General features: G+C 38.2%; 1 protein-coding gene across 1 annotated transcript; it reads left to right on the top strand.

Annotated features, from left to right (window-relative positions):
• The first annotated feature begins 14,399 nt into the window (after window positions 1-14,399).
• Window positions 14,400-59,850, top strand: LOC145537060 (plastin-3-like). Its single transcript, XM_081567549.1, has 17 exons — window positions 14,400-14,484; window positions 17,288-17,368; window positions 27,518-27,681; window positions 33,535-33,664; window positions 34,396-34,528; window positions 38,453-38,534; window positions 39,309-39,474; window positions 41,382-41,524; window positions 48,835-48,861; window positions 49,134-49,229; window positions 52,834-53,029; window positions 54,603-54,681; window positions 55,409-55,523; window positions 55,711-55,844; window positions 56,687-56,810; window positions 57,033-57,157; window positions 58,619-59,850. The coding sequence occupies exons 2-17, from the start codon at window positions 17,296-17,298 to the stop codon at window positions 58,749-58,751; spliced, it is 1,920 nt and encodes a 639-aa protein (XP_081423675.1). The 5' UTR covers window positions 14,400-14,484; window positions 17,288-17,295; the 3' UTR covers window positions 58,752-59,850.
• Window positions 59,851-72,089: the final 12,239 nt, after the last annotated feature.

Genomic DNA, 72,089 nt, shown 5'->3' with positions numbered 1-72,089 from the left:
AAAAAACAAAACAAAACTCAACAAAAAAATCTGCCAAAGGTCTAAATGCATGTTTCTCTAACGAAGTCATAGAGACGGTCATAAAGCACATGAAAAGATGCTCAGCATCACCAGTTCTCTGAGAAAGGCAAATCAAATGTACACTGAGGCATCACCTCACATTGGTCAGAATGGACACATCAAAAACCTACAACAATATATTCTGCAGAGGGTGTGGAGAGAAAGAAACCCTCCTACACTGTTGGTGGGAATGTAAACGGGTACACCAATTAGGGAGAACATTATGGCGGCTCTTTTAAAAACTAAACATAGAAGTACCCGGTGACCCAGAAATCCAACACCTAGAAGGAGATCCAGAAAAAGAAAGCAACATTTTAAAAGACACCTGCACTCCACAGATCACGGCAGCGCCGGGTCAACAGCCAAGACGGGGGAGCGACTTCAGTGAGCAAGGACAGACAGACAGACACAGAGAATGAGGTACATACACAGCCAAGACAGGGGGCAACTTAAGTGAGCAATGACAGACAGACGGACACAGAAAATGACGTACATATACACTGGGTACAACAGACAGACAGAGGAGCGACTTCAGTGAGCAAGGACAGACAGATGGATCCAGAAAATGAGGTACATACACAGCCAAGACAGGGGGGCAACTTAAGTGAACAAGGACAGACAGACGGATCCAGAAAATGAGGCACATATACACAATGCGATATTGCTCAGACATAAAGAAGGATGAAATGATGCCATTTCCAGTTACAGGGAAGAAATTAGAGGTGATCAAACTAAGTGAAATAACTGAGAAAGGGAAAGTCAGATAATAGAGAGTATCGCTTCTGTGGAATCTAAAAATGGATACAAATGAATGTCATTACAAAAGGCAAACAGATTCACAGACTCAGAAACTTACAGAAAGGTGGCAAAACGGAAAGGTGGCAGGGGGCGGGGGGAGTAATTAGCTGGTACAGATCGAGATTTACATGTCAAAACTGGTGCAGTTGTTGTTGTTTAGTTGCTCAGTCGTGTCCGACTCTTGGCAACCCCATGGACTGTAGCCGGCCAGGCTCCTTTGTCATGGGAGTCTCTAGGCAAGAATACTGGAGTGGTTTGCCATTTCTTTCTCCAGGGGGTCTTCCCAACCCAGAAATTGAGCCCAGGTCTCCTGAAAGTCTCCTGCATTGCAGGTGGATTCTTTTACCACTGAGCGAGCAGGGAAGCCATAAAACAGGTGCTGAAGGGCTCTAAATAGTCACAAGTGTGACGGGGCTTTAAATGACATCTGCCCTCAAGAAACGTCGCGGGGCATTTCATCAGAAAAGAATTCCAAACAGCGCCGAGATTCAAGAAGCCATTTTCAAGAGGTAAATTGTACTCACAAAGGATGAAAATAATAAAAGCACATGGAAAGATACTCCACACCAATAGTTATTAAATCAATGCCAATCATAACTACCATAAGGTATCACCTCACGCTGGTCACAATGGCCATCATCAAAATGATCTACAAAGAATAAAGATAAAATAGATAAATAAAATAAAAGATCTGCAAAGAATATACAGAAAATGAAATCTTCCTACAATCTTGTTTGAGAATGTAAATGGTGAAGCCCCTATGGACAACAGCATGGAGCTTCCAAGAAACACAAGACATAGAGGTATCATATGACCCCGCAATCCCACTCATGGGCTTGGGTCCAGAGAAAGTGAAGTGTAATTAGCTCAGTCGTGTCTGACCCTTTGCAACCCCATGGACTATACAGTCCATGGAATTCACTAGGCCAGAACACTGGAGTGGGTAGCCTTTCCCTTCTCCAGGGGATCTTCCCAACCCAGGGATCAAACCCAAGTCTCCCTCATTGCAGGCGGATTCTTTACCAGCTGAGCCACAAGGGAAGCGCAGGTCCACAGAAAATCACCATTCAAAATGACACATGCCCCTTGATTTTCAGGGCAGCACTATTTCAATAGGCAAGACATGGCATCCACCAAAAGGTCCACTGACAGAATAATGAAGACTAGGGGGTACATCTATACACTGGAATACTACTCAACCATAAAATAGAATGAAATAAGGATGCTGTCAGCAGCATGGATGGACTAAGAAATCATCCCAGGAAGTGAGGGAACTCAGACAGAAAGATAAATATCGTGAGATATCACTTACAGGTGCAGTCTATAAATTCATACCAATGACTTAATGTACAAAACAGACTTCACAGCCTGAGAAAATCAAACTATGATTATCAAAAGAAAGTTAGAAAGAAGGGATAATTAAGAGTTTAGGATTAACGATACAGACTAATATCTAACAAATTAATAATCAAATAGGACCTAGTGAATAGAACAGGGAACTCTATTGAACAGACTGTAATAATCTATACGAGGAAAAACATGGAAAAAGAATAGATACGCTTCTATGTAAAATCAAATTAAGTTCCTGTACCGCTAAAACTAACAAAACAATGGAAATCAACTTGACTCCAATAGGAAATAAAAATTAAATTACCTGAAATCCATCTAGGGAACCCCAGACAGTGGCGACCCTATGGATTAGATATGTGATATGCTATGACATTAATATGACACCACCAAATGTTTTCACCCAGTAGAACACAGAGCAGCAACCCATTCAAAGGTGCCTGACCTCATGTGAATGTCCCAAGATGAAGAGAAGAAAAAGGACCACAGGTTAATCAGGGCAACACCCTCAATTCAGATGTTGGGAATCTCCGAGGGGCAAGAGCAGACACAGGGTCTCCGGGTACGGGATCCGGACCCACGTGGATGGGGTGAGACCCACACAATCCCCGGCCCCTGCATCTGGGGTCGCACGACTCTTGGTTAGGACACCAGGTCTCTGCTGGCTGAGCCCCTAAGGCGGAAACGAGTGGGTTCCTGGAGCCTCCTGGGATGGTAGAAAGAAGCGTAGGGTCTCCTCTCCCCACACTTGTCCCAGGGAAGTCCTCCTCTCCCACCCTTCGGTTCTGTCTGATACTGTTTTTACAGCTGTCACGATAATGTTGAACACACTACCTTGGTTCCAGCGGGCTCGGTCCTTTGTTTTCCCACTGAGGTGTTGAGAAAACACACCAGGCACGGGGCTAGGAGACGAGGGGCAGGTCTGGTCTCTGCTGAGCAGGGATGGGCGACCGGAAGGCGATCACAGGGGCAACCTCACCTGCTGCCCGTTGGTTTTTTGCCTCATCCCAGTACCCTGGAATCAATTTACCAGGTGAACCTGCCTTCCTACTCAAATTGAAGGTGCTGGAAAATGGGACTAATTACCAGGTAGCCCACCTGAGGTGTCTCTATGAGCCCCAGGGCAGGTGAACCTGGCAGGAGGAAAGACTAAGAGCCCTACTGCAGCCCTGACCCCTGGGAGGACCATGGAACCCCACTCAGAGGAGGGCACGTTACCCAGAGAAGCCCACCTCAGCTCCAGACCCCAGGCCTCTGAGCACTGACATTCAGACACAGGCACGGAGTTTTCCAGGAGAGAGGACAGGCCCAGTCTGCACCCAGGTCTCCACATCCTAGTGCACACAGAACATGGTCGCTGCCAATATTCCCACACTATCTCAATAGGCAAGAAGTGGAATCACTGTAGAAAGCACGCAGTCTTGTCTAAACATAATCAGTGCAGACGGCATTGAAAAGTCAAAGTGTTCATCATTCAGACATGTCTGACTGTTTGTGATCACATGCACTGTACCCCTCCAGCCTCCTCTGTCCATGGGATTCTCCAGGCTAGGATACTGGAGTCGCTTGCCATTCCCTTCTCCAGGGGATCTTCCCGATCCAGAGATCAAACCCAGGTCTCCTGCACTGCATGCAGATTCTTTACCATCTCAGCCACCAGGGAAGCCCCTAGACAAGACTTAGGGAGGTCTAAATCCACCATGTAGACAGAACGTGGTCAGGTTTAAACTAGCATAAGGTTGCTCTCCCTGGAGGCACAGGTCACACACATGCGGGGTCTCTCATCATTGGACAGGGGCCTCACCCTCATGTGGGAACTAGTGAGAGAGAGCAACAGGCAGGAAGGCCAGGGGTCTCCAAACGGAGGAAATAGGCTGCAAGGGTCAGACATTTTATCTCTCTTAAGCGGCAGGAAAAAACAAACTAGCGATATTTTTTACCTTCTCTATACAAATTTAAGAGAGGTTTCTCTTAAAATACTGTGTTGCCATGACACCTGGTTTCAGCTGAAGTTAACTATTCTCAAACTCGGAGTTAACCAATGCATTTTTCTTATGGAAATGTTTGTCTTAAGCTATGTTAATGTACTGTGCATTTACCCCAAAGGCTGTCTTTCGCCTAAGGCTCAGAACCTACTTGGCAAACCAGTGTGTTATACTCAGACATTGTTCCCCTAATCTATGTAAATGAAACTATTTGCATGATCTGCCTTTCTGCAAAATTCAAGTCAATCGTTTTATGGCCCGGAATGTCCGGTGCCCAGATTATTCGAAAATACATCTTATGGATGAGGGGTGTGGTGTCACTCTGAGTTGAAGACATTCCTTTCTTACATTAACAAACTGCTAGTGACTATATAACATCCAGCTGAAGACTAGCGGGGAGGTACTCTTTCTGCCCCCTTCTGATGCCTATGTCAGCTTTCTCTATCTCCTTTATACTTTAATAAAACTTGATCACACCAAAGCTCTGAGCGATCCAGCCTCGTCTCTGGCCCAGGATTGAATTCTTCTCCTCCAGAGGCCAAGAATTCCGGCCGTTTTTCTGTGGCTCAGCAACAACCTTTCATCTTGGGGGCTCGTCCGGGATTCTTCACAAGGTAAGGATGCTTGGAGCTCTAGTTCTTTGTTCTCCTAGCGAACACGTTTTCTGCTGTACTTTACTAACTCTACGGCGTGCTTGTGTGAATCTGCGTGAAAGAAGTGAGGAGCCCTGCTCTGCGGTTCCGCGGTGACCTCATACGGCTTATGGCAGAAACCTGTCGGGGGTTTATACCGACCTGCCAATGCCAAGAGGCACCCAGTGTCTCCTTTGGGGACCGAGCAGAAATGGGCAAAGCGTGTGGACCGAACTCTCCTTTCTCGGTCAAACTTTTCGGTCTCTTTGACCATTTCATAGCTCCTTGGGAATTAGAAGTACTAACCTATCTGTCGGGTCATAGACTTTCAAGGGACTTGTGATCTATGCTGTTACTGTGTACTGTTCCTTGGGCCCCAAACTTGAGGTTGGTAGTCAGCAAGCGCCTAGCCTCGCTAGGAATCGAAAGTTTGGAAGCTAGATGGAGCTCTAGCTGCGAGAACATCTCTGAGGTTAAAAGTTACTCAGATTGGAACTGCAATGGATTTTTTTCCCTTTGGTAACACTGGCTCTTAGCGGCCCAGACGAGGCTCTTATACTGGTGTGGTGATGCTTGGAAGGAACATCTCAGTTTTATGTGCGCATTGGTCTTATTGTGGTCAGGAATATATTCAGGGTCGTGCACAGGCACTCAGGTGACAAATGTCTCCTCCAGCGGTCTTGGTCTGGGAGGCATTCTGGAAGGTTACTCTGATTGCACCCCGGGTGGCATCAGAGGCAAGCAAGGTTTTAACGATGAGGAGCTGGACGTCAGTCAGGGATGCCATCAGGTCTACCCCTGGTGCATCCCCACCCCGTCTCGGTGGTAGAACCGGGAGGGAAGAGTACGGCGCCTGCGTCGGTAAGGGACAGACTAAGTCCGACCAGAAAAAGAAAAGCTTTGGTGTCAAGTCTGTCTACACCCCCATCTAGAGCAGGGAGGGACGCCTCCGGGAGAAAGAGGGTGCTGGTCGCACATGCTCACAGCTGAGCATGTGTGTGTGTGAGCGCACACACACACACACACACACACACACTTATATATGCTGTTAGGCTGTACAGGAGTTGTAACTAGAGAATAAAGCAGCTAGCTAGCTGATTTGGATACATTTAGCAATGATGTTTCTACAGTTCCTTTAGTGTAGATGTGATATTAGGTTCTAATAATACAAACCCCGAAAACATCATGATGTTTCCCGAAAGCCTCACTCCTTTGAACTGTATCCTGAAAAACTAGGATAGATTTTGGTGTCATCATTTTGGTGACATAGCATACCATTTCAGGGACATGTATTTCCTGCATGTATTTTGTCATGTAAATAGTAGGTAATGGTCTTTTGATAGATTTGATCCCCAGGGCTTAAAGAAGATTTTTTTAAGGTCACTTTAGAAATGTGGGTTGTCATTTCCTTCTCCAAGGGAACTCCCTGACCCAGGGATTGAACCTATATCTCCTGCAGTGGCAGGCAGATTCTTTACCACTGTGTTACCAGGAAAGTCCATATGTAACAGTGCTTCATGGGAAAAGACTATCCGTTTTATTGGGAGTTATCTAGCGATGTCCTCTTGTGTAGTTTTACCAGTTTGTGGCAGAAATGTCAAGTAGAATTACCAGAGGATCTAGACCAAAAAAGCAACCTAGCTAAGCAAAGTATGCTGTACTTGTTGAACTTTTCTTTCATCATAGAAACTTGTTCTCTACTTAACTGTAATGAGCAATTTTTAATAATGTTGAGATGCTGAAATAATAAACAGTAACATCTTTCACCACTTATTCTGTCTGCTTTCACCTTTCCTAAACTTTCAGGGCTAGGAACCTGCGACTCAAAACAGGGAACCTGTGACAACAGGTGAGACCATTTAAAGAGTAACTCACTTGTGACTTTCAGAGCAACAGATGATTGAGAAAGATGATATAACCTCTTAAACTGCTACAGTTACTCCTTTACCAAGATTCCACTAAAGTTTTCTAAAAGGAAGCAAACAAAACTCCAAGCTGCAGTCACCTGGAGAAAATAAGCTGTAAGGTTAAAAACTAATCACTAAAAAAAAAAAAATAACTATGGGTACCATAGCGATGGCTCTTGTGTGTTAAAAAAAAATCTTATACTCAAAATAAATCACACTGATACTGGAGTGTGTGCTTATATTTATACTAAATTATTAGCACTGATGCAATGAGAATAGTTGTTTATAGTAGTTAGCATATAAGAGGCTGAAATTAAGTGATATTAAATACAGGGAAGCAGAAACATGTCATATATAGGAATGAATGTGCCACAAGAGAAGGTCAGCATTCTTGTCCTTATTTTTAAAAAGTCTGGCCTGTTTTTTGGTCAGTACCCACTTAACACCAATGTTTTGAAGAAAGAACGTTTAGAACACTTTCATATATAGCCCCTACTGAACCTGTTGCCAATAATCTGTGTGTTTTACACAGTTATAGTTTTGGTGATTTCAGTTCAAGGATTAATTGAATCCCTTCTTTAAATAATGAAAATGAATTAGCATTAGCTAGAAGGGTCCCTGTCTGCATTTTCTGGCAACTTTTTATATTTCTCAGTATCATGGTCACATTTGTTAAAAGTTTTGGTTTTTTTGGCTGCATCTGGCGGCATGTGTGATCTTAATTCCCTAACCATGAATCAAACCCATGCCCCCTGCAGTGGAAGCACAGGGTCCTAACCACTAGACAACCAGGGAATTCCTGGTTAGGAGTTTTTAAATTATCTTCCATAGGGTATAAAAGGCATGTGCCTTCTTTCCATAAAGCACTGTGTAGCCTCTTTGTTTTCATTTTTATGGTAAGAGTAGTTAATTACCTTCTCTCTCACATAATCTTTTTTTTTTTAATTTTACATTTACTCCACAGCTCTGTTTTGGGCAAAGTCACTTAACTACCCTAAGTTTTTGTTTCTTCCCTAATTTCAGTAATCATTGGATATTGGGAATACTGGGAATTAACACCACCCTCAAAACATTGCAGTCGGTTGGAATATGTTTTGAGGCATACTTCTGTACCCAGTGTCCAGCAAAAGATTATCATTGTGGGAATATCCGAGAGGAAGATGAAGTTTAGATTCTGTTCTTGAGAAACAAACAATCTTGAAATAAGACATCAGAGCAAGTAATTAGACAAGTATTGTGTGTGCTGATGGTGAAAGAATGGTTGTCTTTGATGGAGGAAGATTATTCTCTTTGACCAAGTTTGAGGATCTGTGTGGAAGAGGCAGATGAACTGAATCTAGTAGGATAATGGATGTCCCAGCCAGATTGTCCTCATCCACTTATATAACTATAGGAGGATGTCTGTGATTCAATTGCTGAATTTTGTGGCAACATTCTAAATCCTATGGGAGTTGAAGAGAAAAATCAGCAGGGATGTGTAGTCATTGGGAAACGTGGTTTGGGAGAGGATGAGGCTTCTGCTGAAACTTGAAGGATGAGTAGAATTTGGATAAGGAATAAAGTGGAGGGCATTTTAAGGCTGAAAGGTAGATACAGAGAGAGGGGATTCTTACTACGAGGGAGAGATAGAGGTAGTGGGGTCAGGATAAAACAGAAGGTACTGATGTAGGGGTTAGGAGGACATGTTCAGGAGGATGGTGCGTGCCTGTGCATGCGGAGTCGCTTCAGTTGTGTCCGACTCTCTGCGACCTGTGGACCATAGCCCGCCAGGCTCCTCTGTCCATGGGATTCTCCAGGCAAGAATATCTGGAGTGGGTTGCCATTTCCTTCTCCACAGGAGGATGGTAGTGATCAAAAAGCTAATTTTGAGTGTTGTTGAAAGATTAAACTGGTTAAATGTGGCTAGTAGGAACGCCAGAAGACCCGGAATACCCGGCAAAGTTTAGACAAGCCATTTCAGCATAATAATTATAGCTTCCTGAAATGAGACTGACATGATCAAAATGGGTGTGAACCCTAGATGTGGACCTTTTTTGAGTCAAGGTATTTACTGAGAGGGTCCTACTGTATATAGCAGAGGGAACTCTGCTCAGTGTTTCGTGGCAGCCTGGATGGGAGATGAGTTTGAGGGAGAATGGGTACATGTAAATGTATGGCTGGGTCCCTTTGCTGTCCACCTAAAACTATCATACTAGTTAAATCGGCTATACCCCAATACAAAATAAAAAGTTTAAAAAGAAAATAAAAGATTTACTGAGAATACACTTGTGTCCCTGTGTTGTGCTAAGTGCTGTGGTGAATACATAGATGAGTAAGCTGTGTTACTACTTAAATAAGTTTATAGTCTTGTTGGGGAAATAAATTCATTCACTAAACTGTGATTGAGAAACCTATAATACAGCATAACAATTGAGAATGCTGACTTTGGTGTCAGGTGGAGTTGGATTGAGACCTAGGTCTCCCTCTCTTGAGCCATGTGACTGGGCAAGTTATTCAACTTCTGTAAGCCTGTTTGCTTTACTGTAAAATGGAAATAATAGTATTACGTGGTTCACAGAGTTTTTCTGAGAAGTAACTTTACATAATGTATAGCACAGTTCATTTAAATAATAAGTCCTCCATAAATGTTAGCTGTTATAATATAAACTTACAATGATATGTTATTATATTATCTTAATTATGATTATTACCTACTCTGTAGCCACTGTGAGAGGGGCTGGGAATATGAGGATGAAGGCTAAGCAGTCCCTTCCATCAGAAAGCTTTTGTATAATAGTATTAAATGTTATCCTTGTGTGACTGTATTTTCCCATTCAAAAATTGGTACATATGATCTGACAGTAAGATATTTAAAATTAGAGCTATCTGAAAGGATTCATGCTGGCTGTAATAGAAGAAAACAGACAGTTCTGTGAGAGTCCTGGGAAAAAGAATTTTTCCCTCAGGTGGGGATCATCCAAAGAGGCTTTCTCAAAGATTCTTTTGAAAAGTAGCTGGGAGAGGAGATGCCCTGATTGGGGCAGAGGTTATCTTTACAGAGTGTGATTCCAGAGTGTGCAGTGCATGTAATGGGAAGAAACATTGGAAAGATAGACAGGTATCAATACAGAAAAGTGTGTAGGCTTCTTGGATGTTGTGCTGAGAAGTTGGGACTTGCTTTCATAGGTAATATACCTTAGATCTGCTCTTCAGGATGTTAGCAGCATAAAGATTACGTAGGAGGGAGATAGGACTGTAGATGGATAGACTAAAAGGTCTTTAGAAAAGCTAGACTTGAAGTGATAAAGGGCTATGATAATCCAAAAGGCTTAGTGATTTACCTCAATCTCCCTTTGTTTCTTGTGACCAAACTTCTTGAATTTGTAAACCTGGAGATTGAGGAAAGTTGAAAAGGAGACTGAATTTGACAGCAGAGGTGTTCGAAAAGGGGAGAAATAACATGACAGTAAGTTCAAATGTAGACACTTAGACTTTCCTGACTGGGATTTTCCTCTCTGACCTTCCTTCTCCCTTGGCCGGAAGGTCAAGTCCAGATTTTGAGTCTCAGCCTTCTAAATTAGACCCTGACCTTCTGCTCCAACTGTGTTTGTCACAAACCCTAGGCACAGTGCTCCAACCACACTATCTTTCTCTAGCACCAGGATATCCTCTTCTCTGTGCCTAGAGTGCCTTTACCAGTGATAATCTGTCTGAGGATGTCCTCCTTACATTTTAAGATTAAGTTCAAAAGTCACCTTCTCTGGAAAACTGAAGCCCATCACTGTCACCCCACCACTGAGTGACTAGCGTGATGACATTAATACTATGTCTTTATTTTCCATCTTTGTCCCCACTGAACAGTAAAGTCTTCGAGAGGAGACTCTGGATCCTTAGTCTCTATATATGCAGCACCCAGCACGGTGCCTACACACTAAACATTCACTTAAAGCTTGAATATAAATGAATAAGTTGGGTGAGTATGATAGACATTCAAGTTGAAATCTTCTCAAGTCGTTTGGAAACATGTCACTAGAGCTTGAGTAATCAGAGTGAGAGTGGGTGAGCTTTGACTCAGAGGGTTGCATGCCCATTTGACCTGGAGACTAGTGCTGTTGATTTACCGGCTAGGGAGGAGGCAGGGTGGCAGTTTCTGTTGGTACAGTTAGGTATGTGAAGTGTGGGTGTTCTGAAGCATTGCCTGTTTTGGATAGAGGAAGGTGACAAATACACAAATACAAATAATGTATTCTTGCATGTTTTATCCACCTTCTCTTCTTCATGATTTGAACTTATCAGCTTAACTGTGTGTGTGTGACCAAATCTCTGATTTTAAGTCATCAATCAGCCTCACTTTCCCAATTCTGTTTACCTGCTAGTGGCTGATGAATAGCCCCTGCTTTTATCTTTTAGTTCCTTTCAATTTCAAGAAAAAAATACAAAATTCATAATCAACTCTTGATTATCCATGGTTGATTTTCCCACTGTGTGTGCCCTGCTGCCTGAGCCGCGGTTGCTTGTGATTGACACAGATTAGTAAATTTAGTAAGCTGCATTCCTAAAGTGAATTGCTTTAGGGTATGAAAACAGGCATTCTCTCCCCACTCCCCACCCCTGCTGCCTCCACCCCCCATCAAATGCCTTTGAGAATTTGAGTCATTGTTTCAGGTAGTTAGTTGTAGGTACACCTTTCTCAACAAAGATTTGTATTCCGGGTTTAAGTATAGTTAAATGAGCCAGTGGAGTGGTTTCGTAATTGCTGTATTGTTAGTCAAACGCTGTAATTAGGGATGACTTCATAGGCATAAGATTCCTCTATGGGTGACGCCCTGAATTCAGACCCAGTTGTATACGATATCCTTTTATGACAAAACAAACAAACAAGGTTTTGTTTGCTTTTGTTTCATTCCCTTATTTTAAAATCTGTTTTCCTGTTTAAGGAGAGAGAAGGTTTGCTTTTTTCCTGCTGTTTGCCCTTTATAGAGAAGGCCAGCACTGGAGCTAGGGAGGAAAACAGAATTTGGGACAAAGTGCTCTGCAGATGACAGAATTCAGAAAAATGGAGAGACACTGGAAGCTTTTATTTTTGATTGGTATTTCATTTGGCTAAATTTAAATGGAGGGAAAATATATAAATATATTTCTTTCTTTCTTTTTTTTAATATCAGTGCCTGCTCTCTCTCTATATAAATAAAGTTCATTTTTTGTGGGAAGACAGACTGGGGAAAAGGACACATTTTAACATATTTCAACAGTCAGACTTTCTTTTTGCCTACCAATCACATACTGTGAAATTTTATTCAGCAATAATATTTACTTTTTACCTCTTCACCTTTCATTTTTCATTGCTCACAGAAAAAAAAATGCAAAGTAGGAAGAATGTGACAGTATTGACAAGCTGTTAACTATTTTTTAAGTGGTCCTGATATAAAGTAAAAATTGGATTAAAAAAAAAACCTCCTGGCCATTCTTCAAGTTGTGTTTAGAAACTGGCCTTATGCAGGAGCCAAATCGACTCATGGGTAAAAAGTGGCTGACAAATTTTCATTAGTCCCATCCTTCTTAAATTACTTTGACTTAAAGTCTTATAGTTTTTATATATGAAGGAGATCTATCATACTCTGCAGTTGATAATTATAGGGCAAAAGACATAACTTTTCATATATTTTATTTAAAAGGTTCTTAGTAGAACTCATGCCTTATATTTATACATAGCCTCTTAATTACTTAGGCATTGATTTTTTTCTCTTTTTCTTTCATTAAGGATTTGAAGTTGCTGTATAATGCTTTATGGTTTATAGTGTGCCCTCACATGCCGTCTTTAATCTTCATCAGAACCCTAGGGAAGTAGTTATTACGGCTGTTTTCAAAGGAGGAAACTGAAGCTTAGAAAGATTAAACTCACTCACTCATAGACACACTGCTAGCAGGTCGCAGAGCCGGGACACTGATTGATCTCTTCTGATTCCACATCTCTCAGTCTTCCTGTGTTAACATACTACATCCTTGGGTGGGGAACAAGTTTGCTGCAAGTATTCAGGATTCAATCAAGGTGTTTATGGGGCAATAATCTGTTTTGCTCCCTAAACCCCAATCTGAGATGTTTTACTTATTTTGAGAGAAAGAGTACAATGAATGCCCTATAAAGAGGGTAGAGCTTTCAGTAATTTTAATTTGTACAGTTTCTAAAAATCTGATGTTCCTGGCAGTCTTCCCTAAATTGTTTAAATGTGGTATTTTCCTCCAGGATAGTAAGTACTTAATTGCTTGATTCCATCAAGTACCCGTAAGTAATCTTAAGGACAAACCTTTTTTTATTCATAGTGGGAAAAAAATCTGCATTAAATAGCTAATTTAAATATTATGATTTTTGTCAACTGAGATGTATATTGTGAGGCTTTTAAACTTTACATTGGATTTCTTGTTTTAGTTCAGGTGCTTCAGGGTAGCATTTATTTATTTACTTTCAAATAATTATAAATAAACAAATGGAGTTTATTTAAGTGGGAGACTCCTAAATTAAACTATGTTGTTATCCTGAGCTAAACAAATATTCTTTGGGTAATACATGCGTGTTACAGTTCTTTTAATTCTTAGTTGTGCCTCTTCTTGTCTCCTGTAGCTGAAAAATCTGAGCTATCAGTATAAAAGGGGTCACTTTAGGCTTTCATGATGGTATTTAGACAGGAATAAGAAATTAGGAAACTTGAAAGTGTATTTTGGCGTTTTTTTTTAATGATGCATTTTATTAATTTTTTTAAGTAAACGTGTGCCTTGAAATCATTTCTATGAGATGTATGTATTTCCTAATTTTTCAGGATGAACAAAAGTGCTCCTTTCCTGGCCTGCTTGAGATGAAATTAATAATCCTTAAAGTCTTCAGAGTCTTTGCCCCATCTCTACCTTTTACTACAACCGCTAGTTCACTTTGTGTCAAATTATAATTATCTACATCTTTGTCTTCCCCAGATTGTAAATTCTTTGAGGGTAGGAACTAGACATGTAACAGAGGCCTGGGTAAAATTGTGTGAGGATAGAAGTGCATATGTGTTGAGGGTATAAAGAAGAGGGAAGAGATTTCTACCCCGTTAGCCCTGCTGCCTGCAAAGGGGAGAACTGGGAGAGAAGGTTTGATTCAGAACCCACTGGTTAGTGGTTAGCCGAAATGAAAGGTGCTGCAGGTTGGGATTTGGGGTGGGTATGGGCTGGGTGGGAGGTAAATGTCCAGAACCACTTTTTCCTAATTTTCTCTTTTATAGAAGTGATATAACAGTATAAGAATAATATATTCTTTAAAAAAAAACAACTATATTTTAGATTATTATTGACTCGCAAATTGCCCAAACTAGATGGAAACTTTAGAAATAAAGGAGAGGCCACGTGTTTTCAATTTTCTGAGACAGTCTCACTTTAAACTTTCTGTGCCACTGTTCTGTGTGATGTCATTACTAGAGAGGGGCAATTATTTCACATTGAAAATATGATTACTTACAATATGTGTAAAGAAAATTAGAGTGAAACCTGTAGAGTATTTTGGTAATCAGAAGTGTTGACCATCATATTAGTAAAGTATAGAATATTTTAAAAAGTACCATCAGCAGGTTGCAGGCTAACTTAGGCAAAATCATTTCTTACTCTCCGTCTTGAAAATGACTGCCTTCGTATCCAATTGAAGATATTTCTTTACCCTATAGATCCTGAGACTGCTCTGAAAGGTGTTTTTCATACAGCTTATCTACTGAGAAGTTGTCCATCTTTAGTGACATTTTAACACTAGAGGTAAGAAAAGTTTTATGAACATACAAGTTTTTGAAAAGTCTGCTTTTATTTAATTTTTTAAAAATATGAGTCATTATAAATGTGTGTTGTATTAGGGTGGAAATATAGCGAATAGTATCATATGGTCATTTTAAATCTTTGCAGGGATTTGAGAAACCTGAGTTTGAATTCTAGGTCCTTGGTCTCCCTGAGCCTAGGTTATCTAATAAGAAAAAATGGAGTAAGAATATTTACCTTAAAAGGCTGTTATGAGGGTTCATAGAATTAGTAGGAATATGAATTTATGAAAGTACTGTTTTGTTGAGTCCCTTACTACATGACTGGGACTGTGGTTAGTTCTAGAAGTGACAATGATGGGTGTGCAAAAGACAGATGTGGTCCCCTCTCTTTTGAGCTCTTCTGTATTAAATATTAGGCATCACGGCAAACAGAAGAGTTGTCAAGTAATTTTTTAACTTTTAATAAAAATGTTTAAAAGATAAATATGAGATCTCAAATTTGCTTTTCATATAGTTTTTGAACTTTAACAGGTAACACATTTAGGACAGTGAAACTATCCTATATGATACTATAATGGTGTCCGTTTTGTATATACAAAATGCATAGTATGTACAACACCAAGAGTGAGCCTAATGTAAACTGTTGACTTAGGTGACAATGATGTGTCAAAGAAGGTTCATCAATTGTAACGAATGTATCCCTGATGAAGGATGTTCATAATGAGGGAGGCTGTGAGAGTGTTAGGGCAGGGGTATATGGAAACTAAATTCTCTGCTTTTTGCTCAGTTCTGTTAAAAAGGAAATTTCTTTAAAAAGATGGTGTATGTGAAAGTCGCTCAGTCATGTCCACCTCTTTGCGACCCCATGGACTGTAGCTTACCAGGCTCATGTGTCCGTGGAATTCTCTGGGCGAGAATACTGGAGTGGGTTGTCATTTCCTCCTCCAGGAGTTAAAAAGATTAAATGAGAAAAAAAAAAAAGAAAAAGACAACAAATAATCATGTGCGTTTCCTTCTGTCTAAAAGTTAATAGGTTTGTATGTGGGGATTTTCCATTGTAGTACAGACCTCCTTTCTCTATTGCAGGAATCAGTCAAGATTTTCTGTAAAGGTACCCTCATATATACTGTATGCCAAGAGGCAAAATAAGAATATTATATTATTAATGTCAAGGATTTAAATGTTGTTTCCACAAATTTTTACTGACAAAATTCAAAAAATAATAAGTATTTGAGTACTTTTTTTGGTACTACAACTGTACTGATGAGAAAAATGGAATTCTTTTGTTATTTTTCTGGGATAACATTTCATTTTATTGAAGTTCAAACATTTGACAGCAGATGTTTATCTGAAAAAAACCTTACTTAGCTTGGGGCCATACAGAAATAAGCAGTGGTCCAGATTGGGCCCATAGGCCATAGTTTGCCAAGACCTGTTTGTTGATTAAATAGGTAAAATAGGGGCAAATCAGAAAGAGTATAAGCTCAAATAATATTAAAAAGTTGTGTACACAAAGATGTGTTGATAAGCATGCTCTTGTGTGTGTTTCTGTATCACAACCAAAAATAATTTGTTTTAGTTGATTCATTCTTTAATGGGGATGATTGGTAGCTGTCGTATGCTCCTATATGAACATAAGGTTTTCCACAGTGAATGACTTTTAAATGACTTAAGGGGAAAAAATGGTAACTATGTGAGATGATAGATGTGTTAACTTACCTTATTGTGGTTAAGTTACTATATTTTCACAATATATGTATATATCAAGTTGTTATGGTGTAGAGCTTAAACTTAACACAATATTATGTCACGTATCTCAATAAAGATGGAAAAAATAGAACTAGCCAGTAAGATAGATAGATGCCAATTGAAAAAGTTATTTTTTTAAACATTTATTTATTTATTGGCCATGCCATGCAGCATACAGGATCTTAGTTCCCCCTCCAGGGATTGAACCAGTGCCCTTTGCAGTGGAAGCACAGAGACCTAACCACTGGACCACCAGGGAAGTCCTAAAAAAGTTATATTTTACATGAATCTTTAGTCACATAATGTTGACTTAGTTTTGGCTCATATAACTAAGAATCTATCATTGCTTGCTACCTTGCCCCTTCTTTACATTCTTTGAATGCAGTGTAAGACTTTGTCCTTGAAAGGACGATTGAGAAGTATTTTTGTCTGAGGAGCTTTTGACCAATGATAATTTCTCATTTGTTTTCTTCATTATGGCTATAGCTAGAAATATGGGAACCTATTCAGATAGTTCTAGTAGTTTGCATTTCTGTCTAAATTATCCCTAAAATGAGAGTTTACAGGATTGCTTATAATATATTCATCACAAATTTTTTGTCTTAAAATTTTTTTTCTTCCAGTTTGATAGATACAGTTGACATACAGCATTTGTAGAAGTTGAAGAGGAACAGCAAAATAATTTATATACATCATGAAAGGATTATCACAATAAATTTAGTAAACATGCATTATCTCATATAGATACAAAATAAAAGAAAAAAATGTTTTTCCTTTTGATGAGAACTCTTAGGATTAGCTCTCTTAACAAATTTCACATTATAATTATCATGTTGTACATTACATCCTTAGTACTTACTTATAACTGGGAGTTTATACCTTTTGACTGCCTTCATCCAATTCCCTATCCTCTGGTAACCCCCTACATCTTGTAACCACCAATCTCATCTCTTTTTCTGTCAGTTTGTTTTTGAAGTATAATTGACCCACAACACTGTTAGTTCTTGTTATCTATGACTGTTTTCAAGTCTTAAACCTTTTTGGTTTCTCTTTAGATCTTTAAATGGATGAGATGGCTACCACTCAGATTTCCAAAGATGAGCTTGATGAACTCAAAGAGGCCTTTGCAAAAGTTGGTGAGTTGTTTTCTTGTAGGGTAACTATGGTAAAGCAATGTTTATTTGGCACTAATCAAAGTTATTTCTCTGAAAAATTATGTGAATGGTTAATCAGGAAACTAGTTAAAATCAATGGAATAAAGTTCTAGAAGCCACACTTTAAACTGTGTCATTGCTAATTATAGCTAGTATCTAATATGGTGAAAGGTTTTTAGTCCAGGGTCCCAGTCTTTACCTGGGGGCTGCTGTGGCTCCTGAAATTTGTAGACATATTTTGTTTTACCATATTTTTCTGAGGAGAGGATTTGAAGCTTTCACTATATTCTCAAAGAGCCAACTGACCCCCCAAAATGTTAAGAACCGTTAGATGATGTTGCGTGTGTGTGCGCGCGCGCGCGCGCGCACATGCGCACGTGTGCGTGAGCATGCTCAGTCATTCAATCGTGTCTGACTCTTTGCAACCCCATGGACTATAGCCCTCCAGGCTCCTCTGCCCATGTAATTTTCCAGGCAAGAATACTGGTGTGGATTGTCATTTCCTACTCCAAGTGATCTTCCTGACCCACCTGGGAAGCCCAGATGATAGTTTACTTTTAATTAACATGGCTTTACTGCCTTTTTCTTGGATGTATTGTGCCTTTGGATGATGCACACTGTTCTACCTTCTTGAATCAGCATATGTATAAGATGGGAAGGATTAGCATACCATTTGGCTTACCTTTAACATCATATAACATGTCTTCAAATTTAGCAGCTATGGAAGCAATTTATAGTATTTACATTCCATTATTTCAGTGCTCAAGTCAGTGAAGATAATGAGAAAACAGGGTAAGACCTGATTATTGATGTGTGTACTCAACAGGTGCTTTCAGAGGGAGAGTATTACTGTTTGGTATCTTCTTGACTAAAGGGTATGAAGTCAAATCATAATGATTTGTTATTTAAACCAGAATCTACTCTTTGACCTGTGTTGGAAACCCCATTAGTGAAAAGTGAGGAAATACACATCTCTTGTTGTTCAGTCACTCGGTCATGTCCGACTCTTTGTGACCCCATGGACTGCATCACGCCAGGCTTCCTTGTCCTTCACTAACTCCTGGAATGTGCTCAAACTCATGTCCATTGAATCGGTGATGCCATCCAACCATCTCATCCTCTGTCACCCCCTTCTCCTCTTGCCTTCAATCTTTCCCAGCATCACGGCCTTTCCAATGAGTCAGCTCTTTGCATCAGGTGGCCAAAGTATTGAAGCTTCAACTTCAGCATCAGTCCTTCCAATGAATAGTCCTAATTTCCTTTAGGACCGACTGGTTTGATCTCCTTGCTATATTCCCATATATTTGTGAGTATGTTCTATGAAGGCATTTGGTAACAACAACATGCCTTGGGAAAGGTAATGACAGCCCCCACCCTGCCCCAACAGCCAGAGTGACTATTCATAATCCCATCAGAATTCTAACTAGGGAAAAATAGTCCTGAGTCTTTAACATGACTACGTATGTGTATGAAAAAAAAGACAGTTAACTTGCCATAGATACCACTTACTGGACTACTCAATGTACTACTCAGTTTAATATTAGATTGATTATGGAAAACAGAAGGTGGTTTCTTGGCTACAAGACTGTTTAAATCACATTATTCTGTAGAAATTGTTTTTTTTTTTAATCATTGTTTCCTTTGAGCTTATTGGAGAAGGAAATGGCAACCCACTCCAGTATTCTTGCCTGGAGAATCCCAGGAATGGGGGAGCCTGGTGGGCTGCCATCTATGGGGTCGCACAGAGTCGGACACGACTGAAGAGACTTGGCAGCAGCAGCAGCCTTTGAACTTTCTGTTTTATTTTTATTCATCTTCAGTGTTGGGGACAGCCTATTTTTGGGGGGGTTATACATTTTATTTTTTGAATTTATTTTTAATTGGAGGATAATTGCTTTTCAGTGTTGTATTGGTTTCCGCCTAATTTGTTTTCTTACTGTTTGAATTTTAGTGTGGGTACCTTATTATTGCTATTACTTACTCTTCCAAGGCCTCACCTCCTCAAATCAATGTTTATTATTGAATAAAGGCTTTGTCCTCATGTGCAGAGTCTTAGAAATATCTGTGTGAAATATTCTTAAAAAATTAAAGTTAATGCAAATATTATTTACCTGATGGCACTGTAATAGTTTTGTCAGTAAAAGAGCTTAAATGCTCTTTTAAAGCTGAATGATATAAAAAGGGTTGACCAATTATCTCCAAGGAGGAAATGGGGCTAAATTAGGCTAATGAGGGATCAATTAGAACTTGGACTGCAAGAAAGGGTCATTGTGGAACTACTGTCTTACTTTAAATCATATATCTTGAAAGGTTTAGGGTAGGCAAAGACCTTCTCAAAGCTGAGAGATTGGACCATGAGTCTTATTGAAGTCCTACCAGGCATATATTCCTGTGATATGGAGACTCTTATCACTCTGTATGCTATAAGCAGGAATTCTGGAGTCCAAAATTTCTACCAGTTCCACATAGTATTCTTTGTATTCCCCCTCAGTATCTAGCTCACTGTTGTACACGTTTAGTTTTCAATACATAAATAATTGAATTCTAAGGAATTATACATAGTCTTTTCATGTACTAGGACTTTGTCTTTATCACAAAGGGTCTTTGTTATGAAGATTTTCATCATGGCAGAATTTACTGCTGAAGGCTTTGGCCATTACAGTGTAACACATAAAATTTGTATTTTCCAGCATATTAAAAGCTGTGTATAGTCTTTCAGAAAAGTGTTTAAAGACCCAGCTGAATCTAGATTTTCCTTTAAAATCTTTGTAGTTTTTAGTTCTTATTTACAGAGCCCTTAGGCAACTATCAAAGGTATTATGGAAATCCCTTTTTTTTCCCTTCATTCAGGAAAACTTGATTTTAAAAACAAGCTCCATAACTTATTTTCCTGACAAGGACAATTCTTTCTTATGGGGAGGTAAGGGCGGACTACTTTATCTCAGTTCAATTGTGACAAAATATGGAAATCATTGTATGATTTTCCCCATCTATTAACAATAATAGCCTTGATTATCTCTTTAGAAATTCAGCAAAATCATAGTGTATGGAGAAAATCTCTGTAATTACCACTAATCATGGGTTTTGTTCAATCAATTAATAGTGCTTTAAAATTCTCTTTACTAGCAATAAAAATCGAGTACTAAGATTTAAAGTTCTCCTTTCATTCACTTTCTGCACCTGCTTAATGTTAAGTTCCAAGCAGTATATTTTCATTTAATTATTTTCATTTTCTCAATATTTGTTTCCAGTATTTCTCGTTGGGATAGCAGAAGCCTTGGCTCTCATTTTTTCTTACATCATGATGTTTCTGTTTTAATTTAAATGCTGCAAGGCTGCATGAATTCATTCTAAAGAAGAATATATAAAGTTTTTCGGAACACTTAGGAAGTAAATATTTTACCAAGTAGAAAATGTCTTTTACATTCTGAAACTTTAATCTTGTTAGGGAAGCTAGAGGTCATTTGAATGATTACTTGTCATAAAGGTAAATTCATATAATGTAGAACTGCTCAGACCGGCTTTAGTCCTGCAAACACTTAATCTGACTTTTTTCTCTCCTAAGCAGTAGCCACTCTGCTTTAAAAAACAAAACAAAACAGGAATTCTACACTTTTGAAATTAAAGAATAATGGGGTTTCATAAGTGACTAGGAATAGTGTGGGTATATTCCTTTGAGGATGCCCACCAAACTAAGCCAAAATTTTTTGGTTATGGTGATTGTAGCTATACCAGATTTTCTCATCTCAGGAAGTTAAGTGATTTCATGTTACTTGATATTCTCTAGTATATAAAAACCACATCCAGATGATGTGACAAAAAGTACAGTGGTTTCATTTAATTTACTTTTAGCATTCAATAAAATGACACCAGTGCATATTTGTTTAATTATGGCTTAAAAAATAAAAACTACAGCCCAACCAAAAAAAATAAAGAAATAGACCAGTGCTCTTTCACTGTGCTGTCTGGTTAATTATCGATGGAATATTGGAAATTAAGGTCTCAAGATAGTCTGAAAGCTGTGTTTTGACTGTGTGGAAGATAGGTGCACAGATTATAGGTGTGTTGGGTAAGAGCAGGAGCATACATGTATGTGAGAATGTGCGTGTGTGTGTATTTTTTAAGTGGGGAAGTGGCAGCAGGTGGGAAGTCATGGCCAATTTTGAGTTGGAAAACAGTTGATAGACAACATTTTTGATTGCCTGGTCTCCAGCCCTCTAATCTTGTCCAGCCTTCAGCTGTACTTGACTTCCACCTTTGGGGATCCACCATTAGGATGAACTCTTCGGTAGCAACCTCTATTCTACTGTTAGCTGGGACTCATTAAACTGCCTCTTATATGTATTTGCTGGAGTGAGCTACCTCAAAAGATATAAGCTGTGAAAGGCAAAATCCGTGTTTATCTAAGCATCTGGAGATGTTTAGCATCTCCCTTTTCTAAAGTTTTAATGCCTGATGAAAGCTCAACTTTATTGCTTAGATCTGAGGATGGAATATAATCCAAATTCTTCTGTGCAAGTTTCTTGGCTGAGTCTTTTAAATTAATATGTTGTGTGCTTTCACAGGCGGTCAGGATCGTGTGTGTGTGTATAAACCCATTATTGCTAGATACATAGATTCCTTTTGTCATTTTTTAATGCAAAAATTTGTGGTGTTTATCAGTTAAACTAAATGGAACTTTTAAACACAGCATTTTGTAAAGGATGTGCATCTGTACTTGATTGGTTTTCTTCTTTAAGTCCTAATGAGCACTGTCCGCAGTGGGTTAGTAAAGAAGTTGCATATGTATTGCAGATGAGGACACACACATATGACCTGTTTATAAAGAAAGACACGAGATTTAGACAGAATCAAGGCTGGATAAAGCAACACACACACACACACAACCTAAGAGTCAAGGGAAACCCAGGTTTTTCTCACTGTCAGATTTATAAGACAAAGTAGCACCCCAAAAGATGCATTTGAAGTGACAGATTACACCACATTCCACCTGGACATGGGCAGTGTAAAACAGCAGCTAAAATCAAAACCACTTGAATTCTGGCTCAGCTTTCTCCAGACAAGTACTGAAAATAGCTTAAATAACAGGATGCAAGGGGAGGGAAAACATTTCCTTTTAAGGATATGCATTCTTGGTGTGATTCAAACTTCTGCAGGAACATGGCTGTATAATGAGTTTATTTACTTTAAGGTTACTTGGGGGGAGGGTTTGGGGAGAGTACTGGCATCTAAAATAATACTTGTTAAGAGCATAATAAGGTTTTGTGTTTTTTTTAAGTGCAGATGTGAATCTACACGTGTCATCATAGACAGACAGACAGACAGAATCTGTTGTTAAAAACATTTAATTCCTTTCTGATGAATTCAGCAGCCAGTATGAAAGACACAGGCCTCTCTGGTACACCCTTGGGAGCATCTTTGTGTGTTTTTTTAAGTATAGCAATTTCTTTAAAAATAGAACACTTGATCCATTTCTTGAAATTTAGCTCTCGACTCTATGCGGGAACTTTGTTCAGTAGTTAGGTGGAGTTTCTTCTCCCCTCCCCTCCCCAGCCTGTCAGTGTCTACCCATGCTGACCATATTTTCTGAACTGAAAAGTTGAGACCCGTGCTTGTAGAAACATTGAAAATTCTCTAAATAATATAGGCTGTATGATAATGTCTACGTTATCGGGTGGTCAAAAATAGGATGCTGGAACAGAAGAGTTTTCGAAATGCAAAACTTGTTCCACCCCCATGCCAATGGGTAGTTAATGAAGAAGGGGCAAATGAGCCAGAAAGGGCCTCCAGAATATTGACAGCTTTAATGCGAAAATAAAGAACTACCATCATGCCAGGAGGTTGTGATTTCCAGTTGTTAAAACTGTTTTGTGTGTGTGTGTTGGCTGGAGATTGGGAATAAAATTAGCCTAAAACTCTTTTAAAGTAATTGCACCCTGTTTTGTCTTTCAAGTACTTTAGCAGCTGGGAGATTTTCTAAAATTAATTTCAAGCTGCCTTTTAAGGCTCCCTCTGCCTTCTTATTGAAATTAAAATTGTTTTCTTCAAAAGGTATGATTTAGAGACAGAAAGCCTTGCAGTAATTTACTAGTACTAACACTAAAATGCCTTTGATCTCAGGAGGTAGTACAAGCTTGCTCTGCTTTTAAAATATGGAGAAACAGTAGGTAAAATTTTACAAATATGTAGAAGAAGATGACGCATGGTCAACTATTCTTTTCCCATATCAGGAAAGATACAGGAGAGAGATTCCAAGTAACTCCAGATTTTTATAAGGATTTTGAAGCCACAGTTTCAAGTAAAAAGCAGACGTTCTGTCTGATTAATTCTGTATCTTTGGTGTCTAGCCCTGTGCCTGCCACAGAGTAAGGACTCGATTTGCTCTAGAGGTTGATTCATGCTATGCAAGTGCACAGTTTTTCTTAATAAAGTCGAAGCAGGTTTCTACATTTAGAATGAGAGAGAGGTCCTGACCTGACAGCCATCATTGGTAGTCTACTTGGATACTCCTTGGTGGGTGTGTTCACTTAGAAAACCAAATTACAGATCTGAAGGCTGCTGGATGGGGACAGAATTAGAACAAAGGGAATGAGATTGAATGCTATTTAAGGGATATTTCTGTTCTCAGGGTTTCCTGACGGAGTGCCATTCAGTCTATCAGTGCTATTTCTTCATTTTTTGCTCATTGTTGTTTGCTTATTTATGTTTTTAAAATGCTCATTAGATTAGAGCATTATTTTCCTGGTTTAATACTTGAGGATCCTAATAAGAACCTACAGTGTATGCTACTCAATATTCTGTAATCACTTACATGGGAATAGAATCTAAAAAAGAGTAGGTATATGTATATATATATATATATATAAAACTGATTCACTTTGCTGTACAGCAGAAACCAACAACATTGTAAATCAAGTATACTCCAATAAAAATTAATTTAAAAATACTTCAGGATCAATGGTTCTACAAAAATAATTTTTTCCCTCTGCTTATTCTATGCAAGGTACTGTGCTACATACTGGGGTTGGAGAAAGATTTAGGAGAATCTTTATCAAGAGATTTTTACAATCTCGTAAGATTGTCAGGTAATGACAAATTCATATTCCTCCAGACCCCCTTTAAAACATTTCTGTCCATTGCTGAAAGCATCTGTTATTACTTCTCTTACTTCAAAATGGTATTTCCACATGTGGTTATTTTATGCTAGTTATATTTTAGGGTGGCTATTTCCTGGCATCTTTTAATCACATCAGTGAGCTTCTAATTAATGCTCAAGAGAGGTTATTTCAGAGAGGGTGCACACAAGTGATAGTTCCCCCATTGCCTGCACCTCTCTTCTACCTAAAGCAAAGAAACTGCCAGACAGACTAGACTCAGTGCCTTTGTCAGTTTCATGTAGCTTTGAATTCATTATAGTTCTCCAGCATAATAAATACAAAAATAAACATCTCTGCCTTCCACTTCTATTATATCACTGAGAATACAAAAAGAACAGCATGCTAGGTCTAAGATGGAGTAAGTAACACAATTAAATTATGTTCTGGTATGTCACTTCAGAAGTCAGAGGAAAGTCAGAGCATGTTTTAAAATATCTTTCTATCAGAAATTGCTAGCGTGGACAGAGTTTCGATAGTCAAAAGGAATATGCCGTCTCCTTCTCTATAGATATAATAAAATGAAGGAATATGGTGGTTGGATACTGAGGTTTAATAATGGTCAGAATGCTCTTACTCTATATTTGTTTTTCATGTGTATGATGGTTTTTTATCTCCAGTTTTTAGAGCTAAAAGGGGATCTTAGAGATCATTTGATCTCTAAGATCAAATGAAGCCCTCCTTTTACAGATGAGAAAACTATGATCTGGAGAGATGACTTGGGAAAATTAAATGTAGTTAGAGCCTGTGTCACATTACTCCCTCTTGTTGTGTATGCTGTGTATCTTTCACTTTGTCACACTCCCTAGAACTGAGTTGTCTTTTCGCTTTTTTAAAAAAATGGGAGAAACAGATTGGTATGTGCATGGGGAAAGGTGTATTTAAACCCAAGAATTTCATTCATCAGAAGTTGCTAAAATCCTACCACAGTGCTATGTGGATTACTTTGTCCTTTTTAGCAACTGCAGATGTCGTTGCTGGATTAATTTCTGCATATAAACACTTACTAATAAAGTGTTTGATGTATGGCCTTTTATACATTCAAAGCAAAAATAGTGAAGATGTGCCCTAAGGGGAATCAAGTACTTTACCTTGAAGGAACTATTAGTGATTTTCAGAAGTGTTGGGTACTTTAGTGATGATGCTTTAAAAGTATGATTATTTTAATTGATAGATTTAAAATATGGTAATCTATGCTTAAGAATATTTGACTCTAGAATCATATACTTCATTAAAACTAAACATAACAATTTCATCAGCTTTCAGTTTATTAGGGAAATGGTTTCATACAGGGGATTTAATATTTTAATAATTGGCCCACACTGGCTAATATCAATTTTGCTTCGATCATACTTAGAAGAAAATCCAGAGTGTGTACCATGGCCTATAAGAGCTTCCATGATCAGTTCCCTGACCTCCTCTCTCATTTTCTCCTTTGCTCACCCTGCTCAAGTCATACTGGATCTTTGCTGTCCCCGAAACATGTCAGGCACACTTCCACATCACAGACTGCATTTGCTCTTTCCTCTACCTAAAATCCACCCCCCACAGATAGCCACATGATTCACTTTCTTACCTCACGTAAGTCTTCATTCAAATATTACCTCATCAAAGTGGCCATCCTTGATGATTCTATCTAAATAGCACTCCCATCATCACCCATATCCCCCTGTCACTATAACCCAGGGTTCTTCAACGTCAGCATTATTGACAAGTTGAGCTGCACAATTCTGTGTTGCCGGATGGGAATGTGAGTGGGAGTCATATGCACTGGAGGATTTTTAGTAGCATTCCTGGCCTTTATGCACTGAATGTTCCATGGAGGGCAAAATAGCCCCTATTCTAACCCCTTACCCTCTTTATTTTTCTTCATAGCACTTATGCTATATGTTACTTGCTTATTAGTTGTCATGAGAAGGTGAGCTTTTGTCTAGCAAGACTGTGTTTCATTGGTTGCAGTATCTCCAATCTTAGGAATGGTATCTGGTGCAATTTTGTTTTATTTTTTGTTTTGGTACAGTTTTTAAGTAATATATCAAATAGATTAACTTCATAGTATATCTTCTTGAATGGTATTGGCATCATCTTGAGCCATTTCTCTATTCAGATTGTTTCCCTCTATTATAATTAAATTTATATATGAAAATCAGTGGAGGAGCTAAGCAATAAAAAGCATTTCTGAACATTTAAGTATATGAAATAGTTGGTGAAAGTCCAACTGTCTTTACTAAAAAATTACACCTCAGGACATTAGCCCTATTTTCCAATAAATTAACTTTTAGCAATTGATCAGTTTTTTTTCCATTTTTAATTGTTTCAGAATAAGCATTATCAGCACTTAGATACACTCTGTTAAAATTATGAAAGCACAAAAATTTTTTAATTATTTGTAGACTTCATTTAAACATTTGCATTACTTATGACTGCATTTATTTTTATGAACTCTGTATTTGTTTTGTATTAACATTTATTTACATTAACTCTTGAAAACATTGGCACTCAAGAAGATAGCATAATTTCAGGTGTTCTATATAATATAATTAGCATTAATCACAAACTGTTATCTTTGACAGAGAGGAGAATATGGATCATAAAACTCCTAGATAGCTACAGTAGGAATTGTTTTATACCATGGCAGTGTTTTATTGGTGTATAATCTATTCTGAAGTCCTGTCAACTTTATGATTTAATGATAATTTTATTAGACAACTATGCTTTCCTAATATTAGGGATGCTATTTTTAAGCTAAGCTACATATACAGTTCAAAATACAAGAAACATGATGTAAGCCATGCCCTTTCAGTTAAAATTTGCATTTCCCTTTCAAACCTCTTTAGGTAGCAAACAATAAGAAAGGATAATATTGTATTTAGCTGAGCTTATGAACTTTAAGCTTTAAGAACTGAGCCTAAAATGAAGAAAAATACTCTATAGGTTAACTTATTTCCTTTTTTGCTTGTTCTCCCTTATCAAAAAGACCTCAACAGCAATGGATTCATTTGTAACTATGAACTTCATGAGCTTTTCAAGGAAGCTAATATGCCATTACCTGGATATAAAGTGAGAGAAATTATTCAAAAACTCATGCTGGATGGTGACAGGAATAAAGATGGGAAGATAAGTTTTGACGAATTTGTTTATGTAAGTATGTGAAAACCTACCATTATTAGAAGTAATGATTGCTTCTTTGTCTTGTGGGGTCTTTTAGTAATAAGTCCTATTAAGTTCCTAAATATATCATAGTAGTACTGTTATAACTAATAAAATTTCTCTCATCTCACCCACTACATTTAGTTCATTCTTTTAGCCATTAGAATATCTTAACAAGAACTGAGAAAAAAACACTGACAGAATCAAAAATATAACACTCTGCTTACTGTGTAAGGTGAACAGTCTCCTTAGGGGGGCATTATTAAAGGACATTGTTCAGGTGTGAAATCACATCCTTGAAGTGCTCTTTCTATAGGTGAACAGCGTAGTCCCGAATGTTAATGATACACCCTGACTCACAGTCTTGGAAGCTTCCTGAGTTCAACTTTCTGATTAAAAACATGTTTGCTAATCTTGTGGTAGTAGTGTTTAACTGTACCATTTTCCCTAGGATGATGATTTTGATAATTAAAAGTTAGAAGCATATCTTTTTAATCCATTGGAAGAGGCAGTTAAAATTCTTGTTTTCTTCTCTAGTATCATCAAATACTCTTCAAGGTTAGGGGCTGATTTCTTAATTCTACCCCCAAGCACCTAGTGTTCTATACTCGGTGCTTAGCGAGTGTGTGCGTGGTACTCATTATTGAAATTTAATGCTTTTAGCTGCTAGCTAGTGGGGTCAAGATTTTTCTGGACATAGGACATTTCCCATCCATATTCACTGACAAAGTATTTGAGATAGATATTAAAGAATAGCTGTTTCCTCAATTAAGAACACTTTTAAGAGTTCATCATTTTTATTATTCATTTAAGACTGAGTTTGACTAGATCTTATTTGGCATTCCTTATGTGTATTACAGATAGTAATTAGTGCCTAATATTATCACAAACTTCCTAGCACTCCTATCTTTTCTAGGGTTCGTTTTTGCCCCAAGACACCTGAAATGATAACATATACTCCCATCAGTAACCACAGCTCAATACAGCAAGTGAAATTCTGATATATTTTCTCCTATTAGAATTAGCCCCTTTAGAACACCTGGAAAGTTCCAGAAGCAAATTGACTAAGTAATGATGTCTGCTGTTCTGATAGCATTTGTCTGGGGGCAGAGCAGGGAGGAAGGGAGCATTACTGTTTTAAAATGCACAATGGTCAGAATTATAATGCTATTATAGTTCTTGCCATCTTCTTTTGCAATACTGACTTCCTCCCCACCATTTTTTGTCTCCAGTTATTGCCAAAGCCTTTTGTTTTAAATCCTGTGTTCAATAGTAAGTTGCAGTTGACTTGCAATGTGAGCACTTGCATGTCCTCTGATGTATAACTTGGTCCTCTTGTAACTGCATGTTTAATTGTGAATTTAAAGCAGCTTAGAGTGGTGGTGAACTACGATTGCTTACTTTTGATATAGTTTGCTGCTCAGAATTTTTTAATCAACTAGAAAGAACAGACTTAAATAATCAAGATGTGCAGTGTGCCAGTATTTTTAAGGAGACGGTTATGAAACTGTCTTTGAGAAAAATCATCTTAGGGAAATATTTAATTTTGTACATTTTGAAATGTTGCTGATTCCACACAGCTGTTTGTGGCTGTGAATAACCTAGTATTTTCTTAAAAAGTGAATAATAGGCATCATAATTTTGGCATCACCCAGGACTTTTTTAAAAATAAAATACTAATGAGAACCTTGTTGGTTAAAATATATATATTTTAGAATTGGAAGAAATCAATATGTTTATACTCCTTCATTTCTCAAATTAAAAGAAAAAAAGCCTGGGTTTCTCAAAAAGGAAGTGACTTGCCTAACATTACACAGGGAACTAGTGGCTTTGTCAGTTACCCCTCTTTGTTCAAAAAATTGGAAAGGATGACAGTAAAATAACTCACCTGAAGTTTCAGAATGATACCACCATGACTGTACTGAAAGAAAGATGGGTGTGTGATTAACCAAGCGGACATCTGTCCACTCCCATCTGCCTTGTCATCAATGAAACCTCTTACAAATCATTAGACAAAATATGGTAGATCCTAGTTATCTGAGAAAAAGGAAGTGTTGCAGGAAGGGGGACCCCTTCCAGGGCCCAAAACTGGGCTCTTGTCTAACACTCGGAAATGAATTGTCTGAGGAGACACGTGCTGACAAAGCAAGAGATTTTATTGGGAAAGGGAACCCAGGTGAAGAGCAGTAGGGTAAGGGAACCCAGGAGGACAGCTCTGCCACTGGCTCAAAGTCTCAGGTTTTATGGTGATGGGATTAGTTTCCGGGTTGTTTTTAGCCAGTCATTCTGACTCAGAGTCCTTCCTGGTGGTGCATGCCTTGTTCAGCCAAGATGGATGCCAGAGAGGAGGATTCTGGGAAGGTGGTCAGACATGTGGTGTCTCCCTTTTGACCTTTTCTGAACTCTTCTGGTTGCTGGTGGCTTATTAGTTCCCTGTTCCTTACCAGGATCTCCTGTTGTAAAACAACTCATGCAAATGGTTATTATGGTGCCTGGCCAGGATGGGCCGTTTCAGTCAGTGTGCTTCCCCTAACAGAAGCACGTTATTCCTGTCAGGGATTAACATAAGGAAATAGAAATAAACATGTTCTTGCATGTTAGATTTTTGGTTTTTATTTAAATTGCTGCTTAAAAGGTATTAATTGCAAACCAGGCTACCAAGAAAATGTCTGTATGAATTTTGGAGAAGAATATATATATATATATATATGGCAGAAAAGAGTCCCTAAATTATATCTAAACTTCACACATTAAAATTAAATATATATTAACTGATCTTGTTTCTCTTGAGTATTTCAAAACTAAGTTACTAGATTTTTATACTTCTTAGATTGTAGTAAGGTATTTTCCTGCATCTATAAAAAGACCGGTATATCATAGAGATAAGTAACTTCATATAAGCAAAGTGCTTAAAATTGTACCTGGTATATAGCAAAAACTATAGAAGTGTTAGTTGTTGGTAGTTATTTCTATTTATTAAATGGGCAGTGTTCTCTTCCTATTATTACTAAGTTTAGGCCTACAACAGATTCCCAAAAAGTAAAAACTCAAACCTACTATATTGGAAACAAACCTCAAACGCTGGAAGCCAGTCATTTTTTTGCAATTCTTTCTGAAATCTTTGCTTCTTAAACTCCTATGTCTCTGCATTGCTTTGGTTTGGCCACTAGTGTTGATCTAGGAAGGTGATGACACTTTTAAAAGGGATACAGGACATATATGTTCCATAAAAGAGACTGGAAAAATGTATAGAACCAGAGAGAGCAGTGTACACCAGGACTTTGTTCATACATGATAAAGCAAGTCCCTCCTCCTGGAGGGAAAACAGCATGAAACAGTGAGCTCGTTAGTATCACAACAGGCAGCTTTGAAAAGATTCATTGACAACTCTCCAGCACAGTAGTTGGCCTGGTGTTTTCTCTGATTTCAGAGATTCTTGTTAAGCCAAGGCTTATACTCAAACTGCCTTATCATCCACTGGAGAGATTTCTTTACTAGAAAAGAAAGTGTTCATTCTCACGTGGTGAATCCGCTGAACAAATACATAAATCTTCAGTCATCTCCTATCTTTTAACATTTGTTTAAAATCTAAAGAACAGAGGAAAATACTATGAAACTGCAAATTTGCACTCGGCTGGAAGAATTTATTTAAAGATATTTAGAAAAGCAAGGTCATGTAAATTTTGTAAGACAATTGAAAATGTAACTAATTTAATTGCATCTTTGCATTCAACATGTCATTCCCAAGCATCAAGGGTTTAAGTAGAGCTATGTAAGTAATAGAATATTGTAAAGCAGAGATTCTTTTTTTAAATGATTATTATTTATATTACTCCTCTTTTGCATGATGTACACAAATTTGGATTTTTTCAGCTGAAATTGTGATCACGGAAGCAACCTAATTTTAGAAGGTAATGATACTTAAGACAGAAATAATTGTAATAAGCAAAATAAGTTTTCATATGTCATTCTGAGGCGGTAACTCCAAAGCAGTCACATTGGGAGCTTTTTTGTCATTCCAGTGATTTATAGTATCTCAGTCTTGAGGAAAAGACTTAGATTTTGGATTTTAATTTACTAGACACTGTTCTACTAAATGAAGTAGAGTTCAGAATGAGGTGGGATAGTGAAGATTGCTTTTTCACTGAGCTGATGGATAGTTACCAAAGAGGGACCTGTTTGAACAAAATGTATCACAATGAAAACTGCTACATTCCCAAGCCACCATTTGTTGTATAACCTTGGCTTGGATGTTAAAGTGAAATAAATGAAATTCCAGTTGGTTGGAATCAGAGTGTGAGTAAAAATGATTTTAATAATTTGAAAATTACCCAGAGTGCATGAGTCAGATCCACACTATTGATACTTAATAGGAGTCAGTATAATGGCCAGAGAGGAGGAAGAGTGATTTCATTGGTAGTCAGTATGTGTGTGTCTATATATTATACATAAATAGATGGAGGTGCGCGCGCGGGCACACACACACACACACACACACACACACACCCATTCTAAAAGTTCACCTCTGAAATTACAGACATAGCACAAAATCGCAGCTATGCAAAGTGAATAAGCTTGATTTTGTAAAACTTCATGCTTACCATTTTCCTAAATAAAATTGGGTTTATAAGTCCAAGGAAGGCCAGGATTTAAGGATGGTAACAGGAAAAGATAACTTTGTGACAGAGTTGCAGCAACTTTCCTACTGGTTACAAAAGTCACTCTCTCTCCATCAATTAATTACAAAAAGGTGTTCTCCTGGAAAGACTAAATGTGAAAAGACACTCGTGTTTCTGCCTGCCACAGTCTTGCACAAGACCCCACGCCTGCTTAGGGGAGCGTGGGCTGCATTTCAGCTTCTGCTCATGCCTGCTCTCACAGACACAGCCTGAACTGCTAGATATCACCACTCTGTTCTGTGACCTTCACATATAGGCTACCCCTCCTGAGGTGTGTGTACAAGTATGTACATGTCAATAATGCTAAAGGCCTTTGGGTTATCTTCTATTTGCTCAGTGACTTTTCCATTAGGGCTCTAAGTTTCCTTCAATAAGCCTGTTGTGTTCCAAACACCTTTTAAATGAGTTTTTATGAAAATACTACATCTTGCTCTTGTTTTTCTGGTGGTGGCTAATTTAGCCATGCACATTGATAGCTCAGGAACACATTGGAGGTTAGGTAAGTTCCAGTATTTCAGACTTAACATAGGCAGAACTTTGGAATGTCCAGTCATTCAGTCAATTGGTTCGAGTAGGGTGTGAAATTTGCTTTGTCCCATCCTGCTTTTGTGCCTTATTGTGAAAAGAAAATCACCAAAAAGCCTCTTTTCTGGGTGTATTCATCTTCTGCTGCCAACTAAGCATATTTCCCCCCTTATTATTCTGTTCTAGCTGTTACCAAGCTACCCCAGGATAAGAAATAGTTTTTTTGGTTGAGCTATAAAATTTCCATATTTCTTTGCACTGTGTATTGTGCTTAAAGAAGGGGGAAATCCTTCAGTCTTTTCTTTGCAGGAAAAGAACAGAGTCTTCCTTGTTCTAGAAAATTAACAGTTTTACCTATGCCTTTGAACTACACTAGTGTTTGGCTTAAAGCAGATTTCAATGCATGTGGCATTTGATGTTTTTGACAAGTGTGTACAGTTGATTTCTGGTGCTTCATTTTTGGTAGCAGTATTGAAGTACTTGTTTAGCATTTTAAAAACTCAAAGCTTAGTTTGCCTTATCTTTTAACACTCATCACCTGTGGGGAGAATGTAGGTTACCAGCATATAAAAGAAGATCAATATTCTTATAGTTGTGCCAGATTGAAAATTGTGAATCTGCAACATGTTTTCATTAATAGATTTTCCAAGAGGTAAAAAGCAGTGATATAGCCAAAACCTTCCACAAAGCCATCAACAGGAAAGAAGGGATTTGTGCTCTTGGAGGAACTTCAGAGCTGTCCAGTGAAGGAACGCAGCATTCTTACTCAGGTAATGGTTAACACAGTGAACAACATATGGTGCCTGCTGTAATATCAAGGAGAAGCTCTAGAAAAACCCTGCCTCCTAGGTAAGAATACAGTTGAAGTTGTTGTGATCTGTAGTTGGACTGGGGCTAATACTTGCCATAAGAGCATTACAGGTATTTATTATATAACTTTGTTAGCTTGTAAGAGCCATGATACAATATGTGCACAATATTGATATGATGCAACACATGATACAATAATAGGCTTTATTATAGCAGTGTGTGCTAAGTCGCTTCAGTTGTGTCTGACTCTTTTGCGACCCTATAGACTGTAGCTCCCCTGTCCATGGGATTCTCTAGGCAACAATACTGGAGTGGGTTGCCATGCCCTCCTCCAGGGGATCTTCCTGACCCAGGGATGGAACCCACATCTCTTTTGTCTCCTGCATCAGTAGGTAGGTTCTTTACCCCTAGCACCATCTGTGGTAATATAAATAGAATTTTTAAAGAATTTTGTAACTAACTTCTAAGAATTTTGTAATTTCTGTAAATATCAGTTGACCTTGCTCTATTTCTTTGTTAATTTTATAGCTCCTAAGAACTATTGTGTTGCATTCAATTGTTTGGGTTTCCAAAGAGGATAACACAGGCTTATGACACACTGACTGCAGTGCTCATGAACAGCTATTTCAGGCTTTAAAGTCAAATATTTAACCTAGAGAATAAACTAATGTCTTATTCCACATAATTTTAGAGGAAGAAAAATATGCTTTTGTTAACTGGATAAACAAAGCTTTGGAAAATGATCCAGATTGCCGACACGTCATACCAATGAACCCAAATACTGATGACCTGTTCAAAGCTGTTGGTGATGGAATTGTGCTTTGGTAAGATTTCCAAGAATAGTCTTCCATGTAATTGATACAGTCGTTTCTGGATGCCTGACAGATTCTTCTTGGGGAAAAACTAGAATTGAAAATTGTCTAGGTTCTGTCCATTTCATCTTTATGTCTGTCTGTGAAAGTGCCACCAAAGGTGAATCTAAACCTCAGTCATTTATACTGGACACCTCTTCCTAGAGGAGCTTTCAGCTTCCAGTTTCTTCTCATCACTGAGCAAGCTAAGCATTTCAACTTCGTTAATCCTTTTATGTCAGCATCTCTTTATTCTCAAGTACCATAAATTCCAAAAGAGAAAAACAGGCCACTTGTCACTTTTCAATCTCCAATTACTTATTTCTGAAACATATGTTTGTCACTGCTGCTGCCCTAGACCCAACAGTGTCTCAGCCAGAAAGGTGAAAGATTATCAACAGCTGTCAATAGATTTACCTCTTTTTTGAGGTAGTGGAACACAGTGGTTAACAGCATGCTCTACAATCAGTTTGCCTGGTTCCTTTTCAGGCTCTGCCTCTCAGTAGCTGCGCAACTGTAATCAAGACACTGACCCCTTTGAACTCTCCTACACTATTGGTGGGAATGTAAATTGGTGCAGCCACTATAGGAAAAAGTATGGAGGTTCCTTAAAAAACTAAAAATAGAGTAACCATATGATCCGGCAATCCCACTCTTGGGCATATGTCTGGAGAAAACTAAAAGTAAAACAGATACATGCACCCCAGTGTTCATAGCAGCACTGTTTTACAATAGCCAAGATACAGAAATCACCTAAATGTCAGTCGACAGGGGGTGGATAAAAAAGATGAATGGAATACTACTCAGCCATGAAAAGAATGAAATTACGCCATTTGCAGCAACATGAATGGACCTAGAGATTATCATACTAAGTGAAGTCAAAGAAAGTCAAGTACTACATGATATCACTTACATGTGAAATCTGAAAAAAATGAACTTATTTATAAAACTAACAGACTCAAGGATATAGAAAACAAGCTTATGGTTACCTAAGGGGAAAGGGGGGATGGTAAATTAGGAGTTTTGCATTAGCAGACACACACTATATATAAAGTACACTATATATAAAATAAGGTCCTACTGTATATCATAAGGAACCATATTTAATATCCTGTAATAAACCGTGTGTGTGTGTGTTCATTTGCATCTGACTCTGTGACCCCATGGACTGTAGCCTACCAGGTTCCTCTGTCCATGAAATTCTCCAGGCAAGAATACTGGAGTGGGTTGCCATTTCCTTCTCTAGTAACAAACCATAGTTCAGTTCAGTTCAGTTCATTTGCTCAGTCGGGTCTGACTCTTTGTGACCCCATGAATCGCAGCACGCCAGGCCTCCCTGTCCATCACCAACTCCCGGAGTCTACCCAAACCCATGTCCATTGAGTCAGTGATGCCATCCAGCCATCTCATCCTCTGTCGTCCCCTTCTCCTCCTGCCCCCAATCCTTCCCAGCATCAGGGTCATTTCCAATGAGTCAACTCTTCACATGAGGTGGCCAAAGTATTGAAGTTTCAGCTTCAACATCAGTACTTCCAATGAACACCCAGGACTGATCTCCTTTAGGATTGACTGGTTGGATATCCTTGCAGTCCAAGGGACTCTCAAGAGTCTTCTCCAACACCACAGTTCAAAAGCATCAATTCTTCGGCGCTCAGCTTTCTTTACAGTCCAACTCTCACATCCATACATGACCACTGGAAAAAACCATAGCCTTGACTAGACGGACTTTTGTTGGCAAAGTAATGTCTCTGCTTTTCAATATGCTATCTAGGTTGGTCATAACCTTCCTTCCAAGGAATAAGCATCTTTTAATTTCATGGCTGCAATCACCTTCAGCAGTGATTTTGGAGCCCCCAAAAATAAAGTCTGACACTATTTCCACTGTTTCCCCATCTATTTCCCATGAGGTGATACAACCAGATGCCATGATCTCAGTTTTCTGAATGTTGAGCTTTAAGCCAACTTTTTCACTCTCCTCTTTCACTTTCATCAAGAGGCTCTTTAGTTCTTTGCTTTCTGCCATAAGGGTGGTGTCATCTACATATATCTGAGGTTATTGATATTTCTCTCAGCAATCTTGATTCCAGCTTATGTTTCTTCCAGCCCAGCGTTTCTCAAGATGTACTCTGCATATTAGTTAAATAAGAAGGGTGACAATATACAGCCTTGACATACTCCTTTTCCTATTTGGAACCAGTCTGTTGTTCCATGTCCAGTTCTAACTGTTGCTTCCTGACCTGCATACAGGATTCTCAAGAGACAGGTCAGATGGTCTGGTATTCCCATCTCTTTCAGAATTTTCCACAGTTTATTGTGATCCACACAAAGGCTTTGGCATAGTCAATAAAGCAGAAATAGACGTTCTTCTGGAACTCTCTTGCTTTTTCGATGATCCAGCAGATGTTGGCAATTTGATCTCTGGTTCCTCTGCCTTTTCTAAAACCAGCTCAAATATCTGGAAGTTCACGGTTCACGTATTGCTGAAGCCTGGCTTGGAGAATTTTGAGCATTACTTTACTGGTGTGTGAGATGAGTGCAATTGTGCGGTAGTTGGAGCATTCTTTGGCATTGCCTTTCTTTGGGATTGAAATGAAAACTGACCTTTTCCATAGTAGGGAAGAAGTATTAAAAAAAAAAGGTACTTGACTGCTTTGCATTTCAGGATCCATCCATTATGATCCCCATATTATTGTGCTTGCTCAGAAATTTGTTGTGAGCATTGAGTAAGTACATATTGGAACACTTAGAACAGTACAGTGGGTATATTTCTGATGACAGTGTACAATATATAAAATTTGTTTTTTTCCAATACGGTCATTTTGGTTATTTAAAAAGATGATTTCTAAAAATGTGAGATACCCTTTTACTTGCCACTTATAGGCTGTAAAGAAATAATTTCCCATATATTTTAATAGAGAGACTCATATGATACTATTTATTTAATATTTAAATTTTGCATGGAAATAAGCACGGTTTTCTCTATGCAAAATAACTTGTTTTAGGACAGTAGTATAAACATCTAAAATGTTAGAGTCTAACTCCAAATTTTACCAAATGAGGTTGTTCTAAGTCAGATCCTGCCCTAATTAATACAACTTTTCTTTCTATCGATATTATCACTGTATTTTCAGCACCAAATATGGTACCTGGTGCATCATCTGCTACTGCTACTGCTAAGTCGCGTCAGTCGTGTCCGACTCTGTGCGACCTCATAGACGGCAGCCCACCAGGCTCCCCTGTCCCTGGGATTCTCCAGGCAAGAGTACTGGAGTGGGTTGCCATTTCCTTCTCCAGGGCATGAAAGTGAAAAGTGAAAGTGGAGTCGCTCAGTCGTGTCCGACTCAGTGACCCCATGGACTGCAGCCCGCCAGGCTCCTCCATCCATGGGATTTTCCAGGCAAGAGTACTGGAGTGGGGTGCCATTGCCTTCTCCAGGTGCATCATCTAGGTACTCAATAAATATTTGGTGAATGAAAGAATCTCATGCTCAACTAATTTTCAGTCTTTGTAGATGAAATCATTTTAATTATACATTATATAATCTAACAGAGAGATTCAGTTCCAATGTGGGATATTATCTGTTTTTAACACTTACTCAACAAAGTTTTTAATATCCAAGTAATTCATTCTTCTAAAAGAATGTGAGAAGTACAAAACATTAAATAAGAAAATATGCCCCAATCCCCAACTCAGAAATATTCAACTACTATAAGCACTTTGGTCTTTCCTTTATTTGCATTTTTATATGTATGGTTTTTTGATCAACCTGACTAAAGTCATACATTGCTTTTTTTTCAGATTACATGAGATAGATATTATAATAAGCCTTAAAATATTTGTGAATATTTATGGATTATTTAAAAAATAAGTCAACTTATTTTAAAATTTCTGTTTCAGTAAAATGATCAACCTTTCAGTTCCTGATACAATTGATGAGAGAGCAATCAACAAGAAGAAACTCACACCATTCATCATTCAGGTATGCACTCTTCTCCTCTCCTTCCATGAAACTATTATTTGAGGACCTGTTTTACAGACTGAAGGCTCTGCATTTTGCATTGTCTCATTTAATTCTTACAACAGCTCTGAGTTGAGGATTATTTTCCAGATTTCATAGAAGCTGAGATGCAGAAAGATTTCAGAGCTGTACCAAGGTAAATAGTGCTGGAACTAAAGTTCAAATCCAGGTGTAACTGCAAAGCCCTATATTCTTTTCATTACATTTTGCGTTCAAACATACAGAAATAAGCAAGCATGTTTAAGCTCTTAGTTAATTAGCATGCTTGAAGAATAGAAGGCTTTTATTTTCCATCTCGTATTAGGGCGTTATATAGCAGTATTTCCTCATGCAAGGCCATCTCTTGGGATGAGGAGATTCAGAACTTCTAGAACTCTCATGTGTATTCAGTAGACCTCTCATTTAGGCATTTTAAAAAATTCAACACATAACCCACATGGATATACTTACTCTAGTAACTCAGCCTTTTCCTTTAGGGTCGGTATCTTTCAATCGAGGCTAACTAAAAATGCTGTTAACTTGCCTTGGAAATCTGGAAAAGACTATAAAAATGAGGATAGATTTGTTTTAGCTATGCTTTTAACACCAAAGCTTGGATATTACTTTCTGTGGATCATGTATGGGTAAACTTAATACATAATGTCATTACTGAGTGTTATTTCAGTGAAGGGAGAAAAAGACTGTAAAAAAACAGAAAGGTCAAGAAGCAAGTGTTATAAATTGGCTGTCTTGCAGGAAAACTTGAACTTGGCACTGAATTCAGCTTCTGCCATTGGATGTCATGTTGTGAACATTGGTGCAGAGGATTTGAGGGCTGGGAAGCCTCACCTGGTTTTGGGACTGCTGTGGCAGATCATTAAGATCGGTTTGTTTGCTGACATTGAATTAAGCAGGAATGAAGGTAATGAAACACAGTCATGATCTTGAAAATTGTTTATTGGTTATTTTTTTCTAGTCATGCAGACTGTCATGCTTTCACCTAATTGAGGTGATTAGATGATAATTAGAATTAACAGAAGGTAATGTTATAGTGTTATTCAGGAAAACAGCCTAATTATAACTTTCTTCTTTAGTAGTAATTAACATTTGTCTGGCTCTTTAGAATTCATTTCACAATAAAGACATGAAAACCCAGAGAGTTTAAGGAATTTGTGCAAAGTTCTTTTCTGCTCTACTCACATAGTCCCCACCCCATTACCACCCTCAGGCACACCATCTCCTATTAATTTTAATACCTTTTCTATTCTATTATAGATTTAAGACTCTTCAAAAATATTCTAACCTGCCCTTGATGGTCTCATATTTCCTGAATTAGCAGAAGCACCGTTTTTATAGCATAGGGTTTGATATCACATCATAGACTTGTAGAATGTGTAAGCATATGTGATACAATTGTCCTAAGGTCCTAGGAAGTGCTACACTGTCCTCTCCTTTTGAAGTTTAAAATATTAAGCATCACTCCAAATATTCACGTTTTTTTCCGGAAATCACCATATCAATCTTCAGTTACTTTGGGGGAAGAATATATATTGGGAGTTCTCAGTATTTCAGGGTCTCACAATACCTGTCAACAGTCCTATTCTGCACATTTATCCAAGACTTTATGATACTTAAAATTTTCAGTCCACTCAAAGTGGGCTGTATTTAAACAAATAAAATTTTTCTAGTTGCTAGCCTCTTCAGAGCAGTGTTTATCTTGTTAGAGTTAAAGTCCATTGAACAAGGAAAGGAAGACAACAAAATTAAACTACATTGGCTCATGTAATAAGTCAAATGATTTATCTCTGACAAGGTCTCAGGTGCAGGGAGGTCAGGCTGTTTAATCCTTTCCAGCCTTTTGACTTGGAGATGGAGAGCATGAGGAGGTTTCTGTACAAGTGACAATGTTGCCTCTGCCTTTACTTAAATCCCTCAGTGCCAGAGTGACATGGTGTGAAGTGGAGTCTATGAAAGATGAAGTTTGCCCATTAGAGATATTACTTAGACCTCTTTGGAAGTCAGGCAGTTTTAGTCTTCTTGTTCAGTGTAAATCTCCTTTTATCCTATGGGAGGGAATTATTGCATAAGGACTATACAACTTCTCCATAAAAACAGTACCTAAATTTAGACAATTCTCTGTGCAGATGCCCAAGCTTCTACCTCTTATCTCTGGGGATATTTAACCAAAAACCCTTGGCTTCTTCTGCACATTTAATTCAATAACAAAAAAGTGTTGAGGAACCTTTACATATTAGGTGCTATAGACAATGTAAAGTTGAATTCTTTTTCTTTAAAAACAGGTATGGCAAAAGCCACTACAATATTGTAAAGTAATTAGCCTCCAATTAAATTAATTTAAAAAACCAGGTTTAACATTTCAAGAGTTAGTTATGCTTAAATATAAATACCATAGGGTTTGAATACTCTTTAAATCAAAAGGCTCCAAAGTTTTAAACATACTCCCCCAAGCCTCTGATTTTAATATTATTTAAGAATAGTTTATGTAAATATATGACATAATGTAACAATGTTCAACTTAAAGCTAGAACTTACTTGGTATTTGGAATGTGATGAATAATCAAGATGTTAAAATATGTAATGCTGTGTATTCTTGTAATTAAGTGTTTCTATCTGTATCATCTTATAACTCATTATATACTTTCATTTATCTTTATTATTAGACTGTGAGTACCTGAAAACCAGGAACTAGGTCACAGTACTTTTTGTACCTCTGTTACTTACTTAACAGAGTGTCAAAAGACTCAATAAACATGTAATGACTGTTACCATATAATGTATCGGTTGGGTTTTTCTTTTTTTCCTTTGTAGCCTTGGCTGCTTTACTTCGAGATGGTGAGACTTTGGAGGAGCTTATGAAATTATCTCCAGAAGAGCTTCTGCTTAGATGGGCAAATTTTCATTTGGAAAACTCAGGCTGGCAGAAAATCAACAATTTTAGTGCTGACATCAAGGTAACTGTTTAGTTAAATACTTCAGTTCAGTTCAGCTGCTCAGTTGTGTCCGACTCCTTGTGACCCCATGAGCCGCAGCACGCCAGGCCTCCCTGTCCATCACCAACTCCCAGAATCCACCCAAACCCATGTCCATTCAGTCGGTGAAGCCATCCAACCATCTCATCCTCTGTCGTCCCCTTCTCTTCCTGCCCTCAATCTTTCCCAGCATCAGGGTCTTTTCCAATGAGTTAACTCCTTGCATCAGGTGGCCAAAGTATTGGAGTTTCAGCTTCAACATCAGTCCTTCCAATGAACACCCAGGACTGATCTCCTTTAGGATGGACTGGTTGGATCTCCTTGCAGTCAAGGGACTCTCAAGAGTCTTCTCCAACACCACAGTTTAAAAGCATCAATTCTTCTGCACTCAGCTTTCTTTATAGTCCAACTCTCACATCCATACATGACCACTGGAAAAACCATAGCCTTGACTAGACGGACCTTTGTTGACAAAGCGATGTCTCTGCTTTATAATATGCTGTCTAGGTTGGTCATAACTTTCTTTCCAAGGAGTAAGCGTCTTTTAATTTCATGGCTGCAATCACCATCTGCCATGATTTTGGAGCCCAGAAAAATAAAGTCAGCCACTGTTTCCACTGTTTCCCCATCTATTTCCCATGAAGTGATGGAACCAGATGCCATGATCTTAGTTTTCTGAATGTTGGGCTTTAAGCCAACTTTTTCGCTCTCCTCTTTCACTTTCATCAAGAGGATCTTTAGTTTTTCGCTTTCTGCCATAAGGGTGGTATCATCTGCATATCTGAAGTTATTGATATTTCTCCCAGCAATCTTGATTCCAGCTTGTGCTTCCTCCAGCCCATCGTTTCTCATGATGTCCTCTGCATATAAGTTAAATAAGCAGGGTGACAATATACAGCCTTAACCGTTTAGTTAAATACTTGACAGGGACATAATAACATGGAGACTTCAGGTCAGCTTAAAGGAGGGAAAATCCTATGAGTTTATCACCCAACCTTGTTGCCTCTAGGCCCTGATGGTAGATTTCAGTAGAGAGACTGAGCCAAGTAAGAGCACCAGCACTAAGTCTAGCTTTCATTTTGTGGAAAGGGGTTTAAATATTACAGTGCTAACATTTTCTATTCTGCCTACTGTTCAACATGCTGTACGAAAAGATCGGCAGTCATGACTTCTGTTCCTAACTGCCTTTCCCAGGCCTCAGTGGATCTGTGTTAGTAAAGGCCTAGAGAGAAAGGGCCTCAGGATTCCCCATTCCCTTTCTTATTTGGCTCCTCTTCTGTCATGTGCTCCCTCCTTCAGGCATTCAGTTCTTGGGGGTAGTTATATACTCTTATGTATGTTTGTATTTCTTACCTCAACCCTGCCCCTATTTTTTAAATTTAAATATATTTTTAAAAATGTTACAATGTTATATTTGTTTCTGCCATACCACAACGCAAATCAGCCATACATTCCCCTCCCTCTCTGGCCTCCTACCCCTCTCCCCATCTCATCCCTCCAGATCATCACAGAGCACCAGACTGGGCTCCCTGTGCTACACTGCAACTTCTCACCAGCTATCCATCTTACACTCCATAGTGTGTGTGTGTGTGTGTGTGTGTGTATATATATATATATATATATATATATATATATATATATATATATATATAGATGCTACTCTCTCCATTCGTCCCACTCTTTCCCTCCCCCACTGTGTCCACAAGTCCATTCTCTATATCTATGTCTCCATTCCTTCCCTGTAAATAGGTTCATCAGTGTCATTTTTCTAGATTCCATATATATGTATTAATCTACTATATTTGTTTCTCTCTTTCTGACTGACTTCACTCTCTTTAACAGGCTCTAGGTTCATCCATCTCACTAGAACTGACTCAAATTCGTTCTTTTTTATGGCTGAGTAATATTCCATGGTGTATATATACCACATCTTCTTTATCCATTCATCTGTTGATGAACATGTAGGTTGCTCCCATGTCATGGCTGTTGTAAATACTGCTGCTATGAATGTTCGGCTTCCCTCGTAGCTCAGTCGGTAGAGTCTGACTGCAATGCAGGAGACCTAGGTTCAGTCACTGGGTTGGGAAGATCCCCTGGAGAAGGAAATGGCAACCCACTCCAGTATTCTTGTCTGGAGAATCCCATGGATAGAGGAGCCTGGCAGGATACCGTCTATGCAGTCGCAAGAGTCAGACACGACTGAGTGACTAAGCACACGTGAATATTGGGGTACATGGATCCTTTTCAGGGTATATGCCCAGTAGTGAGGTTGCTGGGTCATATGGTATTTATTCCTGGTTTTTTAAGGAATCTCCATACTGTTCTCCATAATGGCTGTATCAGTTTACATTCCACCAACAGTATAGGAGGGTTTGCTTTTCTTTACATCCTTTCCAGCATTTATTGTTTGTAGAATTTTTGATGATGGCTATTCTGAATGGTGTGAGGTGATAGCTCATTGTAGTTTTGATTTGAATTTCTCTAAGGATTAATGATGTTGAGCATCTTTTCATGTGTTTCTTGGCCATCTGTATGTCTTCTTTGGAGAAATGTCTGTTTAGGTCTTTTGCCCATTTTTTGAATGCGCTGTTTGTTTTCCTAATATTGAGCTATATGAGCTACTTATATATTCTGGAGATTAATCCTTTGTCAGTTGTTTCATTTGCAATTATTTTCTCCCTTTCTGAGGGTTATCTTTTAATCTTGTTTATTGTTTCCTTTGCTGTGCAAAAGCTTTTAAGTTTAATTAGGTCTATTAGGGTTTTTTTTGTTTTTATTTTCATTACTCTAGGAGGTGGGTCACAGAGGATCTTGCTGTGATTTATGTCAAGGAGCATGCTGCCTATGTTTTCTTCTAAGCTTTATAGTTTCTGACCTGATATTTAAGTCTTTAATCCATTTTGAGTTTTTTTTTGTGTATGGTGTTAGGAAGTGTTCTAGTTTCATTCTTTTGTAGCTGTCCTGTTTCCCCAGCACTACCTATTGAAGAGGCTGTCTTTTCTCCGTTGTATATTGTTGCCTCTTTTGTCAAAGATAAGGTACCCATAGGTGTGTGTAAGCTTATCTCTGGACTTTCTATCTTGTTCCATTGGTCTATGTTTCTGTTTTTGTGCCAGTACCATACTGTCTTGATGACTGTAGATCTGTAGTATAGTCTGAAGTCAGGAATGTTGATTCCTGCAGCTCTGATTTTCTTTGTCAAGATTGCTTTGGCTTTTCAGGGTCTTTTGTGTTTCCATTAAAGTTGTAACTTATTTTGAAAAAAAAAAATTTGCAACTTATTTTGGTTCTATTTCTGTGAAAAATATTATTGGTAGTTTGATAGGGATTACATTGAATCTGTAGATTGCTTTGAGTAGTATAGTCATTTTCACAATATTTCTCCCAATCCAAGAACATGGTATATTTCTCCATCTGTTTGTGTCATATTTGATTTGTTTCATCAGTGTCTCACAGTTTTCTGCATACAGGTCTTTTGTCCCTTTAGGTAGGTTTATTCCTAGGTATTTTATTCTTTTTGTTGCAATGGTGAATGGAATTGTTTCCTTAACATCCCTTTCTGATTTGTCATTGTTAGTGTATAGGAATGCAAGGGATTTCTCTGTGTTAATTTTATATCCTACAACTATACCATATTCATTGATTAATTCTGGTAATTTTCTGGTGGAATCTTTATGGTTTTCTATGTTATCATGTCATCTGCAAATAGAGTTTTACTTCTTGTTTTCCAATCTGGATTCCTTTTATTTCTTTTTCTTTCTTCTCTGATTGCCATGGCTAGGACTTCCAAATCTAGATTGAATAATAGTGGCAAGAGTGGGCACCATTGTCTTGTTCCTAATCTTAGAAGAAATGCATTCAGTTTTTCGCTATTGAGAATAATGCTCGCTGTGGGTTTGTCGTATATGGCCTTTATTATGTTGAGGTAGGTTCCTTCTGTGCCTACTTTTTGGAGTGTTTTTATCATGAATGGGTATTATATTTTGTCAAAAGCTTTCTCTGCATCTATTTATATGATCGTATGACTTTTATCTTTCAGTTTATTGATATGGTCAATCACATTGATTGATTTGCATATGTTGAAGAATCCTTGCATCCCTGGGATAAATCACCCTTGCTTATGGTGTATGATCCATTAATGTGCTGTTGGATTCTGGTTGCTAAAATTTTGTTGAGGATTTTTGCATCTATATTCATCAATGATATTAGCCTGTAATTTTCTTTTTTGGTGGTATCTTTGTCTGGTTTTGCTCTCAAGGTGATGGTGGCCTCATAGAATGAGTTTGGGAGTTCTCCTTCCTCTGCAATTTTCTGGAAGAATTTGAGCATGATAGGTGTTAGCTCTTCTTTAAACTTTTGGTAGAATTCACCTGTGAAGCCATCTGGCCCTGGGCCTTTGTTTGCTGAAAGATTTTTAAATCACAGTTTCAATGTTGGTGCTTGTGATTGATCCGTTTGTGATTTCTAATTCTTCCTGTTTCAGTTTTGGAAGGTTGTACTTTTCTAAGAACTTATCCATTTCCAGGTTGTTCATTTTATTGGCATATGGTTGCTCACAGTAGTCTTTTATGATCCTTTGTATTTCTGCGTTCTGTAGTAACTTCTTTTTTGTTTCTAGTTTTATTGATTTGAGTCTTCTCCCTTTTTTCCTTGATGAGTCTGGCTAGTGGGTTGTCAATTTTATATTCTCAAAGAACCAGCTTTTAGTTTTATTGATCTTTGCTATTGTTTCCTTCATGTATTTTTCATTTATATCTTTACGATTTCTGTCCTTCTACTAACTTCAGGGTTTTTTTGTGTGTGTTCTTCTTTTTCTATTTGCTTTGGCATAAAGTCTGGTTGTTTATGATGTTTTTCTCATTTCTTGAGGTAGGCTTGTATTGCTATAAACTTCCCTCTTTTGCTGCGTCCCATAGGTTTTGGGTTGTCATGTTTTCATTGTCATTTATTTCTAGGTATTTTTAATTTCCTTTTTGATGCCTTCAGTACCTGTTGGTTATTTAGAAGCAGGTTGTTTAGCTTCCATGTGTTTGTGTTTTTTTTTTTTCCTGTAATTCATATCTAGTCTCATAGCATTGTGGTTCAGAAAAAATGCTTGATACAATTTCAGTTTTCTTAAATTTCCTGATGATTGTGACTGAAGATGTGATCTGTCCTGGAGAGTGTTCCGTGTACACTTGAGAAAAAAGTGTATTCTGCTGTTTTGGAAAGGGAATCTTATTTTTAAATGAATATTGTAAAAAATTCTCCTTTGATATTTTTTTAAAAAGATATTCTGCTTTTAATAGTTTTAAAAAGAAGAGGATTTCTGGGTAATGTGAAAAGGAAGTTCCAATTTATGTTCACATTCAAATTTTCACCTAAAGCCCCTTTTTGGGGTAGTAAGTTACAGACTCTTTGGGGTCTACTCTTCACCTGTCTTTCTCAAGTGCATAGGGAGAAGGCACATACAAATTATTTCTGCACCCTTAGTAGATAGTTGTAAGTGAAAGCACTTTCACAACTGTAATGCCCTACTCCTTAGGAGATAACCTCTGTGCCACTAATGTAAGATCTGAGTTTGCGTTCCATGAATTTCTCTGCAGTGGCTTTCACTCTCACCTGATTCTCCCCATTCTTAGAATAATTTCTGGCAAGTGTATCAAACGTACATAGTTGGCTCATTGAAGATACAGCTTTCTAGGCCTCTCCCAGAGCTCTGTACTTAGCAGGTCAGAGCTTACATCTGGCCATCTCCATATTCAGCAACTTCCCTGGGGGATTAGGGTGTACACAATCCATAGGAGTTACCATGAGAAACATTCCTTTATAATCTGTTTGGACTGTCAAGGCCCAGTAATAGAAAACTACCAAAGCTGGGAAGGTGATCTTCAGATGTAACATTGATCTCAGGTGGCCTCGGCCTATAGCAGCTTGAGGCAGGGATTCTGTTCCCAGCCAGAGATTGAGGTCAGGCTACAGCCGTGAGAGAACTGAATCTTAGCCACTAGACCACGAGGGACCAGTGGGACCAAGGCCCTGGCCCATCAGCTGTGTAGAAATGAATTTCCACATAGAGACTGAGACAAGTAAAACAAGTGTTTATTAGGAGGAAAACGTATATGTGAATAGACTCACATGGGTGGGCTCAGAGAGACAGTTGCACCCTCGTGGTGGTTGAAGTCACTTTCATGGAGCATTTCTTCTGGGTTTCCCTTTGCCAGTCATCTTGCTTTGTCTGGTTCTGAGTCCGTGTTTGGTTTATCTCAGGATCCTCCCATGTGTGCATGTGTATCTCTTAGCCAAGATGGATTCTAGTGAAGAGGCCTATGGGTAGGTTGACATCACTTACTATGAGCTTGAGACAGGAGATACATGGGTCCAGGCTGAAGAGTTTCTCCCCTGTTGACAGAAATTCTATAATAGAAGAAACTCCATAAAAACTGGATGATGGAGGAGGCTGGGCCTTGCCCAGATAAGAAATAAAAGACCATATATTCCTCATTCTTGAAGTCAAGGATACCTTCCTGACTACACAGGCACAGGAAGGCTCAATGGAGGTCAAAAGGAAGGGGGCAACACCTCAATTTCTGTCTGGGAACCAAAGCCCTGCTTCAAGGCACTGTGGACTGAGGCTACCCAAAACCACCGTGATGCTACCTCTTCTATCTCTTATCTGGACAGGGCCCAGCCTGCTCCATCATCCAGCTTTTATGGAGTTTCTGCTATTACTATTATGGAGTTTCTGTCCACAGGGGGAAACTTCAGCCTGGGGCCCATGTATGTCCTGCCTCAACATGATAAAGAAACTTCACTCCAGTTCCTGTCCTCTGGTATTCCAGAGAGGCAGAATTGTACTTGACATGTGTGTTGGAGACCCTCATTAAATGTTTAGACTAATATAGTGGTTTTCAGGTTTTGTTCTGTGTAGCATCCACACAGCCTGAATTCACCCAGCCCACATCCCATATGAGCAATACCATTTTGTTTTAGGTATTGGTATTCCAAGTAAAAGTGTTCCAGTGTTGAAAGAGGTCAAGGGCTTAAAACAAAGAGAAGCTCATTTGGTTAAATATATTCAGATGATTAAGAGTTTACTGTTATTTCACCACCTCAAGTAGAAATCATTTAAAAATTTTTGTCATTTCAATTTATAATTTAATGCATTGTTAACACAACTAATCTCTTCTCCATAGGTTATGGTATATACATATTATGCTTTGTAATGATATAACCTGTTTATTTTCTCTTTCCCTATGCTTCCTGGATTTCTCCTATCCTACTTGTTTCTCGTGCTTGTTTTATCTGTCAAGCTTATTGACTTCAGTAACTCAGTGAAGGTACAGAACTAGTTATATGTTTTCTAGCATTATTATATTGATGATTTCAATAAATTGTAAAGTCATGACAAAATCCAGTTCATCCATATTCAAGGCAGACATAAGGCCAGATAGGTGGACTTTTCTGGGAAAAGGAACTGTTAAATAAGAAGATAGAGATTTGTGTCACATTCTTACAAAATCCAATGCAAATATCCTTCCACACATGGGACAATAGGATACATTCATTCTTTGTAAATGTGATCTCACTGACATTTGCAATTCATTTTTAGGATTCCAAAGCCTATTTTCATCTTCTCAATCAAATCGCACCAAAAGGACAAAAGGAAGGTGAACCACGGATAGATATTAACATGTCGGGTTTCAATGTAAGTATAGATGTTCTTGTGAATTCTACAAGCTTACAAAATTGTCAATTTCTTATAGATAACAAGAATGCTTATAATTGCATGTTGTGATGTTGGCAGTTTTAAGTATTATCTTAAATTTTATTACTGTAGATGTAATTTATAGACAGAAAGACCAGCTTTGATTTATATTAATAGTTTATTGGTGAGTTCTGTAGTTATGGTGTTGTTGGTTTTTATGGATGGCATAAAATATTCAGAGTAAGTGTGGGGAAATAAGCACTAGAGGCTAACCTTTTCTGAGTGTTTGGATTATAATCACAATGATAGATTTAATGAAAACATATTCTTATGTTGAGAGTAATGTGAATGTGTTTACAAACTCCTGATCTCTCAAATCCAATTTGGTGAATTACTGTCACAGACCATGTTCCCTTGTTACATCACTTATTTGCTCAATGACCTTGGACAAGTTCCTTTGTTCATACATGAAGTAACAAGTTGGCCTAGACTATTGAGTCTCAACTTTCTAGGATCCTGTTGTTCTTTGTATTCATTAGATATGGAATGGATTCTACTGATTTTTAAAAAATGCACATTTCTAGCATATTTCATATCCACTTCAGGATTGAGTGGATTACACTTGCTAAACATTTTATGCAGCCCTTATCAGAACTGAATTTGTCACTGACTTGTAGTACTTACATTTCTGTCTGTTTTTAAATCTGAAATTCTTCAGTTCAGGTCCCTCTTGGCACAAATGAGGGGCCCTCCTGTGCATGAAGGAAGCTATCTGGGATGGCTAGCCAGGTGATCTTATGCCTGGGTAGATAACACCAGTGTACTGATTCTGATTATGATACAGCTCTTCTCTAGTCACTTCTCCCTGGTTGATCTTAAAGCACTCCCTTCGCTGTCTCTGTCCTCCTCAGAATCCTTTAAGGATTCCCCGTTGACTTAAGAGTTCAATCTGAAATGTTCTGCTGTGCACGTGAAGCCCTGCTACACCATCTTGCTCCATTTCTTCTAGCCAGGGCAATTTCCTACTGCTCTGTCCACACATTCATTTTACTGTTGAGCCTTTCATCATGCTTTTCCTTTGTTTTTCAGTGTCCTTTATCTTTGTCAGTCTTATACCTTCTTTAGGGATATGTATCTCCATCATAACATCCAGTTTCCTCATGATCCTTTGTGATTCCTCTCTGCCTCCATACTCCACCATCCCAGGCAACCACTGATTTGCTTTCTTTCAATGTAGTTTGAATTTTTGAGAATTTTATGGAATCATATAATAGGTGCCCTTTTTTTAATCAAGCTTCTTTCAGCGTTATTATTTTGAGATTCATCTGTGTTGTTACATAAATCAGAAATTCATTCCTTTTTATTGCTGAATAATATTTCAGTGAATGGATATGCTATAATTTGTTATCCATTCACCCCAATGAACATTTGGATTGTTTCAAGTTTGAGGCTATTACAAATACAGCTGCTCTGAACATTCATATACAAGTCTTTGTGTGAGTTTATGCATTCATTTATCTTTGGTAAATACCTAGGAGTAGAATGGCTGGGTAATGGTATATGTGCGTTTAACTTTTCTAAGCAGCCGCCAAGTTGTTTTCCAAAATGGTTGTACCATTGCACATTGCTACCAGTAGCACATGAAAGTTCCAGTTCATCCACATGCTCACTGACACTTTAATGTGGTTAGTTTAAACATTAAGAATTTTGGCAGTGGTAGAGGTGTCTCATTGTGATTTTAATTTGCATTTCCCTAATGGCTAATGATGTTGAACATCTTTCCATGTAGTTATTTGCTGTCTATACATCTTTGTTTAAACACTTTACCCATTTTAATTGCATTGTTTGTTTTCTTATCAAGTTTTGAGTGTTTTATATATTTTGGATATAAGTCCTTGATTGGATATGTGATTTGCAGATACTTAGTCCCAGTGGTTTTCCAAGAACAGGCATTGTTTAATTTGAACAAAGTCAGATTTAGTCATTTTTTTTCTTTGACAAATCATGCTTTTGATGTTGTATCTAAGAAATTTTAGCCTAACACAAGGTCACAAACATTTCTTATGTCTCCTCTTAGAGGGTTTATAGTTGGGGTTTTATATCTAGTTTTTTATTTATAGTTTTGGGTTTATACATTTACATGTGTGTGTGTATTGAAGGTTAATTTTGAATATGATGTGAGGTATGGGCTGAAGTTCTTTTTGGCATATATATATATATTTATTTGATTGTCTTTTGTTTCATTATTCTGTATCTTAATTTTTTAAAATTGTTGCTATTTCAACGTTTCCTTCTACTCCAATATCATCAATGCTTTTTGTTTAAGAATGCCGAGATGATAAAAAATATGAGATTTAAAAATAAAGATAGTAAATAGCATGAACCAGAAGTATTAAAGTAACAGAAAATAGAATAGGCTCTATGAGATGAACTCACTAGGCTCATGGAGAATCCCAAAGGCTGAATCCCAGTCAACTGCTCATCTGCTGGTGGTTACTGATTGCTCTGCAATGGTAACAGTGAAGGGTAACACAGTAAATACCCATTCTTCTGGAGACCTAGATGATCGAGGCCCCTCACTGGAGATGAAAAAAGTAAAGATAGCATCACCCATTAAAGACAGAGTTAAGACTCAAATTATAGAATCTGAACTGTGTTGGTTTGTAAGTAACATTCCCAAATTTCCTTTATCTCTTGTTTCCCCCTTATTATAAAAATCCCTTCTTACCTGACACTCTTTTCCAGAAGACATACATTTACCCTGGGGCATACTGGGGTGGCCACATCTATAGTAACTGCCAAGAGAAGTCTAGAGGGGGCAGATCACTGGAAACGAATAATCCAAAAGCAATTGTTCCTCCTGCAGCTCCAGTTTTTTTTTTACTTTTATTGTTGGGAGGTGGGGATGGTGAGCACTTGGGAAACTATCTTTAATTTGGTATGAAATTATCAGATCTGTAACTTATACTCCTCACCAAACTGTATGTTAGTCAAGAAATCAGCATGCATCTTTCCAAAAGGAAAGAAGTTGGGGTTGAGGGGGTGGGGGGGACAAAACAGAGAAGAAGTTAGGAGTCCTAGGAATTAGCTGAAAGTAAGTATTTTACACAGAAATAGACAACTTTGCTTCCTGGATGGAAAAGTAAAATCAAAAAATAGTTTAAGAGAAAGATGATAATTTGAAATATGTAATTTAAACCTCAAAATTATTGGAGCCTGGTATCCTTGATTATTATTGTAAAAAATTTCTTCATAATTCCTTCATCTTTTTCAGCCTTACACCCTCTTTAGGGCCTAAATTTAAAATCTGAACAAGTTTCACTTTTTTTCTTAATGAATTTTGGCATGAGAGAAGTAATTTCAGTTGAGTGAAATGTATCCTGTCCTTAGATTCGTGATCTGGTGCCATCTAGGGTATTTTCAAGGTACTGCATATCCAGCACAGGCAACTTTTTTTTTTTTTTTGCATTCAAAACAGTAATATAAGTACCATGTGTTGGCTAAGAAAAAATAGAATTGTATACCCAGCTTATCATTGTAGGGCAAAGTTTCTATATTTTTAGTATGGCCTTTTTTAAAAAAAAGTCTTATTTTACTTCAACAGGAAACAGATGATTTGAAGAGGGCTGAGAGTATGCTTCAACAAGCAGACAAATTAGGTTGCAGAAAGTTTGTTACCCCAGCTGATGTTGTCAGTGGGAACCCCAAACTGAACTTAGCCTTTGTGGCTAACCTGTTTAATAAATACCCAGCACTCACTAAGCCAGAGAACCAAGATATTGATTGGACTCTATTAGAAGGTAATAGAGTATACAGGTTTAGTATACAGGTTTCTTAAATTATATTTGGGGCTACACAGTAGAAATACATAGGCCACGATGATTTCATAATCTTGATTTAATAAGTTTCCTTATCCACTTTCCTTTAGCAACTGTCTACTATAAGTAGTCCCAAGGGCTGAGTAAAAAGTGGCAACTGATAGAAAGGGATGATACAAGGGAACTTTTATTTTAATTTACTTATTTTTGGCTGCTCTGGGTCTTTGTTGCTGCGTGTCGGCTTTCTCTAGTTGCTGCACCCGGGGGCTACTCTTTGTTTTGGTGCTCAGCCTTCTCATTGGGGTGGCTTCTCTTGTTGAGGAGTGTAGGTTCAGTAGTTGGGCTTCGTTGCCCCATGGCATAGGGGATCTTCCTGAACCAGGGATCGAACCTGTGTCCCCTGCTTTGGCAGGAGGACTTTTATCCACTGTACCACCAAGGAAGTCTGGGAACTTTTAAAGTAAGCTAGCCTAGGATCACTTAGTATAAGGCCACTTAGTAAACCAATGTTTTATTTTAATATTTTGTATTTAGGTCACTTATTTTTAAACCTCCCTCCAAAAAAATGCACATGTGCATAAAATTTGACCTATGTAAATCTGCAGTATTTGATTCATTCTTGCATAGTCAGACTAACTGAAACTGCTCTCATTTCCTTTCACCTTTAACCTACTCAAAAAATAATAATAATGCATGTAAATATTCATTTAATTTGGGAAAGGCAGAGTATACCTTTGCCAGATTATATATGCATGAAGTATAGTACTTAAAAATTAACAAATGTAATTAGTAGCTCATTGCATATCCACTAGCATTATTATGAAATCAGATGGTAAAGAATCTGCCTGCAGTGCAGGAGACCTGGGATCAATCCCTGGGTTGGGAAGATCCCCTGGAGAAGGGAATGGCTGCCCACTCCAGTGTTCTTGCCTAAGAAATCCGTGGACAGAGGATTCTGGAAGGCTACAGTCCATGGGATCACAAACAGCTGGACACAACTTAGCGACTAATACTTCAAACTCTCAATTAGCAGCTCATTGCATATATACTAGGATTACTGTAAAATCTTTAAATTTTATGCTTTTGAAGTTTCAAATAATTTGTTGCTCTAATATAGGCACGTAAAAAAAAGTACATATATGTAACTTAGTATCAGTATTTTTAAATGGGTAGAGAGAAGATGTAAATTAATGTGAGTATAGAGGTTTGTATGACCATGGTAAATTTTTCTAATAAAAACTAAACCAATAATATCAGTTACTTTAGAAGTATGGGGATTTGGGGAGATACTGGAGAAGGATGAGATAGGGAAGAGAGTATAAAAAGTTCATATACCTCTTAGCTGGTTATAATAAGGTTATATTTTTACTTTTAAAAGAAAGTCATCCAATTTAAAAAACAAGAGAGTATGTATTTAGAGAGACTGCTTAGAGATTCATATTGGAGAAAACCTTTAGATCTGAAAAAAAAATAATCATCTAATTGTGGGTTGATGTTATATGCACATATGCAAGGTGTTTAATGATTATATAAACACTGTGAATATTTTTAATAGGAGAAACTCGCGAAGAAAGAACCTTTCGTAACTGGATGAACTCTCTTGGTGTTAATCCCCATGTAAACCATCTCTATGCGTAAGCCTTCCAATGCTCTTGTAAAGTTTTGAACATCATGAATGGATGCTGCATAAATAATTATAGCTCTAAACCTTTTCTAAATGTTAGTTTGTAGCCATTACTTTATTGGAAAATGTGGTGACTTCCGTTATCATTTCCCAAATACACAAAAGCCCAGATTATTTCTTTACATGGTCATTAAGTAAAAAAATGTATAAATATCTTTCTAACACCCTAGGGAACAGAGACTTTATATTTTGAAACGGAGACCAGAGAGCACATTAAGTAGACCATCCATGATGCCTTGAGGTCTTTGTGTTCACTGTTCTCTCAGCCTGGAATGTTCTTTTCCACATCAAATGCTTTATTCCCTTGCTATATTCAAGCCGCTGATCCAGATCCTAACCACCACCTACCACTCCCTAACTCCTAACCTCTTTCTTTTTGTTTTTCATAGCAATTAAATACATTCCCCTAACCCATTTATCCATATACTTGTTTATTCTCTTTCTTTCTCTGACTCTAAAGGCCTGGAATTTTTCTCCTATGAGCCCAGCTTCTAGAACAGTTCTTTGCAAACAATAAGCTCTCAATAACTATTTTTAAGTGAATTGGATGGTGTTAGCTCCATTTTTAGCACAGATTAATAAAATACATGAGTCTTTTGACAGTGTAGTGTCCTTGTTTTTAAGGAAACAGGCTCTGCTCTCTGAAAACACTGATCAAACTCTTTTTAAATCATCAGTGACCTGCAAGATGCCCTGGTAATCTTACAGCTATATGAACGAATTAAAGTTCCTGTTGACTGGAGTAAGGTGAATAAACCTCCATACCCGAAACTTGGAGCCAACATGAAAAAGGTAGCTAATTAAGTTGCTGCACATATTTGTTACGGACTGTTTTTATTCTCAATTTGTTTCTTTTGTTTGGGAAACTCTTTGACTCTGAGCTTCTTGAGGACAGAAACTGTGTCTTACTTTGTGCGCACCTGCATATAAAGATTAAACAAGTGAAAATCTTTAATCATTTGCTTTTGTTTGCTTGCAGCTAGAAAACTGCAACTATGCTGTTGAATTAGGGAAGCATCCTGCCAAATTCTCCCTGGTTGGCATTGGAGGGCAAGACCTGAATGATGGAAATCAAACCCTGACTTTAGCTTTGGTCTGGCAGCTGATGAGAAGGTATGGTATACAATTTTAACTGCTCAAGTTCACTATCATACAGGTCTGTGATCTAGTCTTTACTATTTCTAAGGAAACGTATCAATGACTACACCTTTGAAATTTTTATGTTTAGACTCCGAAGTGAGTTTAAGTAATGAGTATATGTTGGATGGTCAATGGGAAATGCCTTCTCGATAGTGAGGCAACAGAATTGTGAATATTTCCCTTTTTTATAATCTGCCTGACACAGACCTGAGCCTCATTTAGAGTTGGTGAATAAAAACAGCAAAAATTATGAACATGTATACATTTGAGAAAGAAGATCTCTTAACTGTAATGCTAAAAAGCAATTCATTATAACTGGGTACCAGCCAAAGCACAGCTTACTTTAAGTCGTTACCAGGGGTTGGCCTAGTACACAGTGAGCCTGCAGTAAGTAGACTGGTGGACTTACTCAGTAGAGCGCTGAAAATCTTCCCACCAGCAGTGCAAAAGGCAGCTCAATGGCAAGCCACTACTGCCTGAAATTTTTTTTTTCATATAGTGTGAATGTCTTCTCGTGAAATCTTTCCTTTAATCTCTCAAACCTAAGGAAAAGAAATGAAAGATAAAGCATTCTAATAATTGTATTTTTTTTCTAATAAACTAGGACAGAAACTGTTCTGCTGCTTTTTTAAAATTAATTTCTATTGGTGTTTAGTTGCTTTACAATGTTGTGTTAGTTTCTGCTATACAGCAAAGTGAATCAGCTATATGTTTAAATATATCCCGTCTTTTTCAGCACAGAGCATTGAGTCGAGTTCCCTATCCTATGCAGTAGCTTCTCATTAGTTACCTATTTCTTCTGCTGCTTCATTTAGATATACCCTCAATGTCCTGGAAGATCTCGGTGATGGTCAGAAAGCTAATGACGACATCATTGTAAGCTGGGTGAACAGAACATTGAATGAAGCTGGAAAATCAACCTCCATTCAGAGTTTTAAGGTAAGAATTCCATGTTTGACTATTAAACGTTATGTTTGCTATAAAAAGTATCTATAGTTTGGAAAGCTAGCCTTTGGATTCTTTGTGAGTGAGATCATTGTGGGGCTAACGACATGATTCTTTTCTAATTCACTAGACTTTGTTTTTGACAGCGTTATATAAGTGATCATGCATTAATTTGTACACATGGAAATTCTCAAATGTATTGTCCTTTTACTCTAGGATAAGACGATCAGCTCTAGTTTGGCAGTTGTGGATTTAATTGACGCCATCCAGCCAGGCTGCATAAACTATGACCTTGTTAAGAGTGGCACTCTGACAGAAGATGACAAGCACAATAATGCCAAGTAAGGGATGCTGCCTAATATCCTCATAAGGGCATAGACATTGTAGGCAGGCAGATCTGCATTATCATTCAGGTTCTGCCACTCAAGAATGGTGTCAGCTGGGGGAAGCATCTTCTAGCCTCAGATTCCTCATCCATAAAATGGGAGCAATAATACTTACCTTGGAGATTTTGAAATGAGTAAAATACGTTAAGAGCCTAACATTGCTGCACCTGACCTAATAGGTAGGTGCTCAGTCAGCCATTGGTTTGTAGGTTATAGAAATAATGTATGTGTTAAAGCAACTTAGCTGCAAACTTAGAACAGAAGAAAAATGGGCTAAGGATAACCATGCCTTTGATAGGGTTTTCTTTTGTTGCACTCTTTTCAAACGTTTTTAAAACTTACTGTGCATAGCCCACCTTACTACATACACTGAGTTTATCTTGGTCCCTTAAGTGGGCAGGATGCTAAACCCTCAGCTGAAACCGTGCCTTGAAAGTTCCCTGCATTTTGACAACATGCAGAAGGTCCTTCCCACCTGCCTCTTCCCTTCTTCTCCAAAGATCTAGACTGTGATCTGGTTTCATGGGCAACCCATGAAAGCTCTCCTAGTATACACTGAAAATCAGCTCCCAACAGGGCTTCACAAGATAGCTAAGAAGCATTACTGTAAAACTTCATTTTGGCATCACATACTGCATCACATCATTTCTTCCCTCCTTGAAAAAAATATTTGCAGCATAATATGATAAAGATTTATAGAGAACTCCTCAAAGTTCTTTTTCCAGAAACTTGATCATATTTAAAGATTCCTGTTATAGAACACCTAGAAATGCCTTGTGTATTAATTGAGGGGTGCTCCTGCAAATTTCCTCGGCTGGACATGTCAGTTCTTAACTCCTTTCCTTTTTCTACCCTTTTCATTCCTTGCTTCAGCCACACTGGCATGTACCATACAGACTCTCTCTCCTCCCTTGGATATTTCGAAGTATTCACTGCATCTATGAAATTGTATTTTGCATCTGGCACAGTTTTCCATTCTGTGTCTCTAAGATCTCGTGATAGCCACTGTTATCTTATTACATGCTCAATGAGAATATCAATATCTGAGTAATTATATATACATATTTTCAACATCTGGGTATATATACATATATGTATATACACACACACACATATTCTAGAAAAGTGTTTTTTCATATCAGTACTCCTAAATTGTTCTCATTTTACATTGTAGAAAAGGAGTGAATAAATATCATCAGCCCCAAATAGTAGAGCTTAAAAATCTGGTATCACTTATGAGTGACCTCAAAAAATAAAAGAGAAGACAATGAAAAATAAAGTCATTCTGATTTGAACTCTCACTGTAGAAGTTTTGCATCCTAGACAGTTGAGTATATAAGAGGAAATAGATGCCTCATGTCAGTGCCCATGACTGACCAGAATTGCACTTCAATTTTTGTTTCCTCCAAAAAATAGGTACGCAGTGTCGATGGCTAGAAGACTTGGAGCCAGGGTGTACGCTCTCCCAGAAGACCTTGTGGAAGTAAAGCCCAAGATGGTCATGACTGTGTTTGCATGCTTGATGGGCAGGGGTATGAAGAGAGTGTAAAATAACCAATTTGAATAAAAAACAACCTTGCTCCCAGGTGCATGATTAGCAGTACAGCAATTTCTGGCTGAAGTGCTCATGGCTTAAGAAACTATTGGTTATTGAAAGGACTTTTTAGTTTTCACAAGACTAAGCTCATCTTGGGAGCCCTCAGGTGAAAGAGTTTTAGTAGCAACAACTCCTCTTTCCCATAGTCAAGGTGGATTTGTCAGGCCCACCTGAAATGTGCCCGTAGTCAAATCATTTACTCGCTCCTCATAGATCGCTGCCCTTGACATTTTCCATTGCTGTACGTATTTCTATGTATCTGTTTTCCTCTTAGAATGTCCACCTCGTGGGACTTGCTTAGATGATTGAATATGAATATTATTGATATTAGGCAATAATTTGCTTTCCATCCAGTATGCTAGTTCTTATTCAAGAACTGTGGTCAGAGGGTATTTGTATATGAGTATCCTTTGCTTATCTTTCTAGTACTGAAAATTGACAGAAGTAACTGGCTGTGCAGAATGTAATAGAAGCTTTTCATATTCTTTTATTCTTAAAATCAGTATCTTTTTACAGTATTCTTTCTACATGATCCTTTTTTGTACATTTAAGAATATTTTGATTACGTTAAATAAGACTGCTGATTTTGCTACTTTTTAAAGGGGTCTTCAAGTAAGTAAAAAACATAGAGGGAAATGTACCTTGAATTTCCATCTTCCCTCCCACACTAAAGCTGTAAACACTTGACATATTTTGTCCTGAAACATTGGTTCAATATATGCTTATTTGTTTTAAAACATGTACCATCAAACTCTCTCTTTAGATTTAAAATGCTGTTGAATATGACACTTTTGAGGAGAGAGTGGGCTCAGAATTTAGGAAGGATATGGTAGGCCAAGTATGCTAAGTGTATATTAAATTTTCTAATTTTACACCTAAGATAAGGAGATGTGGTCACTAAAAAATAAACATATATGTAGGACTTAATGTACTCTAATGTACTCTTGCTTTGTCAAGCTGTTTGCTATAGTTTTTAAGATCGTAATGTTACTCTAACTCTAATGTAATCTGGTAGCGATTATTAGTTCAAATAAAGGCATTTACATAATTAGTCTCTTCGTGCCTCTGTCCCTTCTTAGTATGCCTATAATGTTTGCCAGTTTTTTTTCTCCAATATTCTAACTCATTTTCTGGTGTACTTTATAATATGATGTTTGTTAAATTTATGCTTTTGGAGCTGAATTACACAGATGGACAGATTAAGGTTATAATCCTCAATGAGGTAAGATGGTTTTCTCCAACTTACCAAAATTTCTTAGTCCATTTTCTCCCTTTTTCTTTCTTTTCATGTCATTCAATCTTTTCAGTGTTCAGTAATGACACGATATGTGTTTGCATGCGTGCTAAGTCACTTCAGTCTTGTTGGACTCTTTGTGACCCTATGGACTGTATCCCGCCAGGCTCCTCTGTCCATGGGATTCTCCAGGCAAGAATACTGGAGTGGGTTGTCATTCCCTTCTCCAGGGGATCTTTCCAACACAGGGCTAGAACCTGCATCTCCTGCAACTCCTGCATTGCAGGCGATTCTTTACTGCTGAGCCACCAGGGACGCCTGTTCTATGGTATACAGAAGGTCAAAACAATGGGGATCCAAACAACCAGGGAGGAGAGGTGGCTTATGACAGGTTTTCTTAGCCTCATCACTATTGACATTTTGGGCTGGATAATTCTTTGTTGGAGGTGGGAGGGAGCTGTCCTGTGCATTATTGCAGAGCATTTAGCTGTGTCCCTGGCCTCTATCCACTAGATGTCAGTAGCATACCCCCAGTGTGTAGACCAAATATGTCTCCAGAACCAGTCAAATGTTCCAAGGTGGGGGCAAAATCATCTCTAGTTGACAAAATGTTGTTTATGGTACCGTTTTAACGTTTTGTGTGAATCAGTAATATGAAATGCAATCCTTTAAGGAACTACATGGTGATACTATAAAATAGTTTTTATTTATAGCCTAAGAATAAGAAAGACCTTTCTTAATATGATATAAACCCCAGAGCTATAAAAGAAAGATAAATGTGACAATTCTACTTTTGCAATAAATGAGTAAGCAAAGTCACAATATAGATGACTGAGAAAAAATGTTTGGTCCCATTGTCTTAGTCCATTCAGGCTGCTGTAACAAAGTATCATAGACTGCGTGATTTATAAATACCAAATTTATTTCTCACAGTTAGGCAGTCTGGAAGTCCCAGATCAAGGCACTGGAAGGTTTGCTGTGTGGTGAGAGCACACCTCCTAGTTCACAGATGGCTGTCTTTTAGCTGTAACCTCACATTGTGATAGGGACAAGGAGCTCTGGAGTCTCTTTAATAAGGGCACTGACCCCACTCATGACTTCACCTTTATAACTTAATGTCCCACCTCCTAATACCGTCACACTGGGAGATTGTGTTTCAACATGCAAATTTTGGAGGAGCCTGAAACATTTAGTCTATAGTACCCGTATGATGGATTTTCTTAATATAAGGATAAAAGACCAGTCTCTGCAAATATATACCAGGGTAACTGATAAGACAGGACAGTTATCCCTTATGACCTGTCTTCTACTTTGTATTTCCCATGCTTATCTACATATGTTTCCTTCCAGGTACAAAAGTTCTCTGTAAGTAATGCCTTGAAGTGGCTTTGAAGCAAGATATTAATAAAAAAGACTTATTCCATCTTGCCCTTTATTCAAAACAGGAGCTAGTTTCTTGGGTGGTTCACTGTACAGAGCCCACCATCTGTAGGAATGCACCTTTGGTTACTTAAGTGTTCACATGAAACAGTTGGCCTGAACACACCATTCTTCTTTCCTCCAAATAAAGGGCTAAAATCACTAATATATTAAGAAATCTAACAAATCTGTAAAAGAGAAAGTTCCATTAGAAAAATGGGCAAAGGAGATCAATATCCAATTCAAAGCCTATAATCAAACAAAGAACATTAAAAGGGAATGCTGATTCTCAAAAAGTAACGAGGGTTATGTAGTTTCAACCAACAAAGAGCTGCCTTTTTTAGTAGACTTTATTTTTAGAGCAATTTTAGGTTCACAGCAAAATTGAGTAAAATGTACAAAGATTTTCCACATACCTCCAGCCCACACACATGCATGAGCCTCCCTCACTAACAACATCCCCCACCAGAGTGGTACATTTGTTATAGTTGATGAACCTACATGGACACATCCATAATCACCTAAAGTCCATAGTTTACCTTGGATATTCTGTGGATTTTGACAAATGTGTAATGACATGAATCTACCTTTATAGTATAATATATAGGATTTTCACTGCCCTAGAATCTTCTGTTCTCTGCCTTGCCATCCCTCCCTATTCCCTAACCCCTGGAAACCGCTGATCTTTTTACGATCTCCATAGTTTTGCCTTTTCCAGAATGTCAGAATCATACAGTATAGCCTTTTCAGATTGTTTTCTTTCACTGAGTAATAGGCATTTAATAGAACTGCCTTTTTTATGAACTGCCTGCCATTGATTTTTTTAAACAGTAATTGATAAATTATTTGATGCTAATGAAGGTATGAGCATACAGGCATTCTCTGACACCACAGATGGAAGAGTGATCAGTTTATAGCTTGTTGAAGGCAAGTTGGTAATTACAGAGAAACCAAAAACTAGCATATCCTTCAACTCTGTGCAGCCAGCAAGTACAGCAGTGTGCCATGATACATCTTGTAATATAATAAAGGGTTGGTGAGATAAATATGGTCCATCTACACAATGCAATAGTTATGTAGTTGTTAAAAAGATGGCTGTGACTCAGAGCACCGGCTTTGAGTGCCCTGCTTCCTGCATAGAACTTGCACTGGTCATCTATTTTACATATGGTAATATACATGTTTCAATGCTATTCTCTCAAATCATCCCACCCTCACCTTCTCCCACTTAGAACAAAAGTCTGTTCTTTATGTGGAATCTAAAAAAAAAGGCGAGGTACAAATATTTACAAACCAGAAGTAGAGTCACGAATGTAGAAAACAATTTTTGGTTACTACAAGGAAAGGAGGGGATAAATTGGGAGATTGGGATTGGCATATACACACTACTATATATAAAATTGACATTTACACACTGCTATATATATAAAATAGATAACTAATGACAACCTACTGTATAGCACAGGGAGCTCTACTCAATACTCTGCACTGACTTGTATGGGCAAAGAATCTAAAAAAGTGGATATATGTATAACATACACTTTGCTGCATAGCAGAAACTAACACAATATTGTAAGTCAACTATTCTCCAATAAAAAGTTTAGAAAAAAGATGGCTGTGACTCTGTAATGACGAGGAAAGATGTCCTGTGTTAATCCCACTTTAGAAAAATAAATGATAGTATATATATAGATAAAGGGACTTCCCTGGTGGCTCAGACGGTAAAGTGTCTGCCTACAATGTTGGAGACCTGGGTTCAGTCCCTGGGTCGGGAAGATCTCCTGGAGAAGGAAATGGCAACCCACTCCAGTATTCTTGCCTGAAAAATCCCATGGACAGTGGAACGTGGTAGGCTACAGTCCATGGGGTCGCAAAGAGTCGGACACGACTGAGCGACTTCACTTTCATATAGATAAAAGTGTTAGAAATTCCATAAATATATTTGTGTAGTTATACTTGGAGGGATGGAGTGTGATTAACAAGGGGTTTTTACTTTTTATATTACATATTTCTATAATATCAGAAGGCTAAGATTAAAATACACTATTACCATACTCAGGCAAATAACACAAATTTTTTTAACCTACAATGAAGTTAAGAGTGTTATAGTGAACATGTATATATTCTTTACCTACATTCCTCAGTTGCTAGCATTTTGACATAGTTGTTTTGTATCTGTGTGTTCCTCTGCTGAACCATTTGAAAGTAAATTGTAGATATTGTGACATTTTACTCTTAAATATTTCATCATAAATCTGAGAATAAGGACATTCTCCACAAGCTGGAATCAAGACTGCCGGGAGAAATATCAATAACCTCAGATATGCAGATGACAACACCCTTATGGCAGAAAGTTAAGAACTAAAGAGCCTTTTAATAAAAGTGAAAGAGGAGAGTGAAAAAGTTGGCTTAAAGCTCAACATTCAGAAAACTAAGATCATGGCATCTGGTCCCATCACTTCATGGCAAATAGATGGGGAAACATTGGCTGACTTTATTTTTCTGGGCTCCAAAATCACTGCAGATGGTGATTGCAGCCGTGAAATTAAAAGACACTTACTCCTTGGAAGGAAAGTTATGACCAACCTAGACAGCATATTAAAAAGCAGAGACATCACTTTGTCAACAAAGGTCCGTCTAGTCGAGGCTATGGTTTTTCCAATAGTCATGTATGGATGTGAGAGTTGGACTATAAAGAAAGCTAAGTGCCAAAGAATTGATGCTTTTGAACTTATGGTGTTGGAGAAGACTCTTGAGAGTCCTTTGGACCGCAAGGAGATCTAACCAGTCCATCCAAAGGGAAATCGGCCCTGGGTGTTGATTGAAAAAGGACTGACGTTGAAGCTGAAGCTCCAGTGCTTTGGCCACCTGATGCGAAGAGCTGACTCATTGGAGAAGACCCTGATGCTGGGAAAGATTGAGGGCAGGAGGAGAAGGGGACGACAGAAGATGAGATGGTTGGATGGCATCACCGACTCAATGGACATGGGTTTGGGTGTACCCAGGGAGTTGGTGATGGACAGGGAGGCCTGGTGTGCTGCGGTTCACGGGGTCGCAAAGAGTTGGGCGCGACTGAGCGACTGAACTGAACTGAACCCACATGCTACAACAACATTGTCATGATATCTCCAAAGTATAACATAGATATGTCTAATACAAAGTCTAAATTCAAAATTTCCAGATGATTCCAAAAATATCTTTAAAAAATTTTTCTTGGCGGATAGTTAATTTTCAATGTTGTATTAGTTTCAGGTGTCCAGCAAAGTGATTCAGTTATACATATATTCCTTCTTTTTATATTCTTTGCTCACACAGGTTATCACAGAATATTGAAGAATAGTATTCCCTGTGCTATCAAGTATGTCCTTCTTGGTTATCTATCTTATGTGTAGTAGTGTGTATGTGTTCATCCCAAGATTCTGATTTATCCATCCCTGCCAGGGTTCTGTTTTGGTAACCATAAGTTTGTTCTCAACATCTGTAAGTCTGTTTGTATTTTGTAAACAAGTTCATTTGTATCTTTTTTTTAAATTAGATTCCACATATGAGTGATATCATATGATATTTGTTTTTCTCTGTCTGGCTTGTGTGATAATCTCTAGGTCCATCCATGTTGCTGCAAATGGCATTAATCCATTGTTTTTTATGGCTGAGTAGTAGTCTATTATATATGTATACCGCATCTTCTTTATCCATTTCTCTGTCAATGGACATTTAGTATAGCATATCTCTCCATTTAGTTAGGTCTTCTTTGTTTATTTAATCAGCATTTAAAATTTTTTAGTATACAGATTCAGTACATTTTTTAAAGTTTATGCCTAAGTATTTCATTTTATTTGGAGTTTTTGGGTAAGTTTTTTGGGACTTTCTACACAGACAATCATGTCATCAGCAAAAATCTGTTAAGACGGTAGATCTCATGTTAAGTGTTCCTAAAGTTAAAAACAAATCATTGCTAATTTAATGGGAAGTGGTTCTCTGTCCTTCATATACTTTCCCAGAAGCACTGCATGGGAAGGTTTATTTCAAGGATCAGCAAGATGGAGATGACGACCACTTACTGGAAAGCAAATAGTATTGGTGAAAGGTTTTTAAGTAAAACCATTAAACCCCAGGTAAAGGAACTTGCAGCAACTCATGAGGTATTTATCAGATTTTGTCCACTTTGTGAAATGTCCCTCAGGGAAGAATTTAGGACTTCAGTCTTCCTCTTTGTCACCTTTTATTCAATATACTTCCTGTGCCTAGAGAAGTTCTCCAAGTTACATTTTACTTTGAGTCTTATGTTAAAATATTTTTCATTAATGGTCAGTTAAACAATACTGAGCAACTGCTTAATTTCAGGCTTTTGTCTAAGGCCTGAATAAAATGAATGAGACCCATTCTTTTCCTTGAGCTCAACAGTTTCAGATCTGGGATATGAACACTTACCACTAGGTTAAAGTGTGACTGTGGAAGTTTGTATCCAGAGTACAAAGTGAAAAAGGGAAAATTTGGACAGGGGTAGACAATGTGTGTGGCTTGGGGTCATGGTACTTGGCAAAATCCCCAATGCAAAGTGATGCTTTAGCTGCTGATTTATTTCTTGCAAATTTGATTGGCGATAAAGGGTCCCAGAAAGGTTTTTCGAAATCCTGCAGGCTTCTTCCGGAGAAGGCAATGGCACCCCACTCCAGTACTCTTGCCTGGAAAATCCCATGGATGGAGGAGCCTGGTAGGCCACAGTCCATGGGGTCGCAAAGAGTTGGACACAACTGAGCGACTTCACTTTCACTTTTCTCTTTCATGCACTGGAGAAGGAAATGGCAACCAACTCCAGTATTCTTGCCTGGAGAATCCCAGGGACGGCGGAGCCTGGTGGGCTGCCGTCTATGGGGTCACACAGAGTCAGACACGACTGAAGCGACTTAGCAGCAGCAGCAGCAGGCTTCTTCTTGAGATACAGATTTGACCCATATTTACTCCTGGGTTTCAAAATCTTAATTTCAAAACTGCTACAACTGGCTGAATTTCATGGAAGGGGCCCCTTGTAAGGCTTGACAGCCAAGACTTAAAATATAGATAAGACAGTCCTCTCAGAGTCTGTCACCGATGAGAAAGCGGAAAATAGCCCCTGGCCTATGGAAGCTGGCCTGGCATTCACGGCTCAGTCTGTTCTCTCGTGAGCATGAAGAAATTCACGCGCCAACATCCGACAAGGCCCCTCTGGGGTGGTGACAAAATGAGACCAAAACAAGGCCACTGTGTAATCTTGTCTGAACACAGACAAAACATGAATGTCCTCTAAGTCTCAGAAATGAGCAAACATCCTCTCCTCGCTGATAGGAGGTACTGCTGCTATCTTTTCCCTAATACAGCTTTAGCCTTGGTAAAATCTAGTGTGGTTTTATGGTGTTGATTATAAATATTTCTTGTCTTTAGATACTTAGGACTTACACCTTGTCTTCTCTGACAACTAGCCTTGATTTTGCCTTTCCCGAATCTAGGCTCCAAATTCAGAATCATACAATTACTAAGACATCGTCTATGCCTAAACTATCTTTGGGTGTCCTGAAGTGGCCACTAGAGAATATGAAGATTTGAGTCTCAATTCTATATAAGAATAAATTTTTCTACCACTTAATCAAGTCCAAACTAAAAATAATGGTGATGATCAACTTGACAAATTAAGAGTTTTTATTCCTATGTTAATTTTGCATAAATAAAGCATGGTAGTTATGTCTTTCAATGACTGAATACATTTCAAGTTAAAAGAAACATACATTTAAGCACAGAGACTGACGCACTGACTCTGCCAAGTATTTTTGCAGGATTCTGGATTCACGGATTGTTTTTCTTTTTTGTTCAAAATATTTGTGGGTAGGCACTGGGGGTACTGACTCAGTTACATAGGATTGGTGAAAAGTCTATTTTTTAGATTCAGTAACCAAGACATACCCTCTTTGCAAGCTGTAACAGCAACAACAAAACATGTGAAAACTTCAGTAACTTGGTTCTCAAGTCTTCACTAAATGTAATTGCTCTAGTGCTGTATACACTCTTCCATGAAAGAAAAGCGCTCACCACCTTTCAGCTAGTCACCTAAGAAATATTGCAATATTTCAGAGCTAGTCACGCGCCTTCCTTCACCTGAAACGGAAAACCGCTATGGTTGCTTATGGCTTTTAGGAGACTGTCTATGTGCCCTGGACAGACCTCCTAGAGACTCAAAGAACTGTGATGCATTTGTATTTGTTAATGGTTCCAACAGAAAAAGTAAAACCAAAAAATTGCTACCTAAGATATGCTATTACAGACTTAAATATCCCCTTGAAATATTGAAAACTTCTCATAGAAATTAAATCAGTTCTTATGGCTCAATTAATTGTCTGTGCTCAGACTAACCTACAAAATATTTAAGAGAATATTTTATATTGATAGTAAACAGGTGATTTTAGGTTAACTACATGATGTCTACATGGTATAGAAACAAAGATTTCCTGACTTCTCCAGGAACCCCTATAAAATAAACAATGATTTAACAGACCTTGAGATGCTTGGCCATTATCTAAGAAGATAACCTTGATAAAAACAGATTTTAGCAAAATTGCTTCATGGTAGCACACTCAATAGCAGAGCTAGTTTGACCACAACATTGAACTAACAGTCAGGGAAATGGTAAGAAGTATTGCTGAGGGTGGTTTCAGGGCATGTCCTACCTGCAATCTCACACATTCTCAAAGTCTGTAAATGTAGGAAATAGGAACCCAAACTTCAAGGTCCCCTTAAACATTTCCAAGTGGGCGATGACTGGGTTCTGGTTATTGTATATTCTCGGGGTAGTTTGAGGCCTCTCTGCTGGAGAGCCAAGTGAAATGATTTCCAACTCCTGATGTTAGAAATCCCAAGGTATCTCTCTAGTAACAGGGACACACATTTTGCTGGTATCGTTATTTTTAAATCCTTTAAAGTATTAACATTTTACTCAGAAATTCCTCTGTACATACCATATTCAATCTCAAAAAATAAAGAAAGTTAGGAGAATTCTAGAATTTTAGCTATTAAAGCTCTCAAAAACCCTTGGACTTCCCAGGCCTAAAGTACTGCCATTAGCCCTATGATGATAAACTCAGGCCACTCAAGGTTCCACAGTTTTCTTCCTTGTATGTTAATAAAAAGCTGCCTCGTGCATCTGGGAATTTCACTTCCAATTCCAGATTCTACTTTATTTACAGGCTAATGTGACTGAGTACTCCAGGAGACTTATGAAATATCTCCAACTTTATGAATAATGGATATAAGGCACATCTTCAAACTACTTACCTAAACATCCCCTGTGAGATCTGCCACCTGGAGGTTTGGTCTTCGGAAATAGACAACAGAGATAAAACTTCATTGAGTTTTAGTGAAAAGTATCTTGTTGGTACTGTTAACAACCGATATATCAGTAAAACTCCAAGATACTGATACTTAGACTTTTTTTTTTAAGTATATCAAATGTTTACCTTAAAAGATATACATCATTTCCTCCCACATTACTGGACATTCATTTCATCAGAAGACCTTAGACTGAGGATTCGTAGGAATCCTCCAGACGCTGCTAACTGCGGAAGTGGGCAGCTTCTGCCCGAGACAACAAAAGCTTCTGTCTTCAGAACTGGATAGGTTCCACCCAAGATGACAGAATGGAGATTAATTTTCTCTTTTTTTAACACTCTTTCTGTCCCTTTACCCTTCTACTGATATTACCTATTATGACACTTTTACACCCTCCGGAACACTCTTGTGATCTCTCTTCTATTGCTGTTCAGTCACTAAGTCATGTCCAATTCTTTGCAATGCCATGGACTGCAGCACACCAGGCTTCCCCATCCTCCACCATCTCCTGGAGTTTGCTCAAACTGCTCAAACTCATGTCCATTGAGTCGGTGATGCCATCCGACCATCTCATCCTCTGTCACTCCCTTCTCCTGCCCTCAATCTTTCCCAGCATCAGGGTCTTTTCCCATGAGTCAGCTCTTCACATCAAGTAGCCAGAGTATTGGCGCTTCAGCTTCAGCATCAGTCCTTCCAATGAGTATTCAGGGTTGATTTCCTTTAGGTTTGACTGGTTTGATCTCCTCGCTCTCAAAGGGACTCTCAAGAGTCTTCTCCAGCACCACAACTCAAAAGCATCAATTCTTCGGCACGAAGCCTTCTTTAAAGCTTATCTTCATCCTATTATTTTCATCTTTTTAATTTTTTTAATCTTTTCTTATTTCATCCCATTATATGTTATCTCCTGTTAGATACTCTATCACCATCCAGTTAGTTTTAAACCCCTATTGCCCTCTTCTGCCACTTTAGGGAAAACAAAACTCTCCTATATGTTTTTCCCAGTCATAGCTGCTGCTCTGAATTTATCTGATTGCTAGATCTAATATCCTCCACCAGACCCTGGGGACACTAATTTAATATAAGTTCCTTTAAACATCTTGGAAGGAAGACTCTCTGATAAGCCCCTTTTGGCACTTAAGCTCCCCTCATATCATTAATCCCACTCTTCAGCCTTATAAAAATGGACCTTGACCTTACAGTATCAGAACACTTCTGCTAAGGTTTTTATAATACCATCAGCAAGACCTGCTAGTCAGTAGTAGACAATAATATTGAGGCCTCTTGACCATGACAGTCAGTTCACCCTCTTTCGAAAACACCCTGCTTTGCTGACCTATTTAATTCCACTCAAAAGATATGTCTTATCGTACTTAATACAATTGCACTATACACTTAAAAATTGTTAAGATGGTGAATTTTGTTATGCATATTCTACCACAACAACAAATAAAAAATGCACTCTGAAAAGAAAAAAAGTATCTTCCTTGAAGGATACCAAGCTGGTCTTCCCTTGTGATAAATGATACTTACACTTCCAGCATAGTCTACTTCCAACTAGGGTACTCCATTTTACATGGATAGGCTTCCACCGATCTGCCACACACTGATTTATTCTGTGTACTCAGGATAATTATGAGGCACTTCTACATATTTAAAGGTACCATCCTTCCTGTGGATCATGTGAAAAAAAATAGTACCCAGAAACCTTCAAAATGCAGTGCACCCAAGCTCATTAAAAAACAACTCCTCCAGAAGTTCTGGTTAAATGCATACTTTATAAGTGGAAATTCCCTCTGACGAGTAATATCACTGACAAACACAGCCCAAAACTTGCCTTAGACCTTAATAAATCATAAGTAATACAATTTCAACTTTGAAAGACAAACTAGTCTAAACCCGTCAGGATTGCTATGGACAATCACTCAGGCCTTGATAACCTCTTAACCAGCCAAAGTGGAATTTACTCTATGGCAAACACTCCTTGCTGTACCTATTGATAAAGGTGAGTCATATATCAGGACCCCAGTGGCCAGGCCCACATCACAAATATAAACCTAAATCAGCAGGCACTTATAGGAAACACCTGTCAAGGAATCCTTACACACCGATAACTATCCGCCAACTCCGCTTTAACTAAGATTTACCTTAGAAAACAGGGCTTACTAGCCTTAGAAGGAAATCCCCGACCTCCTAGCAAGTCATGCCGTCTTTTGGCACTGCCTCTTTTACCTCTATAAAACTTGCTCTTCCCAAAATCCCTCAGGAAGAGCGCTTCACTGTTTGTGAGGCACTGCACTTCACCATCCAGGGACTGTTTTCCCCTACATAAAGGACATCAAACTCGTAACCAAATTGTTTTGTTTCATCAACTGACAGTTTTGGCAATGAGTTGAGACCTGAAGAGAGCTACTGAGATTCCATGAACTGCTCCAAAACACAGGTGAAGATACTCACAGAACCCTGTTGGTTTGCTGCCTCTTCAGCCATTCGGAGAAGGCAATGGCACCCCACTCCAGTACTCTTGCCTGGAAAATCCCATGGATGGAGGAGCCTGGTAGGCCACAGTCCATGGGGTCGCTAAGAGTCAGACACGACAGAGCAACTTCACTTTCACTTTTCACTTTCATGCATTGGAGAAGGAAATGGCAACCCACTCCAGGGCTCTTGCCTGCAGAATCCCAGGGACAGGGGAGCCTGGTGGGCTGCCGTCTATGGGGTTGCACAGGGTCAGGCACGACTGAAGCGACTTAGCAGCAGCAGCAGCAGCCATTCTCTGGGATCTCAGGTAAGCTTCTCTCAGGTTTATCCCTGCTTATTTTGTGTTCTGAGCTTTTGGAGTTTGTTTCTCCTAATCCTTCTGAGTGGAAGATTGGGGCGTGAAAGACTCCAGACTTTTCTAGGTGAGACTTACTGGGCCACAGCATGTGAGTTTGTTGCCAACTTCCCCTAGCACATAAGCCAACTTCAGGAGGTTTTGATAGGTCTCATGAGCCGTGCACAGGCAGCCAGAAACAGTAAGTCTCATTGAACTAGGGAGGGTTATTTCAACAAGGGAAAATAATGGATACCCTTCAATCTAAGAAAACAAGATGGGCACTGTTAGGGGCTTTGCAAATCTTCAAGGTAAGTCCACAGCATAAACCAAAGGGGGACTCGGGGAAACAAGATAAGAAATTCTAACTGCTTTGACCAGTGATACATCAGAATCTAAGTAGGCACATGTCAGACTATTTAAAAACATTAGGATGTCTGCCACTGTAAAGAAATCTTGTGAAAGAAAT

This window comes from Giraffa tippelskirchi, chromosome X (genome assembly GCF_054371585.1).
Source record: "Giraffa tippelskirchi isolate mGirTip1 chromosome X, T2T-mGirTip1v1.2.pri, whole genome shotgun sequence".
NCBI lineage: Eukaryota > Metazoa > Chordata > Mammalia > Artiodactyla > Giraffidae > Giraffa > Giraffa tippelskirchi.
This window is presented reverse-complemented; position numbering and strand designations above follow the sequence as displayed.

Coding starts and splice junctions, on each gene's coding strand:
- LOC145537060 (XM_081567549.1), top strand. CDS start 17,296: ATGGATGAGATGGCTACCACTCAGATTTCCAAAGATGAGCTTGATGAA. Junction 55,845..56,686: donor GTCTGGCAGCTGATGAGAAG/GTATGGTATACA, acceptor TGCTTCATTTAG/ATATACCCTCAATGTCCTGG. Junction 57,158..58,618: donor GACAAGCACAATAATGCCAA/GTAAGGGATGCT, acceptor TCCAAAAAATAG/GTACGCAGTGTCGATGGCTA.